General features: G+C 28.9%; 9 protein-coding genes across 10 annotated transcripts; 5 read left to right on the top strand and 4 right to left on the bottom strand.

Annotated features, from left to right (window-relative positions):
• The first annotated feature begins 4,819 nt into the window (after positions 1–4,819).
• On the top strand, positions 4,820–7,523 carry LOC118443884 (cytochrome P450 4C1-like). Its single transcript, XM_085663402.1, has 12 exons — positions 4,820–4,994; positions 5,066–5,172; positions 5,263–5,353; positions 5,676–5,858; positions 5,948–6,017; positions 6,090–6,216; positions 6,317–6,403; positions 6,474–6,575; positions 6,656–6,725; positions 6,830–7,003; positions 7,124–7,300; positions 7,389–7,523. Exons 1-12 carry the CDS (start codon positions 4,820–4,822, stop codon positions 7,454–7,456), a joined length of 1,431 nt encoding a protein of 476 aa, XP_085519528.1. The 3' UTR covers positions 7,457–7,523.
• An 882-nt stretch (positions 7,524–8,405) lies between these two features.
• On the bottom strand, positions 8,406–9,459 carry LOC146872309 (putative cytochrome P450 4p3). Its single transcript, XM_085663401.1, has 4 exons — positions 9,378–9,459; positions 9,091–9,267; positions 8,859–9,014; positions 8,406–8,476 (listed from the first exon to the last, which is right to left on the bottom strand). Exons 1-4 carry the CDS (start codon positions 9,457–9,459, stop codon positions 8,406–8,408), a joined length of 486 nt encoding a protein of 161 aa, XP_085519527.1.
• A 62-nt stretch (positions 9,460–9,521) lies between these two features.
• LOC118443881 (cytochrome P450 4C1-like) lies at positions 9,522–12,231 on the bottom strand. Its single transcript, XM_085663400.1, has 10 exons — positions 12,185–12,231; positions 11,507–11,552; positions 11,349–11,421; positions 11,172–11,278; positions 10,949–11,039; positions 10,551–10,733; positions 10,451–10,496; positions 10,206–10,332; positions 9,796–9,894; positions 9,522–9,716 (listed from the first exon to the last, which is right to left on the bottom strand). The coding sequence occupies exons 1-10, from the start codon at positions 12,229–12,231 to the stop codon at positions 9,522–9,524; spliced, it is 1,014 nt and encodes a 337-aa protein (XP_085519526.1).
• A 5,730-nt stretch (positions 12,232–17,961) lies between these two features.
• Positions 17,962–20,708, top strand: LOC118443882 (cytochrome P450 4C1-like). The gene is made up of 12 exons (XM_085663399.1): positions 17,962–18,136; positions 18,208–18,314; positions 18,403–18,493; positions 18,818–19,000; positions 19,090–19,159; positions 19,232–19,358; positions 19,459–19,528; positions 19,612–19,718; positions 19,800–19,868; positions 19,982–20,156; positions 20,277–20,453; positions 20,542–20,708. Exons 1-12 carry the CDS (start codon positions 17,962–17,964, stop codon positions 20,706–20,708), a joined length of 1,518 nt encoding a protein of 505 aa, XP_085519525.1.
• Positions 20,709–28,028: 7,320 nt separating this feature from the next.
• Positions 28,029–30,608, top strand: LOC118443879 (cytochrome P450 4C1-like). Its single transcript, XM_085663398.1, is given in 13 exon segments — positions 28,029–28,058; positions 28,189–28,236; positions 28,325–28,415; positions 28,737–28,919; positions 29,009–29,081; positions 29,151–29,277; positions 29,381–29,447; positions 29,531–29,637; positions 29,719–29,761; positions 29,764–29,783; positions 29,888–30,062; positions 30,174–30,350; positions 30,439–30,608. Coding segments are annotated over 13 exon segments (1,308 nt in total). The 3' UTR covers positions 30,606–30,608.
• Positions 30,609–44,213: 13,605 nt separating this feature from the next.
• Positions 44,214–47,175, bottom strand: LOC146872308 (cytochrome P450 4C1-like). Its single transcript, XM_085663419.1, has 12 exons — positions 46,841–47,175; positions 46,663–46,769; positions 46,484–46,574; positions 45,972–46,154; positions 45,813–45,882; positions 45,614–45,740; positions 45,443–45,503; positions 45,253–45,359; positions 45,103–45,171; positions 44,807–44,981; positions 44,510–44,686; positions 44,214–44,421 (listed from the first exon to the last, which is right to left on the bottom strand). Exons 1-12 carry the CDS (start codon positions 47,013–47,015, stop codon positions 44,255–44,257), a joined length of 1,509 nt encoding a protein of 502 aa, XP_085519545.1. The 5' UTR covers positions 47,016–47,175; the 3' UTR covers positions 44,214–44,254.
• Positions 47,176–54,736: 7,561 nt separating this feature from the next.
• On the bottom strand, positions 54,737–55,471 carry LOC118444061 (cytochrome P450 4V2-like). Its single transcript, XM_035871905.2, has 3 exons — positions 55,309–55,471; positions 55,036–55,203; positions 54,737–54,948 (listed from the first exon to the last, which is right to left on the bottom strand). The coding sequence occupies exons 1-3, from the start codon at positions 55,391–55,393 to the stop codon at positions 54,737–54,739; spliced, it is 465 nt and encodes a 154-aa protein (XP_035727798.2). The 5' UTR covers positions 55,394–55,471.
• A 6,190-nt stretch (positions 55,472–61,661) lies between these two features.
• LOC118443877 (cytochrome P450 4C1-like) lies at positions 61,662–64,616 on the top strand. Of its 2 annotated transcripts, XM_035871482.2 has the most exons (12): positions 61,662–61,987; positions 62,059–62,165; positions 62,255–62,345; positions 62,675–62,857; positions 62,947–63,016; positions 63,089–63,215; positions 63,316–63,385; positions 63,469–63,575; positions 63,657–63,725; positions 63,847–64,021; positions 64,142–64,318; positions 64,407–64,616. In XM_035871482.2, exons 1-12 carry the CDS (start codon positions 61,813–61,815, stop codon positions 64,571–64,573), a joined length of 1,518 nt encoding a protein of 505 aa, XP_035727375.2. In that variant the 5' UTR covers positions 61,662–61,812; the 3' UTR covers positions 64,574–64,616. The 2 variants fall into 2 exon arrangements, with proteins under 2 accessions (XP_035727375.2, XP_035727376.2); XM_035871483.2 differs by lacking the exon at positions 62,675–62,857.
• A 5,862-nt stretch (positions 64,617–70,478) lies between these two features.
• LOC146872307 (cytochrome P450 4p1-like) lies at positions 70,479–70,873 on the top strand. Its single transcript, XM_085663393.1, has 2 exons — positions 70,479–70,581; positions 70,677–70,873. Exons 1-2 carry the CDS (start codon positions 70,479–70,481, stop codon positions 70,871–70,873), a joined length of 300 nt encoding a protein of 99 aa, XP_085519519.1.
• Positions 70,874–72,089: the final 1,216 nt, after the last annotated feature.

The raw sequence follows: 72,089 nt of genomic DNA, 5'->3' as shown, positions 1-72,089 counted from the left end.
GCCGTTACGAAAGTAGAATCTTATCTCGATCATGCCGTACCAATTTTCGAATCGTTCTATTAAAAGTCTTTTAGAATATGAAAGTGTGAGAGAAAAAAAAATGCAATGCGCTCAAAATTTATCTCTCTCTCTTTCTCTCTCTCTCTTTCTCTCTCTCTCTCTCTCTCTCTCTCTCTCTCTTTCTTTCTCTCTTTCTCAAATCAGAATATTTAGTTGACATATGGAGTTTTATTATATGATGAAACTAGACGAGTTAACTAATATATCATGTTCAAATAATCCCGTCTTTACAAGTTATATAATGTAATGATTAACGTCGATGTATATCGATATTCATACCGACAAAATACTTTAAGAAAAAAATAAGATATATATACATAGCCCGTTCGAACAGACAGAAATGGAGAGATATTATCAAACGTATGGGACAAGGAAGCGATTGGATTCAGAGTTAATTCAAAATTTCAGATTGGATGCCTCTATTTTATAGCAACCATTATTAAATATTAAAATATTAAATACTTAAATATCTTCTCGGTCTGACATATATATATATATATATATATATATATATATATATTATATATATATATATATTTATATTTCGTAAGACGTATGTAATTGACAGATATATCACGAAGATTTTAATTCAAGTTAATATTCATATTTTTGTACAAACGTACATTCACCAATGATCGATAAGCTGAAATGCTGTTTCATCGATGTCACGTAATGCAGATATATTTTTGTTCATATATGATTGTTCATGTAGAACAATCGTTTTTAATAAATATATAAAATAAGTAAATAATGTGCACATGTTATTAATGGAGAGTAGTAAATCATGCAATTACTGATTAAATAGTTCATTAAGGAAAATTAATTATTAATTGTACAGACCTTCTCTACTTTGAACTATATCGAGTAAGTCAATAATATCCAAAGAGATTATGTATCTGTGATCGGTAAAATTTCCAGTATGATAACTTTAAATTTATTAAAGTTTAGAATTTTTCAGAAAAATGAAATTTATTTCAACGTTTGTTTCCAATCAGTTTGAAAGTATTATTAATTAATATTGAAAAGAAATCGTTCGACAACAATCTCGATCTTGAGATTACACATTTCATGATTATCTGATTGATCCCTGGCAAATATTAAAAAAACTTCCACTAACAAAGAAAAGGTATTATTTATCGAAATAAAATAATTATTTTTCATTCCTTTATTACAATGTTTTTGCATTCGTCTAGAGTGTATCACAAGAATATTCGTATTATTACAATAAGGGCACTCAAATTCGAACACTCATTTATCTCTCATCGTCTTACTATTCGTCTCGATGAGATTTTTAGAAAAAAAATCTTTTAAAGAAAAGAAAAAAATTTTGACCACAGTTCCAGTAACTGACCACTTAAGATATCCGTAATATCAAAAAAAAAAAAAAATAGAGGAACAATGTCCAGCAAAAAAGTTGGTTGTCATTATAATAAATTTTGACAGTGTTTCACAATTTTATTGAATGGAATCCAACTCGGTTCATCATATTTACAATTATCACGTGCCTGCATACGTACGCGCGTGTATATACTCTCTATATCAATAAAAATTAGATGGCAAGGGGGAATAATAGAAAGAGAGAGAGAGACATTCTTGACAACACGAACCATCGTGATAATCAACCTCTACATTTGAAGCTAAAAATAGTAAGACAACCGAAACCTTCGCATCTCAATACTTCAAATATATCGTTATAATTTTAAATTCACATGGTGCCTTTTATCACGCATCTTCCTCATGAATTCTCCAGGATCCATCAAAGACATTGTATTATCCCAGTAGTTTTGAAAATTAAAAAATTCCCAATTGCCATTTTTCATGACGACCAGTGGGTTTATAACATTGATGATGATATCCTCAATGCAATTCGACCATTATCACGGTACGAGAAATGCAACGTAACACGCTCCCTTAGTTAGGAACGTAAGACGCAACAAGTTTTCACTTGACATAAACCAAATACTTTCAATATGATACGACGTAATATGTGTCCCTTTTTGTCTTTGCTCCAATAAATGGCTTCGTAAACAATATACTGGTAATTGTTTTTATATTTTACGCACTATATTTTCCAGGTAATTGTTTTTATATTTTAATGGATTGTATTTATATTTTACGCAATAAGGGCCTAGTAACGGTCAAGTCTATTTCGATACTTTATTTCACTCTTAATGATTATTTCATGAACAAGAAAAATAAAATAAAAAGAATCTTATTTATGATCATATAATAACATACATAAACTATTACATAAATTTTGAAAATATTATATCAAAAATTGTTTTATTACAAACAAAGTGTTTAAAGTCTAAATAAGAAAAGAACTATTTATACTACGTAGGTCTTCTTACACTACGCGAGTAATTATTCATTGCTTGCTTGTTGTTTATCCCAAAGAAGTCCCAAATATTATCATTCCAAAGACTCCCTTTTTGTTAGAAACTTCTCTATATCCATCACTATACAAAAGCTCTATTCAATGCAGTTATCTATATTTATATACTTCATGTGCCCTCAGTTGCACTTCGGTTACTTTTTCAGGTACACTGTCAAATCATTGTAGTAAAGGAAAATATTATTATTTCCAATTCCGCTAGCACATATCATATATTCTAATTCTATGATGTAAGCTTCATTCACTTACGGCATTAATATGTGCGACAAATAATCTCCAATATCTGAATAACAATACCTGCAATATTTCAGTGATCCTAGTTGCAATCTCAAAAATAAAATGATAATACATAAAAAATCTATTAAAATATTCCTATATCTACCATTATAATTATATCAATTATCACATTTTCATTTCTAAAATTAATCATCATTCATATCGAGATATTATATAATTCTAAACCTAACATAATTTTGTATCTTAATGACATATTTGAATACAAACAAAAGAATATGAGCCTATTGGTAATATTTGAAAAACAATAATCTAAAAAATAACAATAGCATAAGGTTCATTTCAATTAGAGTCAAAGAATTCGCTGTTAAAATTGCTCCATATTAGAAAATGTAGAATATAAAGTTATAGTTATCTATTACAGACATCTATTACATAAAATCATTGTACCAGTGAATCAAAAAATTTCGGATTTTTCACTTATTTGCTTAAAATAATCTAAAGGCTCTTCATTATCTCGGATTTCTTAATGATTTAAGCCATCATGAGAACAGGCATAATTCTTGACCAATTTTGATGATCACGTTCTCATTTTCAAAACGAGTCTACTGCATATCTTTTCCGGATTTTTGAAAGAACTTTTAGTTTATGCATAAATTATCTTCGAATAAAAATAATATAATTTACACGATTTTTTTCGAAGATAATTTTCCGAAAATTCAATACATTGGATTAAATCTTCGTCCTCAATATGACACCTTTTTTCAATTGTTCAAAAATTACTTCTGTCTTCATTGACGGCGTAAATGCTGTTTTCGACATTTTTCGATGAAAAAATTTATTACTCTGATGTTTGTAGTTTTTCATTATGTTTATAAATTGAAAATATAAAGATTATGAAAGCATTGTGTAGCACATTTGCTAGCATTTAGATTAGTAATACAAGAAATCCTACGTTCGATTCTAACGAAAATAATGAACTAATTTACTTTCCCCTTCTCCTTATTTATAATTTAGTAAGTTGTTCCTATTCAATCTCTTATGTATATTTTTTCTACTAATAACTAACGAGAATTTCGCGGTGATCCGTGATACAGCAACGATATAATTTTGTTGGATTAGATATGAATATAAAGTATATACATTTGTCGATTACTTTTTCAGAATTAATGAACATATATATCCTATATTAGTGAACGTATACATTATATATTATTTTTAATAACGATCAAAACTCAAGGTTTTTTCCACATTATTTGCGAAACTTTTCTGCCAGCGTTATTTCGTTATGTTTTCTTCTGTGGGAGTTCACTTTATATTATTTCAGTTATTACTACTATTACTATAGTAATAATAAGAAGAAAAATATTATAAATAGAAGAATATATGGAATAAATCATGACACATATGATGACAGTAATTTACGATACATAGCAAAAGAGGAAGTGTTTCATTTTACGTGGTGTCTTTACAGTATAAAATAAAAATTGTAAAAAACTACAATAGGATCTCATTATTTCATAAGATTCTATACAATAAATGATCAATGGATAAAGACATTGAAGATCATACTTTTCTCTAAATTCTTATAAATTAATTTTCTTAAAGATTAGTAAAAACTTAAAAATGCATTCTTCTAGATTTTTCAGTACCATCTCAATTTTTAATATCAATTAAAGTTTTGTCTACATTCGCACAATTAAAGCAGAAGTATATATGAAAACCTAAAACGAATAAACATTGGATTTATAACATATTCGTCATTCCAATGAAGAATTAATTAACAACCGGTTTATTACGCAAGGTTCAGTCATCGCAATCCTTGTATTAAGAAGAAGTAGGGACAGAATCAAATTTTGGTGCCATCTTCGACCTTTCTAATCTGTTCTTGTCCAATCAAAAGAGAAATCTCAAATGTAAGCGGTAATCACGTTAGAAAAGTTAGATTTACGCTTTCTTTAAATATTCCTCGGTTTTCTATTCCATCCTCAGTTTCTGTAAGGACAGAAATGTAGTAGGAGCCGCTGCGCTGTGCTATCAAGTAATAATAACAATTATTATTAGGGATATAATATTATTTTCATTATAATTAAGTTATTTATATATATAGACCTATTGATAAAATTCATCATGTATTTAACCGTAATATTAATTATTATTCTAACAATTTTATTTGGAATAGACTACGGAATAGCAGAATACTTTTTAAATAAATTATATATGTTTAATATTCTCAACGGCATTTCTGGACCAAAAGCATTTCTAATAATTGGAAATACTCATCTGTTTATTGGCGACACAACAGGTAAACTTGTATCATAAATTCATTTATATTTAAGTATTTCATCCAATATTTATTTAAAATCTCTATTCTAGCTCTATTCGAACAATTAATAAATCTTGATAAGAATTATCAATTATTGTGGCGTGTACAGATAGAAACGAAATTACTTGTAATGGTGGACAATCCAGAATATATCAAGGTAAGATCCGTTAGTGGTTTTTTAATAATTTTTAATGATTTCATAATCTTTTCATTTTGTATTTTTATTTTTTTTAATAAAATACGGAAGACTGTACTAAAAAGTCCAAATATTATTGATAAGAGCGAGAGATACGAAAAATTGAAACCTTTTATAAGCAATGGTTTGTTAACCGCTCCAAGTAAAGTATATATCGTCCACATTATTTATTAGTACAAAAGTAATTATATTAAGTATGTAATATCAAATATATTCTTTTTTGTAACATTTAATCTTTTGAAATTGAATAGTAAAATATTTTTGCTCCTTTACTTACAAATACAAATGAATGTAATATATAAATATACACAAGATCTTTTCTCTTTTGCTCTTTCATTATAAACATGTACGTATATATGAACTAATAAAATAAAATATGTAAATTAAGGTAATATATAATATATGTGAAATAATTGAAATATGTAAATTAAAGACTAACTGCTTTCCTTTTAATTTGATTTTAGCATCAGTATGGGATTCATATCGAAAAGTATTAAATAAAATGTTCCTTATGAAAAATATAGAGTCATATATGGATGTATTTGTTAATCATTCTGTCGAATTAATGGAAAAATTAGAAACTCTTGTTGGAGAAGAATTAGACATTTTTGATTATGTCTTGCGTTGTACTTTAGATATAATATGTGGTATTTTAATTTAGAAACTTTTAATGTTTATAAAATTTATGTACATTTGTTTGAATTTACTATAATTTTGCAAAATTTCATGTTTAAAGATGCCACGCTGAATACGCAACTAAATTCGCTGACAAATCCGGATTGTAAATTAGCTGAATCAATAAAATGGTAGTACTAACGATACTTTTATTTTTGTAATATATTATGTATATTTTTAATATTTTTTGTGTGCACTTTCAGTGAGATGGATATAGTAACACAAAGAATCTTTAAATTATGGTTACATCCGTACATTATATTTTATAACACTGCTAGAGGAAAGAAATTTCAGGCGTGCATGGCTTATCTGGATAACGTAACAAACAAGGTATCATTAAAGCAAATATTTTTTCAATTCCATTCTTTTCAAAATTAAAAAATTTTAATATAATATTTTCTAAGCATATCGATATTTTTTGTTCCTAAAGATAATCAAAGAAAAAATGGGATCTATGTTAAAAAGTAAAATTAATCGAGAATTGACAGCGGAAAAGTTAAATAAAAGTAAGCAATATATCTTTAATAAAATTTAATTTTCAATCTTGTCATCAATTAATCATAAATTCTTGTTTATTTTTTAAGGACAAAAATAGAAGACACTTTGATTTTTTATTCGTGTTATCGCACAAAGGAGAAGTATATACGGAGAAAGATATCCGCGATAAAATAAATACAATAATTATAAATGTAAGTCGTATTTATTATTTTTAATTGCAATAAAATTTTTTTATTAATGACAATTAAGAACAACTGTATATTACTTTCAGGACAGCGAAACTTCAGCCACGACCATTAACTTTGTCCTCTTAATGCTTGCTACATTCCCGGAAATTCAAATACATATATATAACATTTCCTTAATAATTTGTCATTACGTATCTGACATAAATTATATTCATATTAATTTCTTATCATGTCTTCCAAATCATCGATCACAAAGGACAAAGTATATGAGGAAGTTAATCGAATTTACTGCTCGGACGATTCAAAAAATGTTTCAATGACATATGATGATATTAAAAGTATGAAACTTTTGGAACGTGTGATCAAGGAAACGTTACGTTTATTTCCTGTTGTTCCAATCATCGCCCGGAAAGTGACGCAAGATATAAAAGGTAGCTCTGCATTCAAAATAATTTTATACACATCTTTTCATTGTTTTACGTTTTATATTTCATTATTAATAATATGAACGTATTATGTAGTACTAATATTTATTTATTAATTATATTAAGTTACTTCAAATTGGACAATACCGAAAGGATGTTCAGCAGTATGTCCCATCTATAAACTACATAGAAGCGCGAAATATTGGCCACGGCCATTAGTATTCGATCCCTATAGGTTTCTATCGGAAAAATATTGTTCTACGTATTCCTTTCCATTTAGTTACGGTCGAAGAAATTGCATAGGTAATTACATACTCCTATAGATTATTTTTAAGTATATTCCAGAAAATTTCAAAATAAAATGCATTTACTATTGATTTTATTTTTTTAGGTCAAAATTTCGCTATGCTAGAGATGGCAACAGTAATCGCTACACTGATAAAAAGATCAGATTATTGAACGATTTCAATGTTAGTTAGTAATACTTTCAAACTGATTGGCGATAAATTCTAAAGTAGTTATCATTCAGGAAAATTTCACGGACCACTTCAGAAACATAACTTCATTGGATAACATTAACTTACTCAATGTTGTTAAAATTAGAGAAAGTCTTTTGCCATTGACCATTTATTATATAAAATCGTATAAAATAATGAGATCCTTTTGTAGTTTTTGTACAATTCTTATTTTATACGGTTAATAATTTATATCTGGTACAGTTTACCTACAGTTATCCACAGGATTCGTTATGTTTATATATTAATTATCTATATATTATATTTATATAAATTAAACATTAGACTTCTCGCCGGCTTTAACGTAACGTTCATTTTTATTAGAATTTCTTCTATTGCTACTGGCCGTATTTTAATGATAAATCATATATTTTAACAAAATATTTTAGCAAAATAGCAATTATTACCTTTATTTATAGCATTGCGAATTTTTTATCTAAGAATGTAAAATATAGTAAATGCATTTTCTAGAATTTATGGAATACAATTTAAATATTATATAAAAACAAACGTAAAGAATAAATGTAGCCACATGATTGAATGTCAGTCCATGTGCAGAGATTAGGCGAGCACCTTACACCGGATATAGATCGTTGGCCCATGTTCTAAAAAACGTACAGGTGGATAGCAAAAAGCGACATTGCGAGAGTGAAAGAGCAAAAAAAATAATTATCTATATAGAACACTAGGCATGATAGCAGAGAGTAGAACATGTATATAATGTATAATTAATGAGTGAATTTTATTCTTCTTAATATTGTTAAATACGATGAAAAGGCATTACTTGTATAGTTTCTATTCAATTGTTATAACATGTCTTTCATTAAATGCCTAAAGAAAAGATTAGTTTAACAAAATGGTCATTTTAGCATTTAAAAAATCTCATCATCTATTTATTCTTTATTTTCTAAAGGCTCTTTAGCAGGATCGTTTGAAAACAATTTCGTGAATAAATAAAGTATTCCTGCAAGAATTTACACAACTCCATATAAATCTAATACTTTAATTGACATTCATGAATAATATTAACAAATTCCTGCTAAGAATATGAGAGAGAGAGAGTGAAAGAGAGGGAGAGAAAGAGGGAGAGAGAGAATGTATTAAAATATTAATTTATTAGAATTTCGAAATAAGCAATGAGAATGACCTTCGAGGGATCTATTAATTATTTATTCATTATATCAAATTATACGAAATAATTAGTCAACGGTTATTGTACAGTTTTTATTTTGTACAGATAATAATTTGTTTCTGCTACAGATTCTATACCATATTTCACAGAATTCGTTATGTATATATATTAATTATGTATTATATATATGTTATATGTTTTAATTAATTTCTACTTTCAAATTTTACTCTTATTGGTTTTGCCGATTTTAATGTGAGGCTCATCTTTAAACCTATTTCAGTAATTCCTATTGGATTATCTATTTTAATTAGAAATTTTCTTATCAGGCTAGCAATGATTACTGTTATATTTAGCATAGCAAAATTTTGACCTAAAAAAATAAAATCAATTTATTTTAGAATTCTCTGGACTATACTATCAAATAATCTATAGGAGTATGTAATTACCTATGCAATTTCTTCGACTGTAACTAAATGGAAATAAATATGTAGAACAATTCTTTTCCGGTGGGAATCTATCGGGATCGAATACTAATGACCGTGACCAATATTTTGCGCTTCTATGAAGTTCATAAATGAGAAATACTGCTGAACTACCTTTCGATATAGTCCAACCTTCTCTCACTTAATACAATTAATAAAAAATATTATTACTATATAATAAAAATGATATATATTATGAATGATAAAAAGCATAAAACAAGTCATCTTGTATGCAGAGATATCTTTTATACCTAACGTCACTCTCCGGGCAATAACTGGAATTGCAGGAAATAGACGTAACGTTTCCTTGATCACACGTTCCAAAAGTTTCATACTTTTAATATTATTATATGTTATTGGAACACTTTTCGGATCGTCCGAGCAGTAAATTTGATTTAGTTCCTCATATACTTTGTCCTTTGTGATCGAATATGTGGAAGACAGGATAAGAAGTAAATATGAATATAATTTACGTCCGATACGTAATGACAAATTATTAAAGAAATGTTATATATACGTATTTGAATTTCCGGGAATGTAGCAAGCATTAAGAGGACAAAGCTAATGATTGTGGCTGAAGTTTCGCTTCTCTGAAAGCAAAATACAGATTTTTTTAATTTTCTTCAGTAAACAAAATTTTTTTGCAGCTAAATAATAATTACGACTTACAGCTATAACCATCGTATTGATTTGCTCGGAAATATCTTGCTCCGAATATTTTCCCCTTTCGTGCGATATTTCAAATAAAAAATCTAGAAGTGTCCTTAACTTTGGTTTTTGAAAAATGAACAAGAATCTCATTAATATCATTAATAAATGAAAAGATTGAAAATTAAATTTTATTAAACGTATATTTCATATTTTTACTTAAATTTTTCTCTGTCAATTCCCGATTAATTTTACTTTTCAATATAAATTATTTTTTTTCTTTGATTATCTTTAGGAATAAAAAACAACTATATATATATATATATATATATATATATATATATATATATATATATATAAAATAAAATATTAAAATTTTGAAATTTTGAAAAGTAGGAATACAATTTAAAAAATGTTTCTTCTAATTATACATTGTTTGTAAAGTTATCCTGATAAAACAAACACGCCTGATATTTCTTTTCTATAGCAGTGTTATAAAAAATTATGTTCGGATGTAACCATAATTTGAAGATCCTCTGTATAGCTATATCCATTCCACTGAAAAAGCAGATGAAAAACATACAATATATTACGAAAATAATAGTTTCATTGTTATTATCATTCTATTGATTCAACTAATTTGCAATCCGTATTTGTTAGCGAATTTATTTCGTACCCAGCATGCCGTCTTCCAGTAAAAAGTTTTACAAAATTATAATAAACTTTAAACAAAAACGTCAATTTTATATATATATATAAAAATTTCTAAATTCTACCATATATTATATCCAATGTACAGCGAAAAATGTAATGGAAAACGTCTAATTCTTCTCCAATTGAAGTTTCCAATTTTTTCATTAAAACGATAGAATAATTAATGAATAGATCCATATGCGATTTTGTATGTTTTAAAAGGAACACGTCATTTAACATTTTTCGATGTCGATTCCACAATGATGCTTAAAATCAAAAGGAAAGCAATACTTTAATTTACATGCTTTACTTATTTTATTCGTCTAGACATACATATAATACATTTATCTGTATGTGCATATAAAGGAGCAAGAATTTTTACTGTTCAATTTTCTAAAATTTAATATTTTTTATATATATATATATATATATATATATATATATTTAAGTATTAATAAACAGTGTAGAAAATATACTTCACCTGGAGCAGTTAACAAACCATTGCCCACAAAAGGTTTAAATTTTTCATATTCCACGCTCTTATCAGTAATATTTGGACTATTGAATACAGTCTTCCGAAAAAAAATAAAAATACGAATTAAAAAGATAATAATAATAAAAGATAATAATAAGAATAATAATAATTATTAGAAAAGATAATAATAATTATTAAAAATTATTAAAATAACGTTAATATATCTTACTTTGATATATTCGGGATTGTCTACGATTACAAATAATTTTATTCCTAGCCATACACGCCACAATAATTGATAATTCTTATCGAGATTTAATATTTGGTTGAGTAAAGCTAAAAAAAAAATTATGAATAAATATCGGGTAAAATACTTCAATATAAAAAATATAAGATACAAATTCACCAGCTATATCACCAATAAATAAATGAATATTTCCAATAATTGGATATGCTTTTGGACCAGAGATTCCTTTAATCTTATTAAACATATGTAATTTATTTAAAAAATAATCTGCTATTCCATAGAGCAAATAAAATTTTTACAATAATAATTAATATTACAGTGAATTCCATGATAAACTGATTCAAATAGAATGTATGGAAATAACTTAATAAAATAAAAATAATCTAGCGATTATGGTTATAAATTTTGTGATTTACAGACACTCTGTTTCCACAATGCAACTCCTACGATTTTCCTGCCGCAACAGTGAAAGTGAAGAGTGAAGAGGGAAACAGTAGTTATTTAAATTTTGTGGCCTATGGACTTTGTATATTCAATCGGAATTTGTTTACGCAAACGTTTCTTTTGCACGATCGCTCGATAATGATCATTTTATAACACTACTTATAAAAAATATAAATGCGACAACATTACTAATGCATAAAATCTTATTCATTTGGTTCTTTAATGGACTGATAAATAATTTGTGTAATTAAATTTTCATTCGTTTCTTATTATAATGTGTATTTCTACTTCAATAATCATTAATTATCTTGTTCATAAAAAAAAATAAGAATTTCCAGTTTTAATTCTTGAAGTACATTAGATAATAAACACAGATATTAAAAATAATTTGTTGTTATCCGCAACCACACGTTAAAACAAAAAAATATTTTGATAACAAAAACAACACCTTATTTACAGTGAACAGTTTAACAGATTAACTCTTTTAATAAAATATTCAGATATTTTCGAAGTTCTCTTAGTTCGGGTTATCGTAGAAGACGAATGACAACCGATGTTTACGTGTCCAAATTTCTAATGGATGTCTAAAGACGGTCATCTAGTTCCGAATTCACTTCAAACTTCTCTACGTCGGCTCATAACAATATTACTAATAATAATATTATTATTAAAAGTATAAAAAATAACAATATGTATAAAAAGGACAAGAAATAGATAAAAATCGTCAAAGCAGTAACGTCCGTGGTATGTACAATGTAATAAATAATTTTCTAAAAGGATTCCATGATGGAACGGAAATGGTGAAAAATGAGAACGATAATTTTATTACTGACTCAAATGGAGTACTAAATACTTGGAATAATTATTTAGATCGCTTATTAAATGTTGAATTTGAATGTAAACAGGAAATAGAGAACCTTTAGTTTCACACGGCTGAAAGCATGATTAATGAACTGACAATTTTAAAAGTAAACAGCGCGATTAAAAGAAGAAAGAATCACAAAGTACCGAGTAATGGATTATAGTATAGTATTAAACGTAACTGCTTCATAACAAAAATTCGTATCTTATAAGTACATTCATATTTTCCTAAAATGTTCTACATCTTTTATATGTTCCTTTTATTTCTTATTTTTATGGATGGTAAGGAATTTTGTACATAGTAATTGATAACATTTAGGCAAAATAAATACGTATTAACTTCATAAGTCAAATATCCACCAATCCCTCATAATTTGAAATGATTTGATATAATTAATAATTAATTGATGTCCAATCAATATCATTTTTATTACTAATTTTCAAATTCTTAAATATACTCCTTTGAATTAAAATTATTATATAAATATGTACAAACTCAAAAATGTATCCTTTATAGGTTTCCTTTTCCAGACTGAACGTAAAATTAATCAATAGGAGAAAGTAACAAATGTTACATTCCCGTGTCACGTGAGATATTGATTTTTTGTCCATGATATGTTAATAATCATTTGATTTGTCATTATTTCTCAAATTTCAGTCACGTATACGTACCACTTGATGACGAGCGAAATTTACTCCCAGCAAAAACCTGAAGAATCTAAAGGATCATATCATGTTCCCGGGTGAAAGACAGTCTTCTAAATACTATAGCGAGAGAAGCAACCGGACACAATGTTCCACCAAACATCATCTCATTGTACAACCTACTAGGAGAAGGTGATCTCACTAAAATAAACGAGAACACCCTCTCGAAATTGTCGCAAGGATTTTTAGTATTCGGATCAGCAAGTGCCGGGGTTATCGGACTATTTATAGTAATAAAGGGCATTAAAATGTGTATTGATGCGGATAGCCGAGGATATATGCTCCACACAGTGTATAGTTGGAATTTACATCTGCTAGGTGCAATCTGGAGTTCATTGATACATTTGTTTTACACTTAGGACGATAACGACCACCGAGAAGCCACAAGGACAAGGTCAGGAACGACAACGAAACTAGTGTAAGTGTCGAATATGAACAATCAATGCTAGCAAAAGGAAGCGATGCGACTCCGACCCCCATCACAAGGACATCGGTAATAGGTACCCTATTCTTGAGAAAATAATTGCAATACGCGGTACTAAGTCACCGAAGCACCGAAGTCCGAACGATTTACTTAAGGGGAGAGGTGTCACCTCTTCGTGTGTAGGTCAACCAGAAACTATGAAAGACACTTTAAAGAAGAGAAACTCTTATAGGCACGAATACATGTGCTTATAGAGCGATACTACTTTTCATTTGTTTCTCTTCTATCTTTCCCATAAGAATAATCATTTGCAGCATGTAGTTAATAATAAATTTAGAACTATCTATAAGACATGTAGTAAAGAAATATGAGAAGAAAAAGGAGGACAAAAAGTACGTGCAGGAATGCAGATGCATCATAACTTTTTCACCTTTAGCGACGGAATGCGCCCAAGAGACACAAGTGCAGAGATAAAACTGACCAAGGAAGAACATGCAAGGAAAGCGTAACGCAATGGCTTATAGCCCCTGATGACAGGAAAACGCGCGAGAAAGACTAGTGCAAGGGGGTGTGTGCAGAAGAGGCGCGTGCACAATACGCGCCTCGCGAATAGACGCTGCAGAAGAACCCGCAGCAGAAAACACTTCATCGTCAGGGCTTTCTCATCCGCAATCGTCTAGATAAATTCATCGCAGCCGTTATCATTACTTCGTTGCAGTCAGTCGCTAAGCACAGTTATTTACAATTAGCAGGTAAGTTAATTAAGACTTAAAACCTTGTTATTCATTGTAAATTTCTATCACCGATTTATACTAAATAAATCAATTCGTAAAAGAGAATGAAAAGGGAAGGAATGAAGGGGACTGCCCTATTGTGAAGGAAAAAGAGGAAAAATGATCCTCGCTCACGTAGAGATTCCTAAAAGGATTAACCGAAAAAGATCCGCGTAAATAGATTGCTGTAATTGGAAGGCTACAGGGACGTCGGATACTCTACAGCCATTCAAGACGCTACTGGTGGCGACACAATATAAATATGTAACATTACCTCATATCGATACAACAGAAGTCTACCCTAACAACGGTTGTTGTAAAGACTACATTTAGTAAAGTATAGTAAATTACTAAAATTGAAATCTTGATAATATATCCGTCGAAAAAACGCACTACGATATACAAACAGATATTATCTATCTGCGGTCGGTAAAATTTTCAATGATGATATCGTATTTATAATTTCACCAAAAAAATAAAAATATTTCGATTAATTTGAGATTTTACTTTTTTTTATTATCTCGGTTATATGTAATTAAAATGGAAAGGTAGCATTCATCATTATGGAATTATTACTTTCTATTTTCTTAAATATTATATATATTTAAACTAATTTTTTGTGGAAATTTTATCATCAGTTCTTCCATTCCGTTTTAATTATACAATTATTTACGCTCTTTCTTCAAATAATTCAATGTTTAAATGACACTGTGACTTCTCTATTCATTAACAGTTTTTCGACGATTTAAAGAAGTATTTCAACGTTTCAAGATTCAATGAAGAAATTAGACGTTTCGATAATTCCATCACTTACAGCGCAGATAAATAAGCTCATATAATAATACATTACTCAATGCTATTCTATTAATCCAGAATGTATTATAAAAAAATTTCTAATTACGTTAACAATTCTCCAATTCAAATGTCCGATTATTCTTCACCGTCCCAAAAGTCATACTAACCGGACTTTTAGATAATCTAAATTTACAAAAAGGATAATATAACAACTCTATAGATTATGTAATGCACCCGTTATGTTTATATAGGAAAGCAGTAGGCAAAGACCGGGCAAAATAAGAGACCAGAAAATAAATTTTGAAAAAGTAGGAAAATATCGAAAAAAATCTGACTCGTCGCTCGTATTTATGAATATTCAATAATGTGCGCCTCCTTCTATGATTATTGTGAAATATAGAAAGAAAAAGAAAAAGTGACAACCTTGACGACAAGAAATGATTCGATACTATCTACAAATAGAACAAACAGATAACTGAGAAAAATGAATATCTTTCAAAAAATAATAATGTCTTATTCCCAAATATCTATTATAATTATCTCAATAAAATTTTTCTCATTTAATAATAATTAAAAACATTGTTAATGAACGTTTCCATCTGATTTAAATGAACAAAGTTCAATTTTAAAAGATGAGATTATTTCTATATAGCAGTGCGGAGGTTATTCAGTTTCGCACCGTTTACATACAATCGAATTTAACCATTTCGAGCGGTATAATCTGATACACCAGGATCAATCAGCATCATTCTTTTCCTTTCCGTGCACGTTCTAATCATCTTCACGGATAGTTCGACAAAAAACTGCCATTTTAGTTAATTTGCACATTTAAAGCTAATAATAATAAGATAACCGAGTTTTACTAGGATAATTACCGATACACAATAACGAAACGTGAATATCGCAATTTTTTTATCTTTATACTTTAATTACATCCTTACAGATTTAAATTGACTTAATGCTCTATATCGCGTATCTTTCTCACGAGTTTTCCTAGATCCATAAAAGACATTGCGATATTCCATTAATTTCCGGGAACACGGTAATATAAACAATTAATTTTGCAGAAAAAACCGACAAATTCCAAGCCTAGCGGCTAGTGTAATGTCATCGCAACCAGTAAGTCTAGGACATTGACCCGGATTTCTTAATGATTTACGCCATCATGAGAACAGGCATAATTCTTGACCAATTTTGACGATCACGTTCTCAATTTCAAATCGAGTTTACTGCATATCTTTCCCGAATTTTTGAAAGAACTTTTAATTTATGCATAAATTATGCTCGAATAAAAATAACATACTTTACACGATTTCTTTCGAAGATAATTTTTCGAAAATTCAATACATTGGATGAAATCTTCGTCCTTAAAATGACACCATTTTTCTATTGTTCAAGAATTACATCTGTCGTCATTGACGGCGTAAATGTTGTTTTTGATATTTTTATATGAAAAAATGTATTACTCTGATGTTTGTAGTTCTTCATTATATTTATAGAATAAAAATATAGAGATTATGTAAGCAATGTGTAGTACATTTGCTTGCATTTAGATTAGTAATACGAGAAATCCTACGTTCGATTCTAACGAAACTAATCAAATAATTTACTCTCCCATTCACCTTATCTGATAATTTAGTAAGTTGTTACTATTCAATCTCTTATCTATATTTCCTCTACTAATAACTCACAAGAATTTCGCTGTGATCCATGATAGAGCAACAGTATAATTTTGTTAGATTAGATATGAATATAAAATATATACATTTGTCGATAATTTTTTCAGAATTAATGAACATATATATCCAATATTAGTGAACTTTTACATTATGTATTATTTTTAATAAAAATCAAAACTCAAGGTTTTTTCCACATTATCTGCGAAACTTTTCTGCCAGCGTTATTTCGTTATGTTTTCTTCTGTGGGAGTTCATTTATACTATTTTAGTTATTACTACTATTACTATAGTAATAATAAGAAGAAAAATATCATAAATAGAAGAATATATCTACATTGAATACATCATGGCACATATGATGACGGAAATTTAGGGTACATAGCAGAAGAAGTGTTTCCTTTTACGGTATCCTTTACGGTATCCTTACGGCATAAAATATGAATTGTAAAAAACTACAAAAGGATCTGATTATTTCATAAAATTCTATCTAATAAATGATCGATGGATAAAGACATTGAAGTTCATACTTGTTTCTAAATTCCTATAAATTAATTTTCTTAAAGATTAGTAAAAACTTAAAAATGCATTCTTCTAGATTTTTCAGTACCATCTCAATTTTTAATATCAATTAAAGTTTTGTCTACATTCGCACAATTAAAGCAGAAGTATATATGAAAACCTAAAACGAATAAACATTGGATTTATAACATATTCGTCATTCCAATGAAGAATTAATTAACAACCGGTTTATTACGCAAGGTTCAGTCATCGCAATCCTTGTATTAAGAAGAACTGGGGACAGAATCAAATTTTGGTGCCATCTCCGACCTTTCTAATCTGTTCTTGTCCAATCAAAAGAGAAATCCCAATTGTAAGCGGTAATCACGTTAGAAAAGTTAGATTTACGCTTTCTTTAAATATTCCTCGATTTTCTATTCCATCCTCAGTTTCTGTGAGGACAGAAGTGTAGTAAGAGTCGTTGCGCGGTGCTATCAAGTTATCCGTAAATCTCAACAATTATTATTAGGGATATAATATTATATTCATTATATTTAAATTATTTATATATATTCCTATTGATAAAATTCATCATGTATTTAACCATAATATTACTTATTATTCTAATAATTTTATTTGAAATACACTACGGAATAGCAGAATACTTTTTAAATAAATTACATATATTTAATACTCTCAAAGGCATTCCTGGACCAAAAGCATTTCCAATTATTGGAAATGCTCATCTATTTCGTGGCGACACAACAGGTAAATTTGTATCATAAATTCATTTATATTTAAGTATTTCATCCAATATTTATTTAAAATCTCTATTCTAGCTCTATTCGAACAATTAATAAATCTTGATAAGAATTATCAATTATCGTGGCGTCTATGGTTAGGAACAAAATTATTTTTAGTATTAGACAATGCTGAACACTTCAAGGTAAGATACGTTAGCGGTTTTTTAATAATTTTTAATGATTTCATAATCTTTTCATTTTGTATTTTTTTCTTTTTTTTAAATACGGAAGACTGTACTAAAAAGTCCATATATTATTGATAAGAGCAAGGAATATGAAAAATTTAAACCTTTTTTGGGCAATGGATTGTTAACTGCTCCAGGTGAAGTATATATCTTCCACATTGTTTACTTGAACAAAAATAATTATATTAAGTATGAATTATCAAATATATTCTTTTTTGTACCATTTGATTTTATGAAATTGAATAGTAAAAAATTTTTGCTCTTTTACTTACACATACAAATAAATGTATTATATATAAATATGCACAAGGTCTTTTCTCTTTTACTCTTTTATTATAAACATGTACGTATAGATGAACAAATTAAATAAAATATGTATATTAAAGTAATACGTAATTTATGTAAAATAAAAGCAATATGTATATTATAGATTAATTGCTTTCCTTTTGATTTGATTTTAGCATCAGTATGGGATTCAAATCGAAAGGTTTTAAATAAAATGTTCCATATGAAAATTATAAAGTCATATATGGATGTATTTATTTATCATTCTATCGCATTAATGGAAAAATTAGAAACATTTGTTGGAGTTGAATTAGACATTTTTGATTATGTCTTTCGCTGTACTTTGGATATAATATATGGTATTTTAATTTAGAAACTTTTAATGTTTATAAAATTTATGTACATTTGTTTGAATTTATTATAATTTTGCAAAATTTCATGTTTAAAGATACCACGCTGGATACGCAACTAAATTTGCTGACAAATCCGGATTGTAAATTAGTTGAATCAATAAAATGGTAGTACTAACGATACTTTTATTTTTGTAATATATTATGTATATTTTTAACATTTTTTGTGTGCACTTTCAGTGGGATGGATATAGCAACACAAAGAATCTTTAAATTCTGGTTACATCCGAATATTATATTTTATAACACTGCTGGAGGAAAGAAATTTCTAGCGTGCAAGGCTTACCTGGATAACGTAACAAACAAGGTATCATTAAAGCAAATATTTTTTCAATTCCATTCTTTTCAAAATTCAAAAATTTTAATATAATTTTTTCTACGCATATCGATATTTTTTGTTCCTAAAGATAATCAAAGAAAAAATGGGATCTATGTTAAAAAGTAAAATTTATCAAGAATTGACGACGGAAAAGTTAGGTAAAAATAAACAATATGCCTTTAATAAAATTTAATTTTCTATCTTGTCATTTATTAATGATAGGATCTTGTTCAATTTTAAGGACAAAAACGGAAGACAATTTTCGATTTCTTATTCGAGAGATCGCACGAAGAAGAAGGATATACGCAGGAAGATATCCGCGATGAAATGAATACAATAATTTTAGCTGTAAGTTGTATTCATTATTTTTAATTGCAATAACATTTTTTTTATTAATGACAATTTAGCAAAACTATATATTACTTTCAGGGAAGCGAAACTACAGCCACAACCATTAGCTTTGTCCTCTTAATGCTTGCTTCATTGCCAGAAATTCAAGTACTTATACATAACATTTTCTTAATAATTTCACTTAATAAAAATCACGTATCCGACATAAATTATATTCATATTAATTTCTTATCATGTCTTCCAAATCATCGATCACAAAGGACAAAGTATATGAGGAAGTTAATCGAATTTACTGCTCGGACGATTCAAAAAATGTTTCAATGACATATGATGATATTAAAAGTATGAAACTTTTGGAACGTGTGATCAAGGAAACGTTACGTTTATTTCCTGTTGTTCCAATCATCGCCCGGAAAGTGACGCAAGATATAAAAGGTAGCTCTGCATTCAAAATAATTTTATACACATTTTTTCATTGTTTTACGTTTTATATTTCATTATTAATAATATGAACGTATTATGTAGTACTAATATTTATTTATTAATTATATTAAGTTACTTCAAATTGGACAATACCGAAAGGATGTTCAGCAGTATTTTTCATATATAAAATACATAGAAGTGCGAAATATTGGCCACGACCATTAGTATTTGATCCTGACAGGTTCCTACAGGAAAATAATTCTTCTTCGTATTTCTTTCCATTTAGTTACGGAAAAAGAAATTGCATAGGTAATTACATACTCCTATAGATTATTTTTAAGTATATTCCAGAAAATTTCAAAATAAAATGCATTTACAATTGATTTTATTTTTTTAGGTCAACAATTCGCTATGCTGGAGATCACAACAGTAATAGCTACACTGTTAAAAAGATTTAGAGTTATAATAGACAAGCCAATAGATATTGCAGAAATAGACCTAAAGTTGAGCATCACATTAAAACCGACGGAACCAATAAGATTAAAATTTGAAAGAAGAAATTAATCAAAACATAGAATATACATGCATGAATATATATATATATATATATATATATATATATATATATCTCGAATGGATTATGGGAAGTGATAAACGAAAATATGTTTCTCTGTGAACAAAGTGATAAATCTTTATTTGTTAATTAATGCTTAGTTCTAATTAGCCTTATCTGTGAACAAAGAAACGACAATTAATGTTTATTATTCACACTGTTAAATTTTATTTCTTTTATCTTATGTATCTTCTTGCAGCTCTCGTGTTGCTTTTCTCTTCTATGTTACATTTCATACTGCCCGATTCTTTTCCAAATCTTAATGACTTGATTTGTAGGTCACAAAAGAAATTGTAAATAATAAAGGACAATGGAAGGGCGGGCTATGAGACGCGTGGCAAATCTACTCGAAGAAAGTATACTTTCTTTACATATATATATATATATATATAATACATAATTAATATATTTATATATAACGAATTCTGTGAATAATAGCATACAATCTGTAGTAGAATCAAATTTTTATTTGTATAAAACAAAAACCGTCTACTTATCATTTCATATAACTTTATATGATGTATATGTATTAATATACACCTTGAAGATCTTTATTATTGATATATTTAAAGTTTGAATAAATTATTATTTTTCTAGTAATATCAAAAAATATATCCTCATAGATTTTCTTCCCTGTAATGTTCTTTTAATTAACCTTTTCCTTATGGACGGTATGTTAGGAGGCAATGTACTAAATTTCTTCTGATCAGCTTAGAAATATTGGATTGATCAAAGTCTAACGAGGTAAACAAACAGTGATTGAAAGAGGAATTCAATTATTCATTTCATAATGAAATATTAAAATATTATTTTACCAAGTACGACGAGATTGGTGACATCTTAGTATTATATTATCCCTATAAAGGACCAATATTTTAGTAGGATAGGTTCAACGAGATAATTTCTTATATATCGGGACCGATACAATAGAATCCTTCTGTAAAATAAATTTCGTCCTGTATTTATCCCATACTGTATAACGGCCTATTAGAAAGATCTTTAGCGGGAATCCTCAACAGTTTATAAAATTTTTTTGAAATGAGTACGACACCCTATGATTTTCATCGCTTAATCAAAGATTGTTAGAGAAGGAAAGAGAAAAAAGAGAATGACATGAAATAAGTGTAAGAAAACAAGGAAAATGGGATCTACATAAGAGTAGCATATTAACATTATGGCAATTAAGTAAATAATATTCGATCTTGGATATCTAGTTGCTCCTTTCTCGGAGCCTCTGATTACGAGCCTAATGTTTATTACACGAGGAAATTTGCCTTGAGATTATGTCATTATAAATGTTTGCATTCTTTCTGATTCTCTGTCTCTTTCGAAAATTAGATTTTACAAACAAAAAAAATAATGTATCTCGTTTAACTAATCCCATTTACATATTATTTAATGTAATGATATATGTCGATATACATCAATATTCATGTCGACAAAATACTTTTAGGGAAAAATAAAATTATTATATATCGTCCGTTCTAGCAGACGAACTGAGAGATGTTAAAAAAGGAATACGACGAGGAAGCGATCGGATTGAGCGTGAATTCACATATTTCAGATAGCTTAACACTCTGTGCCGATGTCGAAGCAAACATTAACATATATTTATGTAATTTCACATCTGATTACAGCAATTGACTATGATTCCCAAATTGCTAGTGAAATAATTTATTATCAGCTTAACACTCGACTGTTTTTTTGTTTCACGACCGACCTCGTTGAAATAATTTTAGATATATAATAATTTTCTTCTTACTGAAGATATTACAAAGAAATGATTATCGTCATATGTCACAATCTACATATATGATTGCTATATAACATATATCATACATATAACACGTCGTATTTATTATTCGAATCTTTCTAAATTAATCGATATGTATTGTTATATTTACCATTAAAATTCCACGTGTACAATCACAGTAGCCATTTCATCGCAGGAAAGAAAAGCAAAGAACATTAAGTATTTGTTATTAAATAAAGGTTTAATTAACACGTGTGACAGCTATGAAGCTATAATTGAAGTGAAAAACAATTCGATCTGATTTGCGGCAACTGTCGAATGATTGCATATTTAATTATCATTATATTAATATACCAATCATATGTAAATGTCCCTCATTCCATTTTCTCCTATTTCATATCATCCTAATTCTCTCATTCCTTCGCACTTACACACATAGCATCAAATTAAATATCTTCATTTACTGAAACACTCATTCCTGTAAATTGACCATAACACTCAAAATGTCTTTTAAATTATACATTTGTCATCAGCTTGATGCATCAGTCATCATCAAGATTTTGTCATTGAGTATATGTACTTAAAAAATACTTTTAATCTAATGAGCCATTCTATTATAATATTTAATTACAGGCTCAATAACTGTATCATCATTTTAAACCAATTCTGATATGAAACGTATAAAGATCACGCAAATCGAAATAAATTTCTACGTAACCCTTTCCGATGCAAATATAAAATATTATTTACGATTTCGCAATTTCTTTCCCACTCTATATTTTTTCATAACATTCCAGTTTTAGCAAGGACGCGTAAATATACATCTCAGATACTAAATGGAGTAATATAAATATTGATAATGGAAAGCATGCACCCATAAATTTTCTTCGTTATTGTTTTCTTTACCATAGAGTAATCAAAACCTTGCTATTAATTCTGTTTGGATATTGGCTAACGATCATAGCTAATCCATTAAATTTCTAATTGCGTTCATAAATTCAACTGTACATTAATGTTATCACGTCTTCATGTGTAGGTCAACCAGAAACTATGAAAGACACTTTAAAGAAGAGAAACCCTTATAGGCATGCATACGTGCGCTTGTAGAACAATACCATTTTTTATTTGTTTCTCCTCTAACTTTCCCATAAGAATAATCATTTGCAACTTGTAGTTAATAAATAATTTAGAACTATCTATAAGACACGTAGTAAAGAAATACGAGAAGACAAAGGAGGACATGAAGTACTTGCAGGAATGCAAATACGTCATACCTCTTTTACCCTTGGCATCGGAGCGCACCCAAGAGCCACACGTGCAGAGATAAAACTGACCAAGGAGGTACTTGCAGAAACAACGTAACGTAATGGCTTATAGTCCTTGACGACAGGAAAACGCAAATGAACGACTCGTGCAAGGGGGCGCGTGCAGGCGAAGTACGTGCAGAAAACACTTCATCGTCAGAACTTTATAATCCGCAGTAGTCTAGATAAATTCATCGCAGCCGTTATTATCAGTTCGTTGCAGCCGGTCAAGATCACTTCATTCCAGTCAGTCGTTATCACTTCGTTGCAATCAATCGCTAAGCACAGTTCTTTACAATTAGCAATTACGTCAATTAAGACTTATAATCTTGTTATTCATTGTAAATTTCTATCACCAATTTTATACTAAATAAATCAATTCGTAAAAGAGAAGAAAAGGATGTCGAATACTGAGCATCGCTTCGCCCTATTATTCCTCAGTTATCTCTAACAAGAGGAAACCAATGCAAAGGTCAGTAGTAAAGACCCACGAAGGAAATATAAATGCAATGAATGATATTCGGAGCCTCTCTCATCATTTCATCGAATAACTAAATTAAAGAAAATATTTCCTGGCGTAGTTTGACTGCCCTATTGTGAAGGAAAGAGAAGAAAAAAAATCCTTGCTCCCGTATAAGAATTATAAAAGAAATAACCAAAAAAAATTCGTGTGATTAGATTAGTGTAATTAGAAGGCTACAGGCACTTTGGATACTCTACAGCCATTCAAGACGCTACTGGTGGCGACACAATATAAATATGTAACATTACCTCATATCGATACAACAGAAGTCTACCCTAACAACGGTTGTTGTAAAGACTACATTTAGTAAAGTATAGTAAATTACTAAAATTGAAATCTTGATAATATATCCGTCGAAAAAACGCACTACGATATACAAACAGATATTATCTATCTGCGGTCGGTAAAATTTTCAATGATGATATCGTATTTATAATTTCACCAAAAAAATAAAAATATTTCGATTAATTTGAGATTTTACTTTTTTTTATTATCTCGGTTATATGTAATTAAAATGGAAAGGTAGCATTCATCATTATGGAATTATTACTTTCTATTTTCTTAAATATTATATATATTTAAACCAATCTTTTGTGGAAATTTTATCATCAGTTCTTCCATTCCGTTTTAATTATACAATTATTTTGACACAGACACTGTGACTTCTCTATTCATTAACAGTTTTTCGACGATTTAAAGAAGTATTTCAACGTTTCAAGATTCAATGAAGAAATTAGACGTTTCGATAATTCCATCACTTACAGCGCAGATAAATAAGCTCATATAATAATACATTACTCAATGCTATTCTATTAATCCAGAATGTATTATAAAAAAATTTCTAATTACGTTAACAATTCTCCAATTCAAATGTCCGATTATTCTTCACCGTCCCAAAAGTCATACTAACCGGACTTTTAGATAATCTAAATTTACAAAAAGGATAATATAACAACTCTATAGATTATGTAATGCACCCGTTATGTTTATATAGGAAAGCAGTAGGCAAAGACCGGGCAAAATAAGAGACCAGAAAATAAATTTTGAAAAAGTAGGAAAATATCGAAAAAAATCTGACTCGTCGCTCGTATTTATGAATATTCAATAATGCGCGCCTCCTTCTATGATTATTGTGAAATATAGAAAGAAAAAGAGAAAGGGACAACCTTGACGACAAGAAATGATTCGATACTATCTACAAATAGAACAAACAGATAACTGAGAAAAATGAATATCTTTCAAAAAATAATAATGTCTTATTCCCAAATATCTATTATAATTATCTCAATAAAATTTTTCTCATTTAATAATAATTAAAAACATTGTTAATGAACGTTTCCATCTGATTTAAATGAACAAAGTTCAATTTTAAAAGATGAGATTAATTTCTATATAGCAGTGCGGAGGTTATTCAGTTTCGCACCGTTTACATACAATCGAATTTAACCATTTCGAGCGGTATAATCTGATACATCAGGATCAATCAGCATCATTCTTTTCCTTTCCGTGCACGTTCTAATCATCTTCACGGATAGTTCGACAAAAAACTGCCATTTTAGTTAATTTGCACATTTAAAGCTAATAATAATAAGATAACCGAGTTTTACTAGGATAATTACCGATACACAATAACGAAACGTGAATATCGCAATTTTTTTATCTTTATACTTTAATTACATCCTTACAGATTTAAATTGACTTAATGCTATATATCGCGTATCTTTCTCACGAGTTTTCCTAGATCCATAAAAGACATTGCGATATTCCATTAATTTCCGGGAACACGGTAATATAAACAATTAATTTTGCAGAAAAAACCGACAAATTCCAAGCCTAGCGGCTAGTGTAATGTCATCGAAACCAGTAAGTCTAGGACATTGACCCGGATTTCTTAATGATTTACGCCATCATGAGAACAGGCATAATTCTTGACCAATTTTGACGATCACGTTCTCAATTTCAAATCGAGTTTACTGCATATCTTTCCCGAATTTTTGAAAGAACTTTTAATTTATGCATAAATTATGCTCGAATAAAAATAACATACTTTACACGATTTCTTTCGAAGATAATTTTTCGAAAATTCAATACATTGGATGAAATCTTCGTCCTTAAAATGACACCATTTTTCTATTGTTCAAGAATTACATCTGTCGTCATTGACGGCGAAAGTGCCTTTTTCAACATTTTTCGAAGAAAAAATTTATTAGTGATGTTTGGAGTTATTTATAGATTATATATTAAATTATATTTATTATTATATTTATAGATTATATTTATAGATTAAATATATAGAGATTATGTAAGCGATATGTAGCACAATTGCTAACATTTAGATTAATAATGCAAGAAATCCTACGTTCGATTCTAACAAAGTTAATCAACTAATTTACTCTCCACTTCTCCTTATCTGATAATTTAGTAAATTGTTAATATTCAATCTCTTATCTATATTTCTTCTACTAATAATTCATGAGAATTTCGCGGTGATCCGTGATACAGCAACAGTATAATTTTGTTAGATTAGATATGAATATAAAGTATATACATTTGTCGATTACTTTTCAGAATTAATGAATATATATATCATATATTAGTGGACGTATTCATTATATATTATTTTTAATAAGGATCAAAATTCAAGGTCTTTTCCACATTATCTACGAGATTTTTCTCCTAGTGTTATTTCGTTATGCTTTCTTCTGTGTGAGTTCGCTTTATATTACTTCAGCTCCTACTACTATTACTATATTAATAATAAGAAAAAAAATATCATAAATAGAAGAATACATCTACATGGAATAAATCGTGGCATGTATGACGACAGTAATTTACGATACATAGCAGAAGAGGAAGTGTTTCATTTTACGTAATGTCTTTATAGTATAAAATAAGAATTGAAAAAAGCCACGAAAGTATCTGATTATTTCATAACATTCTATACAATAAATGATCGATAGATAAAGACATTGAAGTTCATACTTATTTCTAAATTCTTATAAATTAATTTTCTTAAAGATTAGTAAAAACTTAAAAATGCATTCTTCTAGATTTTTCAGTACCTTCTCAATTTTTAATATCAATTAAAGTTTTGTCTACATTCGCACAATTAAAGTAGAAGTATATATGAAAACCTAAAACGAATAAACATTGGATTTATAACATATTCGTCATTCCAATGAAGAATTAATTAACTACCGGTCTATTACGCAAAGTTCAGTCATCGCAATTCTTGTATTAAGAAGAAGTGGGGACAGAATCAAATTTTGGTGCCATCTCCGACCTTTCTAATCTGTTCTTGTCCAATCAAAAAAGAAATCCCAATTGTAAGCGGTAATCACGTTAGAAAAGTTAGATTTACGCTTTCTTTAAATATTCCTCGATTTTCTATTCCATCCTCAGTTTCTGTAAGGACAGAAATGTAGTAGGAGCCGCTGCGCTGTGCTATCAAGTTATCCGTAAATCTCAACAATTATTATTAGGGATATAATATTATTTTCATTATATTTAAATTATTTATATATATTCCTATTGATAAAATTCATCATGTATTTAACCATAATATTACTTATTATTCTAATAATTTTATTTGAACTATACTATGGAATAGCAGAATATTTTTTAAATAAATTACATATGTTTAATATTATGAAAGGAATTCCTGGACCAAAAGCATTTCCTATAATTGGGAATGCTCATCTGTTTACTGGCGACACAACCGGTAAATTTATATCATTAATTCTTTTATATTTAAGTATTTCATACAATAATTATTTATAATCTCTATTCTAGCTCTATTCAAACAAATGCTAAATATTGGTAAGAATTATCAATTATTGTGGCGTATGTAGATAGGCGCGAAATTATTTTTAATAATAGAGAATCCTGAATATGTCAAGGTAAGTTCTGTTAGTGTTATTTTAATAATTCTTAATGATATCATAATCTTTTCATTTTGTATTTTTTTCTTTTTTTTAAATACGGAAGACTTTACTAAAAAGTCCATATATTATTGATAAGAGCAAGGAATATGAAAAATTGAAAGTTTCTTTGGGCAATGGATTGTTAACTGCTCCAGGTGAAGTATATATCTTCCACATTGTTTACTAGTACAAAAATAATTATATTAAGTATATATTATCATATATTCTTTTTTATACCATTTAGTCTTATGAAATTGAATAGTAAAATATTTTTGCTTCTATACTTACACATGCAAATGAAAGTATTATATGAATATGTACAAGATATTTTCTCATTTACTCTTTTATTATAAACATGTACGTATAGACGAAATAAATTAAATAAAATATGTAAATTAAAGTAATAAGTATTTTTTGTAAAATAAGTGAAATGTGTAAATTAAACACTAATTGCTTTCTTTTTGATTTGATTTTAGCATCAGTATGGGATTCACATCGAAAAGTTCTAAATAAAATGTTCCTTATGAAAAATATAGAGTCATATATGGATGTATTTGTTAATCATTCTGTCGAATTAATGGAAAAATTAGAAACTCTTGTTGGAGAAGAATTAGACATTTTTGATTATGTCTTGCGTTGTACTTTAGATATAATATGTGGTATTTTAATTTAGAAACTTTTAATGTTTATAAAATTTATGTACATTTGTTTGAATTTACTATAATTTTGCAAAATTTCATGTTTAAAGATGCCACGCTGAATACGCAACTAAATTCGCTGACAAATCCGGATTGTAAATTAGCTGAATCAATAAAATGGTAGTACTAACGATACTTTTATTTTTGTAATATATTATGTATATTTTTAATATTTTTTGTGTGCACTTTCAGTGAGATGGATATAGCAACACAAAGAATCTTTAAATTCTGGTTACATCCGAATATTATATTTTATAACACTGCTGGAGGAAAGAAATTTCTAGCGTGCAAGGCTTACCTGGATAACGTAACAAACAAGGTATCATTAAAGCAAATATTTTTTCAATTCCATTCTTTTCAAAATTCAAAAATTTTAATATAATATTTTCTACGCATATCGATATTTTTTGTTCCTAAAGATAATCAAAGAAAAAATGGGATCTATGTTAAAAAGTAAAATTAATCAAGAATTGACGACGGAAAAGTTAGGTAAAAATAAACAATATGCCTTTAATAAAATTTAATTTTCTATCTTGTCATTTATTAATGATAGGATCTTGTTCAATTTTAAGGACAAAAACGGAAGACAATTTTCGATTTCTTATTCGAGAGATCGCACGAAGAAGAAGGATATACGCAGGAAGATATCCGCGATGAAATGAATACAATAATTTTAGCTGTAAGTTGTATTCATTATTTTTAATTGCAATAACATTTTTTTTATTAATGACAATTTAGTAAAACTATATATTACTTTCAGGGAAGCGAAACTACAGCCACAACCATTAGCTTTGTCCTCTTAATGTTTCATTCCCGGAAATTCAAGTACGTATATATAATATTTTCTTAATAATTTGTCATTACGTAACCGACGTAAATTATAATCATATTAATTTCTTATCATGTCTTCCAAATCATCGATCACAAAGGACAAAGTATATGAGGAAGTTAATCAAATTTACTGCTCGGACGATCCAAAAAATGTTTCAATGACATATGATGATATTAAAAGTATGAACCTTTTGGAACGTGTGATCAAGGAAACGTTACGGCTATTTCCTGCAGGTCCTGTCGTCGCACGAAAAGTGACGCAAGATATAAAAGGTACCAACGCATTCAAAATGATTTTATTTATTGTTCATTGTTTTACGTTTTATATTTCATTATTAATAATATGAACGTATTATGTAATATTTATTTATTAATTATATTAAGTTACTTCAAATTGGACAATACCGAAAGGATGTTCAGCAGTATTTTTTATATATAAAATACATAGAAATGCGAAATATTGGCCACGACCATTAGTATTTGATCCTGACAGGTTCCTACCGGAAAATAATTCTTCTTCGTATTTCTTTCCATTTAGTTACGGAAAAAGAAATTGCATAGGTAATTACATACTCCTATAGATTATTCTTATGTATATTCCAGAAAATTTCAAAATAAAATGCATTTACAATTGATTTTATTTTTTTAGGTCAACAATTCGCTATGCTGGAGATCATAACAGTAATAGCTACACTGCTAAAAAGATTTAGAGTTATAATAAACAAGCCAATTGAAATTGCAGAAATAGACGTAAAGTTCAGCATCACATTAACTCCGACGAAACCAATAAGATTAAAATTTGAAAGAAGAAATTAATCAAAACATCGAGTATAGATGCATGAATATATATATATATATATATATATATATATATAGTATTATATATATATATATATATATATATATATATATAGTATTATATATATATATATATATATATATATATATAATACATAATTAATATATTTATTCACAACGAATTCTATGAATAATAGCATACAATCTGTAGTAGAATCAAATTATTATCTGTATAAAATAAAAACCGTCTACTTATCATTTCATATAACTTTATATGATGTATATGTATTAATATACACCTTGAAGATCCTTATTATTGCTATATTCAAAGTTTATATAAATTATTGTTTTTCTAGTAATATCACAAAAATATATCCTCATAGATTTTCTTCTCTGTAATGTTCTTCTAATTAACCTTTTCCTTATGGACGGTATGTTATGAGGCAATGTACTAAATTTCTTCTGATCGGCTTAGAAATATTAGATTGATCAAAGTCTAACGAGGTAAACAAACAGTGATTGAAAGAGGAATTCAATTATTCATTTCATAATGAAATATTAAAATATTATTCTACCAAGTACGACGAGATTGGTGACATCTTAGTATTATATTATCCCTATAAAGGACCAATATTTTAGTAGGATAGATTCAACGAGATAATTTCTTATATATCGGGACCGATACAATAGAATCCTTCTGTAAAATAAATCTCGTCCTGTATTTATCCCATACTGTATAACGGCCTATTAAAAAGATCTTTAGCGGGAATCCTCAACAGTTTATAAAATTTTTCTGAAATGAGTACGACATCCTATGATTTTCATCGCTTGATCGAAGATTGTTAGAGAAGGTGAGAGAAAAAAAGAGGATGACATGAAATAAGTATAAGAAAACAAGGAAAATGTGACATACATAAGAGTAGCATATTAACATTATGGCAATTAAGTAAATAATATTCGATCTTGGATATCGAGTTGTCTTCTTTCTCGGAGCCTCTGATTACGAGCCTAATGTTTATTACACGAGGAAATTTGCCTTGAGATTATGTCATTATAAATGTTTGCATTCTTTCTGATTCTCTGTCTCTTTCTAAAATTAGATTTTACAAACAAAAAAACTAATGTATCTCGTTTAAATAATCCCATTTGCAAGTAATATAATGTAATGATATATGTCGATATACATCAATATTCATGTCGACAAAATACTTTTAGGGAAAAATAAATTTATTATGTATCGTCCGTTCTAGCAGACGAACTGAGAAATGTTAGAAAAGGAATACGACGAGGAAGCGATCGGATCATTCTTGAATTCGCATCTTTTATTATAACGTAAGTACAATTATAATTTATTAAACTTTAAATGTGTCTAGTGGGAGGTTTCCACCATACAAAGTGTCTAATAATGGATAACTTGATTTCTAATAGTATCCCATAGAAAATATCCAAAAATCTGACTTTATACTATGATGTTTTTGGACAGCAATTTTATACACTTTTGCTATCTGTTACCTTTCAAAAAGATTTATAGTGGTCAACTTACCTGCTGTAGTGTACTTGCGCAGAAAAATTTTCAGCTTTTACATTATGATGTAGGTTTCTCGTTCACGGATTCTTGCTCTGTGTACATTAGTTCTCTTTTTCTATTGGATACGTCGATAAGTTATAACTTATCGATCAGTCATAGACTAACATCTATATCAATGTACAATGCATTGGTATTGGTCGCAGGGACATCTCTGTTTCGTTCTATGCAACAAAATCCAGGCCATGTTATTCCAAATGTAATAACACTTGCGCAAAGTCTTGCCATACGTAAAGAGAAAGAAGTAAAAGAGAAAAAGGTGATCCTGGTTGATCCGGCTTCTGATTGAGTTACGATTTAATTAGCCGGCATGGCCAATCAGTAATTAAAATATCCGCTAATCAACTTATCCGACTCCTTGCCGATCTACTTTCTTTCTTCATTGCTAATTTTTGCTGTTTTGCTTTTCATTAAATTCCAATTCCATTACATCTATATATAGATACAGGTCGCTTAAAACAGGCTACCTAAACTTTTATGTGTGACAATATGAAAAATATTTCTAATATAAATAGTATCAAGTAACAAATCAAACGGAAAGAAAATTTGTTTTTCTTATAAATATAATTTTTGAATGATTCTTTTCCTTTTTTTTATTTTTTATGTGCATACGCATTTTTTGCTCTTGTATGTTTTAATTTATATGGCATTACATATGCTCTTGTATGGCATTACATATGCTCTCGATAACGTATAATTAATGATTAAATTAATATATAATAATGTTCTTGAAACAACCTTGGACTATAAAATTTTTTAATTAACATGAAACTTACTTTCAGCGAGATGTTAAGTTTCGAAGACCGATCTTCAATTTGAAATCATAAATAAACACATTTTCGATTATATATCTATTTTATTCAAAGATTTACAAGTTGTTAGATCTTTCTCATATGATTAATTTTGATTTTGGCCTTTGATTCTATTTAGATTAAAAGATTCTATTAATATTAAGATTTATAAAAAAAAGACAGCACCACCAAAAATATGAAGGAAGGAATAATTGATACTTATGTTCATATTAAACTTGTAATCATCAAAAGATCTTTGCAACCTGTCATTATTCGCCTCACGAAATGTTTGACATCAGAAGAACATCATATTGAACATTTATTACAGTAATAAATACTTTTATTTACAATTCCTAATTGACAATCGATTATTTATTATTACTGAAAAATGGTAACTCATTGTAAGTTCCATATTAATTTAAAAATTTTTAGTTCCAAAGTCATTTTAAGGTCATACTAATGTATATGAATGAATGCATCATAATGTTATAACATACAACAGAGAAAAAATGAATGTATACTACAAAAAAAGAAAGAAACATGAGTGATCGGAGAAAAATCATTAAAAAATGACATTTATTATGAAAAAAAATTTTCTTCTATCTGATCTGTCTTTTAAAATCATTTAAATTATTTAAAAAAATACTTTTTACATTATCACTAATAGAGGAGATATTTAATTGGTCTAATTTAAATGGAATATATTTAAAGTTGAACGATTATTTTTTTTGTGTACTCATTTCGATACATAGAATATATATTTCCCCCTCCCACATATATATATGTATACATATATATATATATATATATATATATATATATGTATGTATGTACGTATGTATGTATGTATATATTTAATATATATATGTTTACAAAGATCAATATATTGGTAATAATACGTACGTATACTGTATATATTTTAATAGCTTCATTTCATTTTCATTCATATAAATAGTTCAGATCTCATAAATAATATTTGCTTATATATACGTTTGAAGACAACTATTGTTTTTTCATACTATAATACAGTATATTTTGTGTATAAACATAATACTCGTTTGAAAACCTTATAAAATAAAATTTTTAGCACGATATTATTAAAGTTATCGTACTGGAAACTTTACCCATTACGAATATATAATCCCTTCGGATATTATTGACTTACTCAATATAGTTAAAAGTAGAAAAGGTTTGTACAATTAATAATTAATTTTCCTTAATGAACTATTTAATCAATAATTGCATGATTTACTACTCTCCATTAATAACATATGCACATTATTTACTTATTTTATATATTTAATAAAAACGACTGTTCTACACGAACAATCATATATAAACAAAAATATATCTGCATAACGTGACATCGATGAAACAGTATTTCAGCCTATCGATCATTGGTAAATGTATGTTTGTACAAAAATATGAATTTTAACATGAATTATAATCTTCGTAATATATCGGTCAATTATATACGCCTGTCGAAATATAAATATAAATATATATATATATATTATATATATATAAACATATCTAAAATTTCTGGAACTATTTTAAAAGTCGTTTGCCTTTGTCTTCTATATTATCAAGAAACACTCGATTGGAGAGGATACATTTGCACGACATTATGATCTTATGATCCTAACATAGAGCATCATAAGGTGATGATTCGGCACAGTATTTGGTGATCTATTATTATTTTCAATTATTATTCTATTAATATACTATTATTATTTTATATATTATGTGTTTTAAATGCTAATTTTAACAAAGTGAATAGAATGAATAAAACCATTAATATTATATAGTAAGATTTACATTTGAACTTTTGTCTGTTTATGTACCCATTTTTTTGCCTAGTTTCATCTACACTTTTATATTTTAGTTTTTACTTTATCATTCGTATATTCATCCCAAAAATGCCAAAGCATTCGAAGAATATCAAATTATTAGACAAAATAAATAATATTGACTAAGTGTGTTCGTAAGATGATCAGAAGTTTTCTGATATCGGAAATGACAATGATCTATTTTAAATAATTATGATCTATTTGACGACCTATTTGAAAACTCGTGAGGAAGATAAAAAGCATTAGGGCAAATTAAATCTGTAAGGATGTAATTAAAGTATAATGATAAAAAATTGCTACATTCACGTTTCCTAATTGTGTATCGGTAATTACCCTAGTAAAACTCGGTTATCTTATTATTATTAGCTTTAAATGTGTAAATTGACTAAAATGACAGTTTTTTGTCGAACTATCCGTGAAGATGATTAGACCGTCCACGAAAAGGAAAAGAATGTTGCTGATTGATCGTTGTGTATCAGATTATACTGCTCAAAGTGGTTAAATTCGATTGTATGTAAACGGTGCGAAACTGAATAAAAACCGTACTGCTATATAGAAATCAATCACATCTTTAAAGATTGAACTTTGTTCATTCAAATCAGATGGAATCGTTCATACACTATTTTTTTAATTATTATTAAATCAGATAAATTTTGTTGAGATAGTTATAATAGATATGTGGAAATAAGATAATTTATTATTTCTTGAATGACATTCATTTCTTCTCAGTTATTGGTTGATTCTATTTTTAGATAGTATCAAATCATTTCTTGTCTCTTTCTCTTTCTCCTTCTACATTTCACATTAATCATGTAAAAAGGACGCATACAGGCGAGCATTATTGAATATTCATAAATACGAGCGATAAGTCAGATTTCTTTCGACAATATTTTACAACTTTTGCTAAATTTATTTACTTGTTTTTTATTTTGCATGTCCGTCGTTTCCTTTTTTTTCTATATGACCATAACGGGCGCATTACATAATCAATAGTGTAGAGGCAATTTTTCGAATTCCTGTGGCCAGAATTATTATATTAACTGGTTTTCAATTTTTTTTTTCTAAGAGTCCGATAGGTTTTTCTTGCGAAACGATGAAGAATAATCGGACGATCAAATTGGATTGTTGTTAGCGTAATATTAGAAATCTTTTTATAATACATTCTGAATGAATAGAAATGCATTGAGTAAGGTATTATTGTATGAACTTACATATCTGCGCTGTAAGTAATGAAAGTATCGAGACATCTAATTTTTTCTTGACACATTAAAAAAATGTCTTTACATCGTAGAATATCTGTTAATGATTAGGGTAGTCAAATTACCATGTAAACATTGATTTATTGGAAGAAAGAAACATGGATATGAGATTAATTAAAACGGAATGAAAAAATTATCATGAAAATTTCTACAAAACATTGGATTAAATATCTGTAATATTTGAGAAAATAGAAAGTAATTATTCCATAACGATGAATGCTACGTTTCCATTGTAACTACAAATAATCGAGATAATAAAGAAAATTGTAATCTCAGATTACACTTTTACTGCGATAAACGAGATTGTTAACCATCGATTTTAAATCGCTATTAGAAAACTATTCTTCCTAACTAATGCCAATGAACGTCGAAATAATTTTGATTCTTTAGGAAAACTGTAAATTAAATAACATCACTGAAAATTTTATCTGACCGCAGATAGATAATTTCTGTTTGTGTATCGACAGACGTATATTCGACAGATATATTACCAAAAGAATTGATTATACTTTTCCAAATTTAGTATTTTCAACAACCTTTAATAGGATAGACTTCTATTGTATCGATGACAGGCAATGAAACTTTTTTATATTAATGTACCGTTAAATTTACGAACGTGATTAGAAATTTACGATAGATTAATTACGGTCTCCAATATCCAAAGTAAATTAATACTGAAGTTTCAATTGCTCTTTTGGTAAAGAAAGCTATTACGAAGGGAATTTATGGATCCAAGCTACCAGTATTTATAGTACTCCATTTAGTATCGGAAATGTATATTTACGCGTACATACTACAACTGAAATGTTATGAAAATATACAGGCTGGAAAAGAAATTGCGAAATCGTAAACAATATTTTATATTAGCGTCGAAAAGGATTACGCAGAACTATATTTCGATTTGCATGATTTTCATATGTTTCATATCAGAATTGATTTAAAATGATGATGCAATTATTGAATTCTGTTATTAAATATTATAATAAAATTGCTAATTAGATTAAAAGTATTATTTAAGTACGAATACTCAATGACAAAACATTGATGATGACCGATGCATTAGGCTTGTAACAAATGTATAATTTAAAACATATTTTCAGTGTTAAGGTCAATTCACAGGAATGTGTGTTTCAGCAAATGAAAATTTTTGATTTGTTACTATGTGTGTGAGTGCGAAGGAGTGACAGAATTAGAATGATATAAAATAAGAGAAAATGGAAGAAGACATTTACATATGATTCGTATATCAATATAATGGTAATTAAATGTGCAATCATTGACAACTGCCGCAGATCATATCAAATTGTTTTTCTTTTCGTGCATGTCCGGTATGGCTGTCACATGTGTTAATTTAACCATTATCTAATAACGAATGCTTGATGTTCTTTGCTTTTCTTTCCTGCGATGAAGGGGTTACTGTGAAATTACATAAATATATGTTAAAGTTTGCTTCGACATCGGCACAGAGTATTAGGCTATCTGAAATAGGTGAATTCACGCTCGATCCGATCGCTTCCTCGTCGCATTCGTTTTTTAACATTTCTCGATTCATCTACTAGAACGGACAATACATAATAATCTTATTTTTCTCTAAAAGTATTTTGTCGACATGAATATTGATGTATATCGACATATACCATTACATTATATTACTTGCAAATGGGATTATTTAAACGAGATACATTAGTTATCTTGTTTGTAAACTCTGATTTTCGAAAGATAGAGAGAATCAGAAAGAATGCAAACATTTATAATGACCTTATTTCAAGGCAAGTTTCTTCGTGCAATGGACACTTGGCTCGTAATTAAAGACTCCGGAAATGAGAGAGAAATCAATTGTAAATGCATTTTTGAATTTTCTGGAATATACTTTCAAATAATCTATAGGAGTATGTAATTATCTATGCAATTTTTTTGACCGTAACTAAATGAAAAGAAACACGTAGAAGAGTTCCTTTCCGGTAGGAACCTATTAGGATCAAATACTAATGGCCGTGACCAATATTTCGCACTTCTATGTAGTTTATAGATAAGAAATACTGCTGAACATCCTTTTGTTATAGTCCAATTTTTAGTAACTTAATATAATTAATAAATAAATTTTACTACTATATAATATAAAACATAAAACAATGAAAAGATATATAACAAATTAATTTGTATGCAAAGGTACTTTTTATATCTTGCATCACTTTCTGTGCGATGAGTAGAACTGCAGGAAATAGACGTAATGTTTCCTTGATCACACGTTCCAAAAGTTCTTTTTTTCTAATCATTTTTATTACCATTATATATTTTTATTCCAAAATACTTTTAATATCATTATATGTCAACGAAACATTTGATTTAATTCCCCATATACTTTGTCCTTAATGATCGATAGAAAACATGATAAGAAATATATATGAATATAATTTTCGTCGGATACATAATGATAAATTATTAAGAAATTGTATTATACACGTACTTGAATATTCGGAAATGTAACAAGCATTAAAAGTACAAAGCTAATGTTTGTGGCTGAAGTTTCGCTTCCCTGAAAGTAATATATAGTTTTGTTTAATAGTCATTAATAAAAAAAATTTTATTGCAACCAAATAATAAATACGACCTACAGTATAACTATTATATTGATTTCATCGCGAATATCTTGCTCCAAACATATTTATATTTTATTATATATTATAGAAATATATATTATAGAATTTAAGAATTAACTTATATATTATAGAAATATAAGAATTTTATATTTCTCCTTCGTGCGATGACTCGAATAAAAAATCTAGAAGTGTCTTCGGCCTTTTTTCTTGAAAAATGAACAAAAATCTATTATTAATAGATGAAAAGATTGAAAATTAAATTTTATTAAAGGTATGTTGGTTATTTTTAACTAAATTTTCGGCTGTCAATTCCCGATTAATATTATTTCTTAACAGAGATTCCCTTTTTTCTTAGATTATTTTTAGAAACGAATAATAACAATATGTACAGAACAATATGTATAGAAAATATTATATTAAAATTTTTTAATTTTGAAAAGAAGTAATGGAATTTAAAAAATATTTGCTTTAATGACACCTTATTTTTATATCCATTTTTGTATCCAGGTAAGTCAAACACGCCTGAAATTTTTTTTTTCTAGCAATATTATAAAAAATTATGTTCGGATTTAACCATACTTTAAAGATCCTTTGTGTTCCTATGTCTATTGCACTGAAAGAGCAAACGAAAAATATTGTAAGAATATATAAAAATATTACAAAAATAAAAGTATCATTATTATTACCATTCTATTGATTTAGGTAATTTACAATCCAGATTTATCAGTGAATTTATTCGCATACCCAGCGTGACATCTTTCAATAAAAAGTTTAGCAATATTATAATAAATTCAAACAAATGTACATAAATTTTATAAACATTTAAATATTTCTAAATTAAAATACCATATATTACATCCAATGGACAGCGAAAGACGTAATGGAAACCGTCTAATTCTTTTCCACCTAAAGTTTCCAATTTTTCTATTAATACGATAGAATGTTAAATGAATATATCCATATGTGACTTTACATTTTTTATAAGGAACTTTGATTTAAAGCTTTTCGATGTGGATTCCATAATTAAAATCACATCAAAAAGAAAGCAAGTATGCTTTAATTTACATATTTTATATATTACTTTAATTTACATATTTGATTTAATTTGTTTGTTTTTACATATATGTATATAAGAAAAAAGTAAAAGAGAGAAGATGTTGTACATATTCATATAATAAATTCATTTGTATGTGTATATAAAGAAGCAAAAATATTTTCTTGTTCAATTTTATAAGATTTAATGTTACAAAAAAGGATACATTTTATAGTACATATTTAATATAATTATTCATGTAATATTAAACAATGTAGAAGATATGTATTTCACAGTAATATTTAGACTATTGAGTACACTATTTCGAAAAAAAAATAAGACTACAAAAAAAAAATATTATAAAATTATTAAGAATTATTAATATAACGCTAACAGATCTTACCTTGATATATTCAGGATTGTCCACCATTACAAGTAATTTCGTTCCTATCCATACACGGCACAATAATTGATAATTCTTACCAAGATTTAGTATTTGGTTAAATACAGCTAGAATAGGGATTATAAATAAATATCGGATAAAATACTTAAATATAAAAAATTAATAATACAAATTTACCTTGTATACGAATAAACAAATGAGCATTTCCAATAATTGGAAATGCTTTTGGACCAGAGATTCCTTTGATCTTATTAATCACGTGTAATTTATTTTAAAAAGTGTTGTACTATTTCATAGAAAAGTCCAGATAAAATTGTTATGATAATAATTAATATTACGGTGAAATCTATGATTAACTTAATCAATTGGAATATATGGAAACTACTTAAATAAAATAAAAATAATTTTATAATCGTAATAATTTTTGAGATTTACAGATAATTTGATAGCACCGCACAACGACTCCTACTATACTTCTATTCTAACAGAAAGTTAGAACGGAAGAGGAAAGCATAAAATACCAACCTTTATAAGTAATTAAGTAATAATTCCCTATTACTTATATTATATAATAATATAAGTTAATTTCCTCTTAAGTTCTTTTCTTTTTCGACAGTCTTGTAACAATTTCTTCTAAATCCTTTACATTAATCATTACAAAGTTCTCTATATTAATCCCTATATTTTCAGTAATATGCATAATTCTTCTAGTTGTGCCATTCGACTTGTCATTATTTACAGATTTTACTATATTACTAATACTTTTTACACATGTTACATGTCTCACTAGGCACGGGCATTAACAAGCTAATTTCCTAAGGAGTTCCGGCTTTCGTGATATCTCGTGCCTTTTCGGCCGTTACCTGCCTGGGCAGTTTTTTTGGCTTGGAATTGGCACCAAACAGTGTCGAAGCGATGTTGCAAACGCTCTCTTACCCCTTGGGAGAGTGATTCCAGACGATGCTGAAGCCTTATCTCCAAATACCTCGGAGTCCTAGGATTCAAGACTGGAAGGTCCAGTGGGGGAATTCACCTTCTGGATGGCAGCAAGGGGATCAGGCGGTATGGTGGAAGGTTCTCTTTCTTCTCTTCCATGGGCTCGACACTCAGTGCGTCGTTGTAATTTTTCGTTTCGTGATAGAATTCCTTTAATAAGCGACGCAATTGGTACTGCTTATCACCACGACGTACTTTAGGCATAAAGAAGGAAGACACTCGCGGAAAGAGCGGTTAGTTGGTAGTAAAAAAAGAGGAAAGAGAATAAATCGTCGTTCGTGCGGAGACTCTTCACCGAAACGGCAATTTGTTTGGGGAAAATGCCCGTGCGTTTCGTCCTCACCGAAGCAACAAAGTTGCTTGTGTGGAAGATACTCACCAAGAGCAATGAGGATGAGTAAGTAGGTTAATAGGATTTTTACCTGCGCAGTAAGGGATAAACAAATTGCACTGTCGCGTTTGAATTAGTCGACTGCGTCGCGAATACTAGCTCCCGATTTAGAGATATGCGCGAGTAAAGGATCCGCTACGAACACAATCGGGGTCAGTGACTTGAAACGTTTTAAAAACAAAACTTTTATTTAAGAATAACTAAATGTAAATTTACACGTGCAGATGTAAACTCTAAATTTAATAGATGCGCGTGATTCGTCTCTATTCTCGCTGGAAATGTATACTCGTCGAAAAATCCGGAGCAATAATCATGAAGGAGAGTTGTGCAATCGCTTGTATTTCCAGCCAATCAGCATTCGACAGCACTCGATGAATTCTCACTGGCCCGCTGCTGTCCCAATCGGAGGTGGTATGGTGGATTCAGTCAAGTAAGTGGGGAGCACTGCAAACGCTGAGGCTCAGCGGGTGGGACCTTGGCGAGCCGTAAGTATGGTCGGTCGGGCAGGGAAGACGACGGAGATTTCTGAGGCTGGATGTTTTCTTTCTGTTTTCTAAATCATGTGTTTTACATTAACTTAAATTCTTCAGCATTTTTACAGAGAGTTTAGAAAATTATCGGGTATTGTTTCGCTTCCTACGTGAGTAATTGTTTGTGACCGGACCGTCCCATGTACCTACGTATAAAGCGCAAGTGCGTTTTTAGAATTTATGTTTTTCTTATAACATTTATATGCTCCGTGCGTTCAATACTCAGGTAAAGCTGTCCCTTATGTTTACATTAGTTACAATATTTCGTGTATATATAATAAGTTCTAGCCTATGAATTATTGTACTTATTAGAATGTATGCCCTTCTTCCTTAATATATGTTTGTAATGTCGGAATAAATGAGATTATAAAGGTCTTAAAGCTAAATAATGTTTTAAATTTAATTTTATTTTTTACTGATTTTCGTCGTGCGACGTAACACATAGTATATATTAAATTTATCAGCTATGTTATATCCTTTATTCTTGCCTAAAATCTCGAGTAATCAAAGTATGAAAAATAATAACAGTATGTATAAAAAGGATTGCTCATTTAATTGCTCGTTGCGATGGGAGGAGGAAACCATTCCCGTGATAGTCAGTGTTTCCCTGATTGTCCCAAGAGGATGGGCGGCCTTCCGGACCTTCGCTAGGGGGTTCATGCGTGCAAAGGAGGAGGAACCTGTGAGGCACAGGGAACGGACCCGAGAAGAAGGATGTGTGAGTGAGCGTGCGGTTGTGTATGTGGACAGGAGTCCGAACGATAGACCGCATAGGGGAGTAGCTCCAGTGCGGCCACCTTAGGCAAGGCTCCGAGCGGCTCAGGCGGCGCCTGGCTCACGCATCGCTTCCCTCTAAGTGTGAGTGTGTGTATATGGGCGTGAATGGGCCTGCTTAGAACATCATGGGGTAGGGATCGGACCAATATGTATATACTTAGGGAGTAATTGCGTCTTGCGTCAGGGGGCTCGTGGGACCCTGTCGCATGCGCCGTATTGATATGAATGGAGTGAATGAATGAGAGCAAGGCGAATACCAGCCTGGCTCACCAATGAGGGGTACTGGGCGAATTTGTAATACGCATACGCGCGATACCACCCACTCCCTCACTCCTCAGCGTGATAGTAATAAGGTTCAGGAGGTTTCTTAGACGGTAGGCGATCCAAACCTGAGAGTATTCTCAGGCGGCTTGAATCCGACACTCCCCTGAGTATCGGGATTAGGGGGTCTCTGAAAGTTTTTCCTTCTGACGAAACAAAAAAAAAGACTCGTAATCAGAGGTTCCGAGAAAGGAGACAACTAGATATCCAAGATCGAATATTATTTACTTAATTGCCATAAAATTAATATGCTACTCTTATGTATGTCCCATTTTCCTTGTTTTCATACACTTATTTCATGTCATTCTCTTTTTTCTCTCTCCTTCTCTAACAACCATCAACCGAGCGATGAAAATCCTACGTTGTCGTACTCATATCAGAAAAATTTTATAAACTGTTGAGGATTCCCGCTAAAGATCTTTTTAATAGGCCGTTATACAGTATGGGATAAATACAGGACGAGATTTATTTTACAGAAGGATTCTATTGTATCGGTCCCGATATATAAGAAATTATCTCGTTGAACCTATCCTACTAAAATATTGGTCCTTTATAGGGATAATATAATACTAAGATGTCACCAATCTCGTCGTACTTGGTAGAATAATATTTTAATATTTCATTACGAAATGAATAATTGAATTCCTCTTTCAATCACTGTTTGTTTACCTCGTTAGACTTTGATCAATCCAATATTTCTAAGCCGATCAGAAGAAATTTAGTACATTGCCTTATAACATACCGTCCATAAGGAAAAGGTTAATTAAAAGAACATTACAGAGAAGAAAACCTATGAGGATATATTTTTGTGATATTACTAGAAAAACAATAATTTATATAAACTTTGAATATAGCAATAATAAGGATCTTCAAGGTGTATATTAATACATATACATCATATAAAGTTATATGAAATGATAAGTAGACGGTTTTTATTTTATACAGATAATAATTTGATTCTACTACAGATTGTATGCTATTATTCATAGAATTCGTTATGAATAAATATATTAATTATGTATTATATATATATATATATTCATATATATATATAATACTATATATATATATATTATATATATATATATTATATATATATATATATTCATGCATCTATATTCTATGTTTTGATTAATTTCTTCTTTCAAATTTTAATCTTATTGGTTTCGTCGGAGTTAATGTGATGCTGAACTTTACGTCTATTTCTGCAATTTCAATTGGCTTGTCTATTATAACTCTAAATCTTTTTAGCAGTGTAGCTATTACTGTTATGATCTCCAGCATAGCGAATTGTTGACCTAAAAAAATAAAATCAATTGTAAATGCATTTTATTTTGAAATTTTCTGGAATATACTTAAAAATAATCTATAGGAGTATGTAATTACCTATGCAATTTCTTTTTCCGTAACTAAATGGAAAGAAATACGAAGAAGAATTATTTTCCGGTAGGAACCTGTCAGGATCAAATACTAATGGTCGTGGCCAATATTTCGCACTTCTATGTATTTTATATATAAAAAATACTGCTGAACATCCTTTCGGTATTGTCCAATTTGAAGTAACTTAATATAATTAATAAATAAATATTAGTACTACATAATACGTTCATATTATTAATAATGAAATATAAAACGTAAAACAATGAAAAGATATGTATAAAATTATTTTGAATGCAGAGCTACCTTTTATATCTTGCGTCACTTTCCGGGCGATGATTGGAACAACAGGAAATAAACGTAACGTTTCCTTGATCACACGTTCCAAAAGTTTCATACTTTTAATATCATCATATGTCATTGAAACATTTTTTGAATCGTCCGAGCAATAAATTCGATTAACTTCCTCATATACATTGTCCTTTGTGATCAAAGATTTGGAAGACATGATAAGAAATTAATATGAATATATGAATATAATTTATGTCAGATACGTGATTTTTATTAAGTGAAATTATTAAGAGAATGTTATGTATAAGTACTTGAATTTCTGGCAATGAAGCAAGCATTAAGAGGACAAAGCTAATGGTTGTGGCTGTAGTTTCGCTTCCCTGAAAGTAATATACAGTTTTCCTTAATTGTCATTAATAAAAAAAATGTTATTGCAATTAAAAATAATAAATACGACTTACAGCTGTAATTATTGTATTAATTTCATCGCGGATATCTTTCTCCGTATATCCTTCTTCTTCGTTCGATATCTCGAATAAGAAATCGAAAATTGTCTTCCGTTTTTGTCCTTAAAATTGAACAAGATCCTATCATTAATAAATGACAAAATAGAAAATTAAATTTTATTAAAGGCATATTGTTTATTTTTACCTAACTTTTCCGTCGTCAATTCTTGATTAATTTTACTTTTTAACATAGATCCCATTTTTTTCTTTGATTATCTTTAGGAACAAAAAATATTGATATGCGTAGAAAATATTATATTAAAATTTTTGAATTTTGAAAAGAATGGAATTGAAAAAATATTTGCTTTAATGATACCTTGGTTGTTGCGTTATCCAGGTAAGCCTTGCACGCCAGAAATTTCTTTCCTACAGCAGTGTTATAAAATATAATATTCGGATGTAACCATAATTTAAAGATTCTTTGTGTTACTATATCCATCGCACTGAAAGTGCACACAAAAAATGTTAAAAATATACATAATATATTACAAAAATAAAAGTATCGTTAGTACTACCATTTTATTGATTCAGCTAATTTACAATCCGGATTTGTCAGCGAATTTAGTTGCGTATTCAGCGTGGCATCTTTAAACATGAAATTTTGCAAAATTATAGTAAATTCAAACAAATGTACATAAATTTTATAAACATTAAAAGTTTCTAAATTAAAATACCACATATTATATCTAAAGTAGAACGCAAGACATAATCAAAAATGTCTAATTCTTCTCCAACAAGAGTTTCTAATTTTTCCATTAATTCGACAGAATGATTAACAAATACATCCATATATGACTCTATATTTTTCATAAGGAACATTTTATTTAGAACTTTTCGATGTGAATCCCATACTGATGCTAAAATCAAATCAAAAAGAAAGCAATTAGTGTTTAATTTACATATTTCACTTATTTTACAAAAAATACTTATTACTTTAATTTACATATTTTATTTAATTTATACGTCTATACGTACATGTTTATAATAAAAGAGTAAATGAGAAAATATCTTGTACATATTCATATAATACTTTCATTTGTATGTATTTCATTTGTAAGTATAGAAGCAAAAATTTTTTACTATTCAATTTCATAAGACTAAATGATATAAAAAAGAATATATGATAATATATACTTAATATAATTATTTTTGTACTAGTAAACAATGTGGAAGATATATACTTCACCTGGAGCAGTTAACAATCCATTGCCCAAAGAAACTTTCAATTTTTCATATTCCTTGCTCTTATCAATAATATATGGACTTTTTAGTAAAGTCTTCCGTATTTAAAAAAAAGAAAAAAATACAAAATGAAAAGATTATGATATCATTAAGAATTATTAAAATAACACTAACAGAACTTACCTTGACATATTCAGGATTCTCTATTATTAAAAATAATTTCGCGCCTATCCACATACGCCACAATAATTGATAATTCTTACCAATATTTAGCATTTGTTTGAATAGAGCTAGAATAGAGATTATAAATAATTATTGTATGAAATACTTAAATATAAAAGAATTAATGATATAAATTTACCGGTTGTGTCGCCAGTAAATAGATGAGCATTCCCAATTATAGGAAATGCTTTTGGTCCAGGAATTCCTTTCGTAATATTAAACATATGTAATTTATTTAAAAAATATTCTGCTATTCCAAAGTATAGTTCAAATAAAATTGTTAGAATAATAAGTAATATTATGGTTAAATACATGATGAATTTTATCAATAGGAATATATATAAATAATTTAAATATAATGAAAATAATATTATATCCCTAATAATAATTGTTGAGATTTACGGATAACTTGATAGCACAGCGCAGCGGCTCCTACTACATTTCTGTCCTTACAGAAACTGAGGATGGAATAGAAAAGCGAGGAATATTTAAAGAAAGCAGAAATCTGACTTTGCTCACGTGATTACCACTTACATCTGGCACTCCCCTTTTGATACTGGAAAATCTAGAAGAATGCATTTTTAAGTTTTTACTAATCTTTAAGAAAATTAATTTATAAGAATTTAGAAATAAGTATGAACTTCAATGTCTTTATCCATCGATCATTTATTGTATAGAATGTTATGAAATAATCAGATACTTTCTTGGCTTTTTACAATTCTTATTTTATACTATAAAGACATTACGTAAAATGAAACATTTCCTCTTCTGCTATGTATCGTAAATTACCGTCGTCATATATGCCACGATGTCATATTCCATGTAGATGTATTCTTCTATTTATGATATTTTTTTCTTATTATTAATATAGTAATAGTAGTAGGAGCTGAAGTAATATAAAGCGAACTCACACAGAAGAAAGCATAACGAAATAACACTAGGAGAAAAATCTCGCAGATAATGTGGAAAAGACCTTGAATTTTGATCCTTATTAAAAATAATATATAATGAATACGTTCACTAATATATGATATGTATATTCATTAATTCTGAAAAGTAATCGACAAATGTATATACTTTATATTCATATCTAATCTAACAAAATTATACTGTTGCTGTATCACGGATCACCGCGGAATTCTCATGAATAATTAGTAGAAGAAATATAGATAAGAGATTGAATATTAACAATTTACTAAATTATCAGATAAGGAAAAGTGGAGAGTAAATTAGTTGATTAGCTTTGTTAGAATCGAACGTAGGATTTCTTGCATTATTAATCTAAATGATAGCAATTGTGCTACATATTGCTTACATAATCTCTATATTTTTAATCTATGAATATAATGAAGAACTACAAACATAACAGTAATACATTATTTCTTCGAAAAATGTCGAAAACGGCATTTACGCCGTTGATGAAGATAGAAGTAATTCTTGAACAATTGAAAAAAGGTGTCATTTTAAGGACGAAGATTTCATCCAATGTATTGAATTTTCGAAAAATTATCTTCGAAAGAAATCGTGTAAAGTATGTTATTTTTATTCGAGCATAATTTATGCATAAATTAAAAGTTCTTTCAAAAATTCGGGAAAGATATGCAGTAAACTCGATTTGAAATTGAGAACGTGATCGTCAAAATTGGTCAAGAATTATGCCTGTTCTCATGATGGCGTAAATCATTAAGAAATCCGGGTCAATGTCCTAGACTTACTGGTTGCGATGACATTACACTAGCCGCTAGGCTTGGAATTTGTCGGTTTTTTCTGCAAAATTAATTGTTTATATTACCGTGTTCCCGGAAATTAATGGAATATCGCAATGTCTTTTATGGATCTAGGAAAACTCGTGAGAAAGATACGCGATATAGAGCATTAAGTCAATTTAAATCTGTAAGGATGTAATTAAAGTATAAAGATAAAAAAATTGCGATATTCACGTTTCGTTATTGTGTATCGGTAATTATCCTAGTAAAACTCGGTTATCTTATTACTATTAGCTTTAAATGTACAAGTTAACTAAAATGGCAGTTTTTTGTCGAACTATCCGTGAAGATGATTAGAACGTGCACGGAAAGAAAAAGAATGATGTTGATTGATCCTGGTGTATCAGATTATACCGCTCGAAATGCTTAAATTCGATTGTATGTAAACGGTGTGAAGCTGAATAACCTCCGCACTGCTATATAGAAATTAATCTCATCTTTTAAAATTGAGCTTTGTTCATTTAAATCAGATGGAAACGTTCATTAACAATGTTTTTAATTATTATTAAATGAGAAAAATTTTATTGAGATAATTATAATAGATATTTGGGAATAAGACATTATTATTTTTTGAAAGATATTCATTTTTCTCAGTTATCTGTTTATTCTATTTGTAGATAGTATCGAATCATTTCTTGTCGTCAAGGTTGTCACTTTTTCTTTTTCTTTCTATATTTCACAATAATCATAGAAGGAGGCGCACATTATTGAATATTCATAAATACGAGCGACGAGTCAGATTTTTTTCGATATTTTCCTACTTTTTCAAAATTTATTTTCTGGTCTCTTATATTGCCCGGTCTTTGCCTACTGCTTTCCTATATGAACATAACGAGTGCATTACATAATCTATAGAGTTGTTATATTATCCTTTTTGTAAATTTAGATTATCTAAAAGTCCGGTTAGTATGACTTTTGGGACGGTGAAGAATAATCGGACATTCGAATTGGAGAATTGTTAACGTAATTAGAAATTTTTTTATAATACATTCTGGATTAATAGAATAGCATTGAGTAATGTATTATTATATGAGCTTATTTATCTGTGCTGTAAGTGATGGAATTATCGAAACGTCTAATTTCTTCATTGAATCTTGAAACGTTGAAATACTTCTTTAAATCGTCAAGAAACTGTTAATGAATAGAGAAGTCACAGTGTGTAAAAGTGACTAAAAGTCACAGTGACTAAAATGGCAGTTTTTTGTCGAACTATCCGTGAAGATGATTAGAACGTGCACGGAAAGGAAATGAATGATGCTGATTGATCCTGGTGTATCAGATTATACCGCTCGAAATGGTTAAATTCGATTGTATGGAAACTGAATAACCTCCGCACTGCTATATAGAAATCAATCTTATCTTTTAAAATTGAACTTTGTTCATTCAAATCAAATGGAAACGTTCATAAACTATTTTTTTTAATATTATTAAATCACATATATTTTGTTGAGATAGTTATAATAAACATTTCCACATAGTGTAAATAAGACTTTATTATCTCTTAAATGACATTCATTTCTTCTCAGTTATCGCTTTATTTTATTTTTAGAAAATATCGGATCATTTCTTGTCGTGAAGGTTATCTCTTTCTCTTTCTCCTTCTATATTTCTCATTAAACATACAAGGAGAACGCATACAGGCACGCATTATTGAATATTCATAACTACGAACAACCGAGTCAGATTTCTTTCGACAATATTTTGTAACATTTGCAAAATTTATTTTCTTGTCTTTTATATTGCATGACCTTCGTCAACTTTCTTACTTATATGACAATAATGTGTGAATTAACATAATCTATGGAGTAGAGGCAGCTTTTCAAGCTGTAATCAAGATTGTTATATTATTCGTTTTTTAAATTTAGTTTTTCTAAAAAACAAGTTATTATGACTTTCAAGACGATGAAGAATGATCGGACGTTCGAATTGGAGAGTTGATAACGTAATTAAAAATTTTTTTATAATACATTCTGAATGAATAGAAAAACATTGAGTAAGGTATTATTGTATGAGCTTATTTATCTGCGCTGTAAGTGACGGAAGTATCGAAGCGTCTAATTTTTTCATTGAATCTTGAAACTGTTAACGATTAGGGGAGTCAAAGTGTCATTTAAATATTGAATTATTTGAAGAAAGAAGCGTGAATAATTGTATAATTAAAACAGAATGGAAGAACTGTCGAAAAAAATTTCCACAAAAAATTGGGTTAAATGTATGTAATATTTAATAAAATGGAAAGTAATAAATTAGCCGTTTATTTTGAAAGTGGCCTAAGTCCATTTATCTTCAAATCGAGATATTTAAGGGTTTGCGTTTCAGTGAATTTAAAAATATACGTATAGGATACTATCAAGTCATACTGCTTAAATATGTGTATCTAAGAGTGTTAAATTTATAGTTCCTATTAAAATAATGGCAATTATTAAATGAATAATATGCAGTTTCTTATCAAGAATGGAGTTAGGCCACATTCAAAATTAACATCCTGATTCATTATAAAATTTGAATTATTCCACGACGATGAATGCTACCTTTCCATTTTAATTACAAATAACTGAGATAATAAAGAAAAGTATAATCTCAGATTAATCGAAGTATTATTAATTTTTTCGTGAAACTGTTAATTAGATACCATCACTGAAAATTTTACCGACCGCAGATAGATAATTTCTGTTTCTATAATGTCAGGCGTATATTCGACGGATATGTATCAAGATTTCAATTCATGTAATTCACTATTCTTTACTAAATGTAGTATTTTCAGTAGTTAGAGTAGACTTCTGTTTTATCGATATCAGGTAATGCTACTTATTTATATTGTGACGTCAACAGTTGGATCTTAAATGGCTGTAGAGTAACCGAAGTGCCTGTAGCCTACAAATTACACCAATTTAATTATGCTGCTCTTTTTCGGTCAATCCATTCGGAATCTTAAAAACTTACTGGTTTTGTTGTCGTTCATGACCTTGTCCTTGTGGCTCCTCGGTGGTTGTTGTCGTAAAAGCAGATGTATCAATGAACTCCAGATTGCACCTAGCTGGTATAAATTCCAACCATACCGTCAGTGGACCACGTATCCTCGGATAACCGAATCAACAGAAATTTTAATGCCCTTTGTTAGGAATTATATAGCGGAATTGGTGTGTGAATGATATAATTATCTCCAAATTGTGATTTGTGTATTTATTCAATTAAAAGAATGCATAAAAATAAGAAAACAAAATTTCCAGTTATTTCTGAATTTTGAAATAAACATTATTCATATTTAGCACATTTTTTGCAAATTATTGATTCCTGAATGAAAAATTTGTCACACACATATTTTTTGGATTTGAAAGAGATCTTTATAGTCTTGTTTTCTTTGCAATATCTTATTTGACATTTTTTTCACACATATAGGCCTACATTAATTGACTTTCCATGTATATCTTCTTATTCTCTGTGTTGCATATCTTGTAAATCGCCAGCAAGTTTTTCAGCCAATTGAAGTACAAATTGTTTCAAGTACGAATTTTTTCCGGATTGCTTCTTTATACAAGACCCACGAAATTATTCCGGCTAAATCAAGAATGTTAAAGAAGATCTACACAGGCCGTCTTCAAAATTTCGATTTTATGGGGTACTTTCGTGCTATCTAATCCGTCATGTTAAAATCGAATTTATTATAGTATTATTATAGTATTATAGAATGATAATATATACCAAATGATAATATATACCAAAAATAAATGATAATATATACCAAAAAATTATTCCACAGGTTTTATGAACTGTTGCAGTAGGTAGGTCATTTATTTCTCAGAGAAAAAAACAAAAAAAAATAAGAGAGACATAAATACATTGGATGGAAATAATATTAAAACTCGTAAAGTCAAATGGCGATTTGATAACGTTGTGTGTAAGAAATTCCTCCAGATAGTTTAAAAAGGCTCATTTGATAGTTTTAGAATTAATACATTTTATATTATAATAGTAAAGACAGTTAGATTCAATTGATGGTGAGTAAAAAACAGTATGGAAACAAATGCATAACGATCATAAAGTGGTAAGTCAAGAAGAATATCACACGAAACAAAGGAAAAGTTTCGTACTTTTCATCACATATGTTATTTTTTTAGTTTTTGCATTCCGTTGTCATCGTTGCGGTGGCTTTGTAATATAAACTGGTAAAACTATTGTCAACGTTAGCATCAATAAATAACTTTGTATTTTTATACATGTCGGTAGATATTTTGGCATATGCTAATAGTTATCAATCTGGCGAAAAGTTCTGGAATAGCTGGTATCTCATAGTAAAAATGAGTTGGAGTTGCAGAAAAATTATATTGAAAATTTCTCGAATTCCGAATATCTGACGATGGGCGGTCATACGTCGAAATTATCGCAGATACTGGTCACCATGAATAATGACAACTCAAAGATTGGAATTTTTTGGTTGTTTCCATGAAAATTAATTTTTTATTTTACAATTTTCCTGAAAACTCTTGGGATAATGCAATTTCTGTGATGGATTCTGAAGGACTCATGAGAAAGATGCGCGATAAAAAGCAATTTGTAAATTTAAATTTATAACGATATATCCGATATATCTAAGGTATACGAAGGTTTATTGAGATACGAATGTTTCGGTATTCACGTTTCGTTACTGTGTACCGTTAAATTATGCTGGCTACATCCGAATGAGACGTGACTAATTTAGCCAATAAGCTTTATTATCTTTAACTTCAAATTAGAGGGTTGATTTCGACGATGGCTTCTCTTGAGTTATCAGCGAAGACGATAATAAAATAAGGAAAGTGGAAGAGAATGGGTAAGGTTCAAGGAAGAATATGAAGTTTAGAAAGGGTAGAAGTTTAGAAGGGTAGATCGTTGGCCCGTGCTCTAAAAAACGTACACGTGGATAGCAAAAAGTAACAATGCGAGAGTTAAAGAGCGAAAAAAATGATTATCTATATAGAACACTAAGGATGATAACAGCGAGTAAAACTTGTATATAATGTATAATTAACGAGTGAATTTTATTCTCCTGAATATTGTTAAATACGATGAAAAGGCATTACTTGTATAGTTTCTATTTAATTGTTATAACATGTCTTTCATTAAATGCCTAAAGAAAAGATTAATTTAACAAAATGATCATTTTAGCATTTAAAAAATCTCATCTTCTATTTATTCTTTATTTTCTAAAGGCTCTTTAGCGGAATCATTTGGAAACAATCTCGTGAATAAATAAAGTATTCCTGCAAGAATTTACATAACTCCATGTAAATCTAATACTTTAACTGATATTCATGAATAATATTAACAAATTCCTGCTAAGAATGTGAGAGAGAGGGAGGGAAAGGATGATATGAAATAGAATGAGAATTAAAAGGAAGGATATGTATATAGGATTAGAATACCAAAATTTACATGATATAGTTTTTTTATGAACTTCCGTTGTGTATGACGCAACTATTATATATGCAGCCTCGGCCGAATCAGATAAAAAAAAATGTATTTTGCTTGCATACTTGATAAGTTATGCATTCTATCTCTTTCTCTTTCTCTGTCTCATTCCCACTATCTCAATCCCTCTCTCTCTTTTTTTCTTTCTCTACAATAGGAAGAGGTCGCTGGAGTAGAGAGGGAAATAATCAAGCTTATATAGACGCAACGTGGAGACAGCGTTTCTCGCTTGTTTTGTAGTCCATATTTTGTCCTATCGCTGAAATCACACACGTTAAGAGTGAAATGTAATGAATAGCGTAATTGTTTGATGGATAAGATTATTTTTAAGACTGAATCAAAAAACTGAAATTTATGAATTCACTCTTCACTCGATCACTTTCCCGTCGCATGCATTGAATAATATCACTCGATTCGTCTGGTTGAATGGCCTATGAAAAATTAATTACCTTATTTCATACAAGAAGTAATTTATCATTATATTTTATAATTTGTAGATGGGAATTTTTAAACAAAATAGATTATTTACCTTATCTAGTTTCATCGCATGATAAGACTCTACATGTGACAGTCGAGTATTCTGATTTATGAGAAAGAGAGAGAGAGAGAGAGAGAGAGAGAGAGAGAGAGAGAGAGAGAGAGAGAGAGAAAATGTATTAAAATATTAATTTATTAGAATTTCGAAATAAGCAAGAATGACATTCGAGGGATCTATTAATTATTTATTCATTATATCAAATTACATGAAATAATTAGTGAACAGTTTTTCTACACTTTTTATTTTATATAGATAATAATTTGTTTCTGCTACTGATTCTATACTACATTTCACAGAATTCGTTATGTATATGTATTATATGTTTTAAATAATTTCTTCTTTCAAACTTTAATCTTATTGGTTTTGCCGGTTTTAATATGAGGCTTATCTTTAAACCTATTTCTGCAATTTCTATTAGATTATTTATTTTAACTAAAAATCTTCTAATCAGCGTAGCGATGATTATTGTCATATTTAGCATAGTAAAATTTTGACCTAAAAAATAAAATCAATTGTAAATGCATTTTATTTTGGAACTTTCTGGAATATACTTAAAAATAATCTATTGGAGTATGTAATTACCTATGCAATTTCTTCGACCGTAACTAAATGGAAAGAAATATGTAGAACAATTCTTTCCCGATAGGAACCTATCGGGATCGAATATTAATGGCCATGGCCAATATTTTGCGCTTCTAGGAAGTTTATAAATGAGAAACACTGCTGAACTACCTTTCGATATTGTCCAACCTTCTCTCATTTAATACGATTAATAAAAAATATTATTACTATATAATATATTCATAGTATTAATGATAAAAAACATAAAACAAATCATTTTGTATGAAGAGGTACCTTCTATATCTTGCTTCACTCTCCGGGCGATGACGGATATGCGAAGACGTAACGTTTCCTTGATCACACGTTTCAAAAGTTTCATACTTTTAATATCATTATATGTTATTGGAATATGTTTCGGATCGTCCGAGCAGTAAATTTAATTTAGTTCCTCATATACTTTTTACTTTGTGATCGAATATGTAAAAGACAGGATAAGAAGTTAATATGAATATAATTTTCGTCGGATACGTAATGATAAATTATTAAGAAAATGTATTATACGGAGATATTAAGAAATTGAATATCCGGAAATGTAGCAAGCATTAAAAGTACAAAGCTAATGATTGTGGGTGTCGTTTCGCTTCCCTGAAAGCAATATACAGATTTTTTTAATTTTCTTTAATAAACAAATTTTTATTACAACTAAATAATAAATACGACTTACAGCTATAATTATTGTATTCCTTTTATCGCGGATATCTTGCTCCGAATATTTTCCCCTTTCGTGCGACAATTCAAATAAAAAATCTAGAAATGTCCTTAACTTTGGTTTTTGAAAAATGAACAAGAATCTCATTAATATCATTAATAAATGAAAAGATTGAAAATTAAATTTTATTATTCGTATATTTCATATTTTTACCTAAATTTCCCTCCGTCAATTCGCAACTAATTTTACTTATCAATATAAATTACTTTTTTTGTAAAGTTATCCAGATAAGACAAAGACATATTTCTTTGCTATAGCAGTGGTATAAAAAATTATATTCGGTTGTAACCATAATTTGAAGATCCTCTGTGCAACTATATTCATTCTATTGAAAAAGCAGACGAAAAACATACAAAAAAACATTACAAAAATAAAAGTTCCATTACTATTACCATTCTATTAATTCAGGTAATTTGCAATCCGGATTTGTCAGCGAATTCATTTTTTTACCCAGCATGCCGTCTTCCAATAAAAAGTTTAACAAAATTATAATAAACTTTAAACAAAAACATCAATTATATACACGTATAAAAATTTTTAAATTCTACCATATATTATATCCAATGTAGAGCCATAAATATAATGGAAAACGTCTAATTCTCCTCCAACTAAAGTTTCCAATTTTTTTATTAAAACGATAGAATGATTATTGAATACATCCATATGCGATTTTGTATGTTTGAAAAGAAAGACGTCTTTTAAAATTTTTCTATGACGATTCTATAATGAAGCTTAAAATCAAAAGGAAAGCAATACTTTACTTTACATACTTCACTTATTTTATTCGTCTAGACATACATATAACACATTTATTAGAATGTACATATAAAGGAGCAAAAATTTTTACTGTACAATTTTCTAAAATTTAATATTTTATATATATATACATATATATATATATATATATATATATATATTTAAGTATATTAATAAACAATGTAGAAAATATATTTAATCTGGAGCAGTTAACAAACCATTGCCCACAAAAGGTTTAAAATTTTTATATTCCTCGCTCTTATCAATAATATTTGGACTATTGAGTATAGTCATCCGATAAAAAATAAAAATATAAAATAAAAAGATTATATAAAAATTAATTAAAAATTATTAAAATAACGTTAATATATCTTACTTTGATATATTCGGGATTGCCTCCGATTACAAATAATTTCGTTCCTGGCCATATGCACCACTTGATGACGAGTGGAATCTACTCCCAGCAAGACCTGAAGATCCTAAGGGATCACAACATGTTCTCAGTAGAAAGACCTAATCTTCTAAATAATATAACGAGAGGAGCAACTGGACACTATGTTCCACCAAACACCATCTCATTCTACAATCTACTACGAGAAGGTGATCTCATTAAAATAACCGAGAACACCCTCTCGAAATTTTGGCAAGGATGTTTAGTGTTCCGATCAGCGAGTGCCGGTGTTATTCGACTATTTATAATAACAAAGGGCATTAAAATTTCTGTTGATTCGGTTATCCGAGGATACGTGGTCCACTGACGGTATGGTTGGAATTTATACCAGCTAGGTGCAATCTGGAGTTCATTGATACATCTGCTTTTACGACAACAACCACCGAGGAGCCACAAGGACAAGGTCATGAACGACAACAAAACCAGTAAGTTTTTAAGATTCCAAATGGATTGACCGAAAAAGAGCCGCATGATTAGATTGGTGTATTTCGTAGGTTGCAGGCACTTCGATTACTCTACAGCCATTAAAAACTCAACTGTTGACATCACAATATAAATAAGTAGCATTATCTGATATTGATAAAACAGAAGTCTATCTTAACTACTTATTGAAAATACTACATTTAGTAAAGAATAGTGAATTACTTGAATTGAAATCTTGATAACATATCCGCCGAATATACGCCTGACGTTATACAAACAGAAATTATCTATCTGCGGTCGGTAAAATTTTCAGTGATGATACCTAATTAACAGTTTGACTAAAAAATTAATAATATTTCGATTAATCTGAGATTATACTTTTCTTTATTATCTCGATTATTTGTAATTAAAATGGAAAGGTAGCATTCATCGTCGTGGAATAATTCAAATTTTATAATGAATCTGGTTGTTAATTTTAAAAGTGGCCTAACTCCATTCTTGATAAGAAAACGCATATTATTCACTTAATAATTGCCACTATATTAATAGGAACTATTAATTTAATACCCTTAGATACACTTATGCAGTATGACTCGATAGTATCCTATACGTATATTTTTAAATTCATTGAAACGCAAACCCTTAAATATCTCGATTTGAAGATAAATTGACTTAGGTCACTTTCAAAATAAACGGCTCAATTATTACTTTCCATTTTATTAAATATTACATATATTTAAGCCAATTTTTTGTGGAAATTTTTTTCGACAGTTCTTCCATTCTGTTTTAATTATACAATTATTCACGCTTCTTTCTTCAAATAATTCAATGTTTAAATGACACTTTGACTCTCCTGATCATTAACAGTTTTAAGATTCAATGAAAAAATTAGACGCTTCGATACTTCCGTCACTTACAGCGCAGATAAATAAGCTCATACAATAATACCTTGCTCATTGTTTTTCTATTCATTTAGAATGTATTATAAAAAAATTTCTAATTACGTTATCAACTCTCCAATTCGAACGTCCGATCATTCTTCATCGTCTCGAAAGTCATAATAACTTGTTTTTTAGAAAAACTAAATTTAAAAAACGAATAATATAACAATCTTGATTACAGCTTGAAAAGCTGCCTCTACTCCATAGATTATGTTAATTCACACATTATTGTCATATAAGTAAGAAAGTTGACGAAGGTCATGCAATATAAAAGACAAGAAAATAAATTTTGCAAATGTTACAAAATATTGTCGAAAGAAATCTGACTCGGTTGTTCGTAGTTATGAATATTCAATAATGCGTGCCTGTATGCGTTCTCCTTGTATGTTTAATGAGAAATATAGAAGGAGAAAGAGAAAGAGATAACCTTCACGACAAGAAATGATCCGATATTTTCTAAAAATAAAATAAAGCGATAACTGAGAAGAAATGAATGTCATTTAAGAGATAATAAAGTCTTATTTACACTATGTGGAAATGTTTATTATAACTATCTCAACAAAATATATGTGATTTAATAATATTAAAAAAAATAGTTTATGAACGTTTCCATTTGATTTGAATGAACAAAGTTCAATTTTAAAAGATAAGATTGATTTCTATATAGCAGTGCGGAGGTTATTCAGTTTCCATACAATCGAATTTAACCATTTCGAGCGGTATAATCTGATACACCAGGATCAATCAGCATCATTCATTTCCTTTCCGTGCACGTTCTAATCATCTTCACGGATAGTTCGACAAAAAACTGCCATTTTAGTCACTGTGACTTTTAGTCACTTTTACACACTGTGACTTCTCTATTCATTAACAGTTTCTTGACGATTTAAAGAAGTATTTCAACGTTTCAAGATTCAATGAAGAAATTAGACGTTTCGATAATTCCATCACTTACAGCACAGATAAATAAGCTCATATAATAATACATTACTCAATGCTATTCTATTAATCCAGAATGTATTATAAAAAAATTTCTAATTACGTTAACAATTCTCCAATTCGAATGTCCGATTATTCTTCACCGTCCCAAAAGTCATACTAACCGGACTTTTAGATAATCTAAATTTACAAAAAGGATAATATAACAACTCTATAGATTATGTAATGCACTCGTTATGTTCATATAGGAAAGCAGTAGGCAAAGACCGGGCAATATAAGAGACCAGAAAATAAATTTTGAAAAAGTAGGAAAATATCGAAAAAAATCTGACTCGTCGCTCGTATTTATGAATATTCAATAATGTGCGCCTCCTTCTATGATTATTGTGAAATATAGAAAGAAAAAGAAAAAGTGACAACCTTGACGACAAGAAATGATTCGATACTATCTACAAATAGAATAAACAGATAACTGAGAAAAATGAATATCTTTCAAAAAATAATAATGTCTTATTCCCAAATATCTATTATAATTATCTCAATAAAATTTTTCTCATTTAATAATAATTAAAAACATTGTTAATGAACGTTTCCATCTGATTTAAATGAACAAAGCTCAATTTTAAAAGATGAGATTAATTTCTATATAGCAGTGCGGAGGTTATTCAGCTTCACACCGTTTACATACAATCGAATTTAAGCATTTCGAGCGGTATAATCTGATACACCAGGATCAATCAACATCATTCTTTTTCTTTCCGTGCACGTTCTAATCATCTTCACGGATAGTTCGACAAAAAACTGCCATTTTAGTTAACTTGTACATTTAAAGCTAATAGTAATAAGATAACCGAGTTTTACTAGGATAATTACCGATACACAATAACGAAACGTGAATATCGCAATTTTTTTATCTTTATACTTTAATTACATCCTTACAGATTTAAATTGACTTAATGCTCTATATCGCGTATCTTTCTCACGAGTTTTCCTAGATCCATAAAAGACATTGCGATATTCCATTAATTTCCGGGAACACGGTAATATAAACAATTAATTTTGCAGAAAAAACCGACAAATTCCAAGCCTAGCGGCTAGTGTAATGTCATCGCAACCAGTAAGTCTAGGACATTGACCCGGATTTCTTAATGATTTACGCCATCATGAGAACAGGCATAATTCTTGACCAATTTTGACGATCACGTTCTCAATTTCAAATCGAGTTTACTGCATATCTTTCCCGAATTTTTGAAAGAACTTTTAATTTATGCATAAATTATGCTCGAATAAAAATAACATACTTTACACGATTTCTTTCGAAGATAATTTTTCGAAAATTCAATACATTGGATGAAATCTTCGTCCTTAAAATGACACCTTTTTTCAATTGTTCAAGAATTACTTCTATCTTCATCAACGGCGTAAATGCCGTTTTCGACATTTTTCGAAGAAATAATGTATTACTGTTATGTTTGTAGTTCTTCATTATATTCATAGATTAAAAATATAGAGATTATGTAAGCAATATGTAGCACAATTGCTATCATTTAGATTAATAATGCAAGAAATCCTACGTTCGATTCTAACAAAGCTAATCAACTAATTTACTCTCCACTTTTCCTTATCTGATAATTTAGTAAATTGTTAATATTCAATCTCTTATCTATATTTCTTCTACTAATTATTCATGAGAATTCCGCGGTGATCCGTGATACAGCAACAGTATAATTTTGTTAGATTAGATATGAATATAAAGTATATACATTTGTCGATTACTTTTCAGAATTAATGAATATACATATCATATATTAGTGAACGTATTCATTATATATTATTTTTAATAAGGATCAAAATTCAAGGTCTTTTCCACATTATCTGCGAGATTTTTCTCCTAGTGTTATTTCGTTATGCTTTCTTCTGTGTGAGTTCGCTTTATATTACTTCAGCTCCTACTACTATTACTATATTAATAATAAGAAAAAAAATATCATAAATAGAAGAATACATCTACATGGAATATGACATCGTGGCATATATGACGACGGTAATTTACGATACATAGCAGAAGAGGAAATGTTTCATTTTACGTAATGTCTTTATAGTATAAAATAAGAATTGTAAAAAGCCAAGAAAGTATCTGATTATTTCATAACATTCTATACAATAAATGATCGATGGATAAAGACATTGAAGTTCATACTTATTTCTAAATTCTTATAAATTAATTTTCTTAAAGATTAGTAAAAACTTAAAAATGCATTCTTCTAGATTTTCCAGTATCAAAAGGGGAGTGCCAGATGTAAGTGGTAATCACGTGAGCAAAGTCAGATTTCTGCTTTCTTTAAATATTCCTCGCTTTTCTATTCCATCCTCAGTTTCTGTAAGGACAGAAATGTAGTAGGAGCCGCTGCGCTGTGCTATCAAGTTATCCGTAAATCTCAACAATTATTATTAGGGATATAATATTATTTTCATTATATTTAAATTATTTATATATATTCCTATTGATAAAATTCATCATGTATTTAACCATAATATTACTTATTATTCTAACAATTTTATTTGAACTATACTTTGGAATAGCAGAATATTTTTTAAATAAATTACATATGTTTAATATTACGAAAGGAATTCCTGGACCAAAAGCATTTCCTATAATTGGGAATGCTCATCTATTTACTGGCGACACAACCGGTAAATTTATATCATTAATTCTTTTATATTTAAGTATTTCATACAATAATTATTTATAATCTCTATTCTAGCTCTATTCAAACAAATGCTAAATATTGGTAAGAATTATCAATTATTGTGGCGTATGTGGATAGGCGCGAAATTATTTTTAATAATAGAGAATCCTGAATATGTCAAGGTAAGTTCTGTTAGTGTTATTTTAATAATTCTTAATGATATCATAATCTTTTCATTTTGTATTTTTTTCTTTTTTTTTAAATACGGAAGACTTTACTAAAAAGTCCATATATTATTGATAAGAGCAAGGAATATGAAAAATTGAAAGTTTCTTTGGGCAATGGATTGTTAACTGCTCCAGGTGAAGTATATATCTTCCACATTGTTTACTAGTACAAAAATAATTATATTAAGTATATATTATCATATATTCTTTTTTATATCATTTAGTCTTATGAAATTGAATAGTAAAAAATTTTTGCTTCTATACTTACAAATGAAATACATACAAATGAAAGTATTATATGAATATGTACAAGATATTTTCTCATTTACTCTTTTATTATAAACATGTACGTATAGACGTATAAATTAAATAAAATATGTAAATTAAAGTAATAAGTATTTTTTGTAAAATAAGTGAAATATGTAAATTAAACACTAATTGCTTTCTTTTTGATTTGATTTTAGCATCAGTATGGGATTCACATCGAAAAGTTCTAAATAAAATGTTCCTTATGAAAAATATAGAGTCATATATGGATGTATTTGTTAATCATTCTGTCGAATTAATGGAAAAATTAGAAACTCTTGTTGGAGAAGAATTAGACATTTTTGATTATGTCTTGCGTTCTACTTTAGATATAATATGTGGTATTTTAATTTAGAAACTTTTAATGTTTATAAAATTTATGTACATTTGTTTGAATTTACTATAATTTTGCAAAATTTCATGTTTAAAGATGCCACGCTGAATACGCAACTAAATTCGCTGACAAATCCGGATTGTAAATTAGCTGAATCAATAAAATGGTAGTACTAACGATACTTTTATTTTTGTAATATATTATGTATATTTTTAACATTTTTTGTGTGCACTTTCAGTGCGATGGATATAGTAACACAAAGAATCTTTAAATTATGGTTACATCCGAATATTATATTTTATAACACTGCTGTAGGAAAGAAATTTCTGGCGTGCAAGGCTTACCTGGATAACGCAACAACCAAGGTATCATTAAAGCAAATATTTTTTCAATTCCATTCTTTTCAAAATTCAAAAATTTTAATATAATATTTTCTACGCATATCAATATTTTTTGTTCCTAAAGATAATCAAAGAAAAAATGGGATCTATGTTAAAAAGTAAAATTAATCAAGAATTGACGACGGAAAAGTTAGGTAAAAATAAACAATATGCCTTTAATAAAATTTAATTTTCTATTTTGTCATTTATTAATGATAGGATCTTGTTCAATTTTAAGGACAAAAACGGAAGACAATTTTCGATTTCTTATTCGAGATATCGAACGAAGAAGAAGGATATACGGAGAAAGATATCCGCGATGAAATTAATACAATAATTACAGCTGTAAGTCGTATTTATTATTTTTAATTGCAATAACATTTTTTTTATTAATGACAATTAAGGAAAACTGTATATTACTTTCAGGGAAGCGAAACTACAGCCACAACCATTAGCTTTGTCCTCTTAATGCTTGCTTCATTGCCAGAAATTCAAGTACTTATACATAACATTCTCTTAATAATTTCACTTAATAAAAATCACGTATCTGACATAAATTATATTCATATATTCATATTAATTTCTTATCATGTCTTCCAAATCTTTGATCACAAAGGACAATGTATATGAGGAAGTTAATCGAATTTATTGCTCGGACGATTCAAAAAATGTTTCAATGACATATGATGATATTAAAAGTATGAAACTTTTGGAACGTGTGATCAAGGAAACGTTACGTTTATTTCCTGTTGTTCCAATCATCGCCCGGAAAGTGACGCAAGATATAAAAGGTAGCTCTGCATTCAAAATAATTTTATACATATCTTTTCATTGTTTTACGTTTTATATTTCATTATTAATAATATGAACGTATTATGTAGTACTAATATTTATTTATTAATTATATTAAGTTACTTCAAATTGGACAATACCGAAAGGATGTTCAGCAGTATTTTTTATATATAAAATACATAGAAGTGCGAAATATTGGCCACGACCATTAGTATTTGATCCTGACAGGTTCCTACCGGAAAATAATTCTTCTTCGTATTTCTTTCCATTTAGTTACGGAAAAAGAAATTGCATAGGTAATTACATACTCCTATAGATTATTTTTAAGTATATTCCAGAAAATTTCAAAATAAAATGCATTTACAATTGATTTTATTTTTTTAGGTCAACAATTCGCTATGCTGGAGATCATAACAGTAATAGCTACACTGCTAAAAAGATTTAGAGTTATAATAGACAAGCCAATTGAAATTGCAGAAATAGACGTAAAGTTCAGCATCACATTAACTCCGACGAAACCAATAAGATTAAAATTTGAAAGAAGAAATTAATCAAAACATAGAATATAGATGCATGAATATATATATATATATAATATATATATATATAATATATATATATATAGTATTATATATATATATGAATATATATATATATATAATACATAATTAATATATTTATTCATAACGAATTCTATGAATAATAGCATACAATCTGTAGTAGAATCAAATTATTATCTGTATAAAATAAAAACCGTCTACTTATCATTTCATATAACTTTATATGATGTATATGTATTAATATACACCTTGAAGATCCTTATTATTGCTATATTCAAAGTTTATATAAATTATTGTTTTTCTAGTAATATCACAAAAATATATCCTCATAGGTTTTCTTCTCTGTAATGTTCTTTTAATTAACCTTTTCCTTATGGACGGTATGTTATAAGGCAATGTACTAAATTTCTTCTGATCGGCTTAGAAATATTGGATTGATCAAAGTCTAACGAGGTAAACAAACAGTGATTGAAAGAGGAATTCAATTATTCATTTCGTAATGAAATATTAAAATATTATTCTACCAAGTACGACGAGATTGGTGACATCTTAGTATTATATTATCCCTATAAAGGACCAATATTTTAGTAGGATAGGTTCAACGAGATAATTTCTTATATATCGGGACCGATACAATAGAATCCTTCTGTAAAATAAATCTCGTCCTGTATTTATCCCATACTGTATAACGGCCTATTAAAAAGATCTTTAGCGGGAATCCTCAACAGTTTATAAAATTTTTCTGATATGAGTACGACAACGTAGGATTTTCATCGCTCGGTTGATGGTTGTTAGAGAAGGAGAGAGAAAAAAGAGAATGACATGAAATAAGTGTATGAAAACAAGGAAAATGGGACATACATAAGAGTAGCATATTAATTTTATGGCAATTAAGTAAATAATATTCGATCTTGGATATCTAGTTGTCTCCTTTCTCGGAACCTCTGATTACGAGTCTTTTTTTTTTTGTTTCGTCAGAAGGAAAAACTTTCAGAGACCCCCTAATCCCGATACTCAGGGGAGTGTCGGATTCAAGCCGCCTGAGAATACTCTCAGGTTTGGATCGCCTACCGTCTAAGAAACCTCCTGAACCTTATTACTATCACGCTGAGGAGTGAGGGAGTGGGTGGTATCGCGCGTATGCGTATTACAAATTCGCCCAGTACCCCTCATTGGTGAGCCAGGCTGGTATTCGCCTTGCTCTCATTCATTCACTCCATTCATATCAATACGGCGCATGCGACAGGGTCCCACGAGCCCCCTGACGCAAGACGCAATTACTCCCTAAGTATATACATATTGGTCCGATCCCTACCCCATGATGTTCTAAGCAGGCCCATTCACGCCCATATACACACACTCACACTTAGAGGGAAGCGATGCGTGAGCCAGGCGCCGCCTGAGCCGCTCGGAGCCTTGCCTAAGGTGGCCGCACTGGAGCTACTCCCCTATGCGGTCTATCGTTCGGACTCCTGTCCACATACACAACCGCACGCTCACTCACACATCCTTCTTCTCGGGTCCGTTCCCTGTGCCTCACAGGTTCCTCCTCCTTTGCACGCATGAACCCCCTAGCGAAGGTCCGGAAGGCCGCCCATCCTCTTGGGACAATCAGGGAAACACTGACTATCACGGGAATGGTTTCCTCCTCCCATCGCAACGAGCAATTAAATGAGCAATCCTTTTTATACATACTGTTATTATTTTTCATACTTTGATTACTCGAGATTTTAGGCAAGAATAAAGGATATAACATAGCTGATAAATTTAATATATACTATGTGTTACGTCGCACGACGAAAATCAGTAAAAAATAAAATTAAATTTAAAACATTATTTAGCTTTAAGACCTTTATAATCTCATTTATTCCGACATTACAAACATATATTAAGGAAGAAGGGCATACATTCTAATAAGTACAATAATTCATAGGCTAGAACTTATTATATATACACGAAATATTGTAACTAATGTAAACATAAGGGACAGCTTTACCTGAGTATTGAACGCACGGAGCATATAAATGTTATAAGAAAAACATAAATTCTAAAAACGCACTTGCGCTTAATACGTAGGTACATGGGACGGTCCGGTCACAAACAATTACGCACGTAGGAAGCGAAACAATACCCGAGAATTTTCTAAACTCTCTGTAAAAATGCTGAAGTATTTAAGATAATGTAAAACGCATGGTTTAGAAAACTGAAGGAAAACGTTTAGTCTCAGAAATCTCCGTCGTCCTCCCTGCCCGACCGACCATACTTACGGCTCGCCAAGGTCCCACCCGCTGAGCCTCAGCGTTTGCAGTGCTCCCCACTTACTTGATTGAATCCAGCATACCACCTCCGATTGGGACAGCAGCGGGCCAGTGAGAACTCATCGAGTGCTGCCGAACGCTGATTAGCTGGAAATACAAGCGACTGCACAACTCTCCTCCATGATTATTGCTCCGGATTTTTCGATGAGTACACATTTCCAGCGAGAATAGAGACGAATCACGCACATCTATTAAATTTAGAGTTTACATCTGCACGTGTACATTTACATTTAGTTATTCTTAAATAAAAGTTTTGTTTTTAAAACGTTTCAAGTCACTGACCCCGATTGTGTTCGTAGCGGATCCTTTACTCACGCATATCTCTAAATCGGGAGCTAGTATTCGCGACGCAGTCGACTAATTCAAACGCGACAGTGCAATTTGTTTATCCCTTACTGCGCAGGTAAAAATCCTATTAACCTACTTACTCATCCTCATTGCTCTTGGTGAGTATCTTCCACACAAGCAACTTTGTTGCTTCGGTGAGGACGAAACGCACGGGCATTTTCCCCAAACAAATTGCCGTTTCGGTGAAGAGTCTCCGCACGAACGACGATTTATTCTCTTTCCTCTTTTTTTACTACCAACTAACCGCTCTTTCCGCGAGTGTCTTCCTTCTTTATGCCTAAAGTACGTCGTGGTGATAAGCAGTACCAATTGCGTCGCTTATTAAAGGAATTCTATCACGAAACGAAAAATTACAACGACGCACTGAGTGTCGAGCCCATGGAAGAGAAGAAAGAGAACCTTCCACCATACCGCCTGATCCCCTTGCTGCCATCCAGAAGGTGAATTCCCCCACTGGACCTTCCAGTCTTGAATCCTAGGACTCCGAGGTATTTGGAGATAAGGCTTCAGCATCGTCTGGAATCACTCTCCCAAGGGGTAAGAGAGCGTTTGCAACATCGCTTCGACACTGTTTGGTGCCAATTCCAAGCCAAAAAAACTGCCCAGGCAGGTAACGGCCGAAAAGGCACGAGATATCACGAAAGCCGGAACTCCTTAGGAAATTAGCTTGTTAATGCCCGTGCCTAGTGAGACATGTAACATGTGTAAAAAGTATTAGTAATATAGTAAAATCTGTAAATAATGACAAGTCGAATGGCACAACTAGAAGAATTATGCATATTACTGAAAATATAGGGATTAATATAGAGAACTTTGTAATGATTAATGTAAAGGATTTAGAAGAAATTGTTACAAGACTGTCGAAAAAGAAAAGAACTTAAGAGGAAATTAACTTATATTATTATATAATATAAGTAATAGGGAATTATTACTTAATTACTTATAAAGGTTGGTATTTTATGCTTTCCTCTTCCGTTCTAACTTTCTGTTAGAATAGAAGTATAGTAGGAGTCGTTGTGCGGTGCTATCAAATTATCTGTAAATCTCAAAAATTATTACGATTATAAAATTATTTTTATTTTATTTAAGTAGTTTCCATATATTCCAATTGATTAAGTTAATCATAGATTTCACCGTAATATTAATTATTATCATAACAATTTTATCTGGACTTTTCTATGAAATAGTACAACACTTTTTAAAATAAATTACACGTGATTAATAAGATCAAAGGAATCTCTGGTCCAAAAGCATTTCCAATTATTGGAAATGCTCATTTGTTTATTCGTATACAAGGTAAATTTGTATTATTAATTTTTTATATTTAAGTATTTTATCCGATATTTATTTATAATCCCTATTCTAGCTGTATTTAACCAAATACTAAATCTTGGTAAGAATTATCAATTATTGTGCCGTGTATGGATAGGAACGAAATTACTTGTAATGGTGGACAATCCTGAATATATCAAGGTAAGATCTGTTAGCGTTATATTAATAATTCTTAATAATTTTATAATATTTTTTTTGTAGTCTTATTTTTTTTTCGAAATAGTGTACTCAATAGTCTAAATATTACTGTGAAATACATATCTTCTACATTGTTTAATATTACATGAATAATTATATTAAATATGTACTATAAAATGTATCCTTTTTTGTAACATTAAATCTTATAAAATTGAACAAGAAAATATTTTTGCTTCTTTATATACACATACAAATGAATTTATTATATGAATATGTACAACATCTTCTCTCTTTTACTTTTTTCTTATATACATATATGTAAAAACAAACAAATTAAATCAAATATGTAAATTAAAGTAATATATAAAATATGTAAATTAAAGCATACTTGCTTTCTTTTTGATGTGATTTTAATTATGGAATCCACATCGAAAAGCTTTAAATCAAAGTTCCTTATAAAAAATGTAAAGTCACATATGGATATATTCATTTAACATTCTATCGTATTAATAGAAAAATTGGAAACTTTAGGTGGAAAAGAATTAGACGGTTTCCATTACGTCTTTCGCTGTCCATTGGATGTAATATATGGTATTTTAATTTAGAAATATTTAAATGTTTATAAAATTTATGTACATTTGTTTGAATTTATTATAATATTGCTAAACTTTTTATTGAAAGATGTCACGCTGGGTATGCGAATAAATTCACTGATAAATCTGGATTGTAAATTACCTAAATCAATAGAATGGTAATAATAATGATACTTTTATTTTTGTAATATTTTTATATATTCTTACAATATTTTTCGTTTGCTCTTTCAGTGCAATAGACATAGGAACACAAAGGATCTTTAAAGTATGGTTAAATCCGAACATAATTTTTTATAATATTGCTAGAAAAAAAAATTTCAGGCGTGTTTGACTTACCTGGATACAAAAATGGATATAAAAATAAGGTGTCATTAAAGCAAATATTTTTTAAATTCCATTACTTCTTTTCAAAATTAAAAAATTTTAATATAATATTTTCTATACATATTGTTCTGTACATATTGTTATTATTCGTTTCTAAAAATAATCTAAGAAAAAAGGGAATCTCTGTTAAGAAATAATATTAATCGGGAATTGACAGCCGAAAATTTAGTTAAAAATAACCAACATACCTTTAATAAAATTTAATTTTCAATCTTTTCATCTATTAATAATAGATTTTTGTTCATTTTTCAAGAAAAAAGGCCGAAGACACTTCTAGATTTTTTATTCGAGTCATCGCACGAAGGAGAAATATAAAATTCTTATATTTCTATAATATATAAGTTAATTCTTAAATTCTATAATATATATTTCTATAATATATAATAAAATATAAATATGTTTGGAGCAAGATATTCGCGATGAAATCAATATAATAGTTATACTGTAGGTCGTATTTATTATTTGGTTGCAATAAAATTTTTTTTATTAATGACTATTAAACAAAACTATATATTACTTTCAGGGAAGCGAAACTTCAGCCACAAACATTAGCTTTGTACTTTTAATGCTTGTTACATTTCCGAATATTCAAGTACGTGTATAATACAATTTCTTAATAATTTATCATTATGTATCCGACGAAAATTATATTCATATATATTTCTTATCATGTTTTCTATCGATCATTAAGGACAAAGTATATGGGGAATTAAATCAAATGTTTCGTTGACATATAATGATATTAAAAGTATTTTGGAATAAAAATATATAATGGTAATAAAAATGATTAGAAAAAAAGAACTTTTGGAACGTGTGATCAAGGAAACATTACGTCTATTTCCTGCAGTTCTACTCATCGCACAGAAAGTGATGCAAGATATAAAAAGTACCTTTGCATACAAATTAATTTGTTATATATCTTTTCATTGTTTTATGTTTTATATTATATAGTAGTAAAATTTATTTATTAATTATATTAAGTTACTAAAAATTGGACTATAACAAAAGGATGTTCAGCAGTATTTCTTATCTATAAACTACATAGAAGTGCGAAATATTGGTCACGGCCATTAGTATTTGATCCTAATAGGTTCCTACCGGAAAGGAACTCTTCTACGTGTTTCTTTTCATTTAGTTACGGTCAAAAAAATTGCATAGATAATTACATACTCCTATAGATTATTTGAAAGTATATTCCAGAAAATTCAAAAAATGCATTTACAATTGATTTCTCTCTCATTTCCGGAGTCTTTAATTACGAGCCAAGTGTCCATTGCACGAAGAAACTTGCCTTGAAATAAGGTCATTATAAATGTTTGCATTCTTTCTGATTCTCTCTATCTTTCGAAAATCAGAGTTTACAAACAAGATAACTAATGTATCTCGTTTAAATAATCCCATTTGCAAGTAATATAATGTAATGGTATATGTCGATATACATCAATATTCATGTCGACAAAATACTTTTAGAGAAAAATAAGATTATTATGTATTGTCCGTTCTAGTAGATGAATCGAGAAATGTTAAAAAACGAATGCGACGAGGAAGCGATCGGATCGAGCGTGAATTCACCTATTTCAGATAGCCTAATACTCTGTGCCGATGTCGAAGCAAACTTTAACATATATTTATGTAATTTCACAGTAACCCCTTCATCGCAGGAAAGAAAAGCAAAGAACATCAAGCATTCGTTATTAGATAATGGTTAAATTAACACATGTGACAGCCATACCGGACATGCACGAAAAGAAAAACAATTTGATATGATCTGCGGCAGTTGTCAATGATTGCACATTTAATTACCATTATATTGATATACGAATCATATGTAAATGTCTTCTTCCATTTTCTCTTATTTTATATCATTCTAATTCTGTCACTCTTTCGCACTCACACACATAGCAATAAATTAAATATTTTCATTTGCTGAAACATACATTCCAGTAAATTGACCTTAGCACTGAAAATATGTTTTAAATTATACATTTGTTACAAGCCTAATGCATCGGTCATCATCAATGTTTTGTCATTGAGTATTCGTACTTAAATAATACTTTTAATCTAATTAGCAATTTTATTATAATATTTAATAACAGAATTCAATAATTGCATCATTATTTTAAATCAATTCTGATATGAAACATATGAAAATCATGCAAATCGAAATATAGTTTTGCATAATCCTTTTCGACGCTAATATAAAATATTGTTTACGATTTCGTAATTTCTTTTCCATATTTTCATAACATTTCAGATGCCGTATGTACGCGTAAATATACATCTCCGATACTAAATGTAGTACTATAAAAATTGATAGCTTGGATCCATAAATTCCCTTCGTAATAGCTTTCTTTACCAAAAGAGCAATTGAAACTTCAGTATTAATTTACTTTG

The sequence above is a fragment of the Vespa mandarinia genome, chromosome 21 (genome assembly GCF_050613455.1).
Source record: "Vespa mandarinia isolate Hongniang chromosome 21, ASM5061345v1, whole genome shotgun sequence".
NCBI classification, from domain to species: domain Eukaryota; kingdom Metazoa; phylum Arthropoda; class Insecta; order Hymenoptera; family Vespidae; genus Vespa; species Vespa mandarinia.
Note: the sequence above shows the minus strand (reverse complement) of the source record. Positions and strands in the feature narration are given on the sequence as shown.

Excerpts from the sequence above, each read along its gene's own strand:
- LOC118443884 (XM_085663402.1), top strand. The coding sequence starts at position 4,820 with ATGTATTTAACCGTAATATTAATTATTATTCTAACAATTTTATTTGGA. Across the intron at positions 7,004-7,123 it reads AGTGACGCAAGATATAAAAG|TTACTTCAAATTGGACAATA; the intron begins GTAGCTCTGCAT and ends AATTATATTAAG. Across the intron at positions 7,301-7,388 it reads CGGTCGAAGAAATTGCATAG|GTCAAAATTTCGCTATGCTA; the intron begins GTAATTACATAC and ends TTATTTTTTTAG.
- LOC146872309 (XM_085663401.1), bottom strand. The coding sequence starts at position 9,459 with ATGAAACTTTTGGAACGTGTGATCAAGGAAACGTTACGTCTATTTCCT. Across the intron at positions 9,015-9,090 it reads CAGTCGAAGAAATTGCATAG|GTCAAAATTTTGCTATGCTA; the intron begins GTAATTACATAC and ends TTATTTTTTTAG. Across the intron at positions 8,477-8,858 it reads AATAAGAGTAAAATTTGAAA|GAATACTTTATTTATTCACG; the intron begins GTAGAAATTAAT and ends AAATTCTTGCAG.
- LOC118443881 (XM_085663400.1), bottom strand. The coding sequence starts at position 12,231 with ATGACCGTCTTTAGACATCCATTAGAAATTTGGACACGTAAACATCG. Across the intron at positions 11,553-12,184 it reads ATTTGGACACGTAAACATCG|TTATTTCCATACATTCTATT; the intron begins GTTGTCATTCGT and ends TATTTTATTAAG. Across the intron at positions 10,497-10,550 it reads TACATTGGATATAATATATG|TTTATTATAATTTTGTAAAA; the intron begins GTAGAATTTAGA and ends TTTTGTTTAAAG.
- LOC118443882 (XM_085663399.1), top strand. The coding sequence starts at position 17,962 with ATGTATTTAACCATAATATTACTTATTATTCTAATAATTTTATTTGAA. Across the intron at positions 20,157-20,276 it reads AGTGACGCAAGATATAAAAG|TTACTTCAAATTGGACAATA; the intron begins GTAGCTCTGCAT and ends AATTATATTAAG. Across the intron at positions 20,454-20,541 it reads CGGAAAAAGAAATTGCATAG|GTCAACAATTCGCTATGCTG; the intron begins GTAATTACATAC and ends TTATTTTTTTAG.
- LOC146872308 (XM_085663419.1), bottom strand. The coding sequence starts at position 47,015 with ATGTATTTAACCATAATATTACTTATTATTCTAACAATTTTATTTGAA. Across the intron at positions 46,770-46,840 it reads ATTTACTGGCGACACAACCG|CTCTATTCAAACAAATGCTA; the intron begins GTAAATTTATAT and ends TCTCTATTCTAG. Across the intron at positions 44,422-44,509 it reads CGGAAAAAGAAATTGCATAG|GTCAACAATTCGCTATGCTG; the intron begins GTAATTACATAC and ends TTATTTTTTTAG.
- LOC118444061 (XM_035871905.2), bottom strand. The coding sequence starts at position 55,393 with ATGAAACTTTTGAAACGTGTGATCAAGGAAACGTTACGTCTTCGCATA. Across the intron at positions 55,204-55,308 it reads AGTGAAGCAAGATATAGAAG|GTTGGACAATATCGAAAGGT; the intron begins GTACCTCTTCAT and ends AAATGAGAGAAG. Across the intron at positions 54,949-55,035 it reads CGGTCGAAGAAATTGCATAG|GTCAAAATTTTACTATGCTA; the intron begins GTAATTACATAC and ends TTTATTTTTTAG.
- LOC118443877 (XM_035871482.2), top strand. The coding sequence starts at position 61,813 with ATGTATTTAACCATAATATTACTTATTATTCTAACAATTTTATTTGAA. Across the intron at positions 62,166-62,254 it reads AGAATCCTGAATATGTCAAG|ACTTTACTAAAAAGTCCATA; the intron begins GTAAGTTCTGTT and ends TAAATACGGAAG. Across the intron at positions 63,726-63,846 it reads CTTCATTGCCAGAAATTCAA|GACAATGTATATGAGGAAGT; the intron begins GTACTTATACAT and ends TTGATCACAAAG.
- LOC146872307 (XM_085663393.1), top strand. The coding sequence starts at position 70,479 with ATGATTAGAAAAAAAGAACTTTTGGAACGTGTGATCAAGGAAACATTA. Across the intron at positions 70,582-70,676 it reads AGTGATGCAAGATATAAAAA|TTACTAAAAATTGGACTATA; the intron begins GTACCTTTGCAT and ends AATTATATTAAG.